This window comes from Rosa chinensis, chromosome 6 (genome assembly GCF_002994745.2).
Source record: "Rosa chinensis cultivar Old Blush chromosome 6, RchiOBHm-V2, whole genome shotgun sequence".
NCBI lineage: Eukaryota > Viridiplantae > Streptophyta > Magnoliopsida > Rosales > Rosaceae > Rosa > Rosa chinensis.
In genome coordinates this window covers 67,739,648-67,800,837 of record NC_037093.1, presented here as the reverse complement: position 1 = coordinate 67,800,837, position 61,190 = coordinate 67,739,648, and the positions used below count along the sequence as shown (strand labels likewise).

At 38.2% G+C, this 61,190-nt stretch overlaps 8 protein-coding genes and 1 pseudogene across 9 annotated transcripts; 4 read left to right on the top strand and 5 right to left on the bottom strand.

The window, feature by feature from the left end:
* Positions 1-9,340: 9,340 nt before the first annotated feature.
* LOC112170044 (glycosyltransferase BC10) lies at positions 9,341-12,702 on the bottom strand. Its single transcript, XM_024307191.2, has 2 exons — positions 11,408-12,702; positions 9,341-10,210 (listed from the first exon to the last, which is right to left on the bottom strand). Exons 1-2 carry the CDS (start codon positions 11,930-11,932, stop codon positions 9,572-9,574), a joined length of 1,164 nt encoding a protein of 387 aa, XP_024162959.1. The 5' UTR covers positions 11,933-12,702; the 3' UTR covers positions 9,341-9,571.
* An 801-nt stretch (positions 12,703-13,503) lies between these two features.
* LOC112168907 (CXXC motif containing zinc binding protein) lies at positions 13,504-15,030 on the bottom strand. Its single transcript, XM_024305841.2, has 4 exons — positions 14,791-15,030; positions 14,487-14,582; positions 14,003-14,158; positions 13,504-13,878 (listed from the first exon to the last, which is right to left on the bottom strand). The coding sequence occupies exons 1-4, from the start codon at positions 14,890-14,892 to the stop codon at positions 13,735-13,737; spliced, it is 498 nt and encodes a 165-aa protein (XP_024161609.1). The 5' UTR covers positions 14,893-15,030; the 3' UTR covers positions 13,504-13,734.
* A 4,742-nt stretch (positions 15,031-19,772) lies between these two features.
* On the top strand, positions 19,773-22,250 carry LOC112172734 (CXXC motif containing zinc binding protein). Its single transcript, XM_024310204.2, has 4 exons — positions 19,773-19,930; positions 20,022-20,129; positions 20,527-20,694; positions 21,810-22,250. Exons 1-4 carry the CDS (start codon positions 19,829-19,831, stop codon positions 21,933-21,935), a joined length of 504 nt encoding a protein of 167 aa, XP_024165972.1. The 5' UTR covers positions 19,773-19,828; the 3' UTR covers positions 21,936-22,250.
* A 937-nt stretch (positions 22,251-23,187) lies between these two features.
* LOC112171823 lies at positions 23,188-25,197 on the top strand. Its single transcript, XM_040507603.1, has 7 exons — positions 23,188-23,352; positions 23,435-23,521; positions 23,648-23,947; positions 24,061-24,222; positions 24,316-24,369; positions 24,467-24,613; positions 24,758-25,197. Exons 1-7 carry the CDS (start codon positions 23,215-23,217, stop codon positions 25,136-25,138), a joined length of 1,269 nt encoding a protein of 422 aa, XP_040363537.1. The 5' UTR covers positions 23,188-23,214; the 3' UTR covers positions 25,139-25,197.
* Positions 25,198-34,542: 9,345 nt separating this feature from the next.
* Positions 34,543-38,928, bottom strand: LOC112169978 (protein EARLY FLOWERING 3). The gene is made up of 4 exons (XM_024307108.2): positions 38,099-38,928; positions 36,910-37,772; positions 35,930-35,981; positions 34,543-35,819 (listed from the first exon to the last, which is right to left on the bottom strand). The coding sequence occupies exons 1-4, from the start codon at positions 38,315-38,317 to the stop codon at positions 34,815-34,817; spliced, it is 2,139 nt and encodes a 712-aa protein (XP_024162876.1). The 5' UTR covers positions 38,318-38,928; the 3' UTR covers positions 34,543-34,814.
* A 1,391-nt stretch (positions 38,929-40,319) lies between these two features.
* LOC112170263 lies at positions 40,320-43,513 on the top strand. The gene is made up of 10 exons (XM_024307486.2): positions 40,320-40,480; positions 40,600-40,775; positions 41,090-41,221; positions 41,304-41,354; positions 41,547-41,643; positions 41,939-41,985; positions 42,323-42,539; positions 42,919-43,048; positions 43,150-43,192; positions 43,336-43,513. Exons 1-10 carry the CDS (start codon positions 40,426-40,428, stop codon positions 43,411-43,413), a joined length of 1,026 nt encoding a protein of 341 aa, XP_024163254.1. The 5' UTR covers positions 40,320-40,425; the 3' UTR covers positions 43,414-43,513.
* Positions 43,514-43,679: 166 nt separating this feature from the next.
* Positions 43,680-48,300, bottom strand: LOC112170262 (clathrin interactor EPSIN 1). 2 transcript variants are annotated; one of them, XM_024307482.2, is made up of 12 exons: positions 48,189-48,300; positions 48,014-48,062; positions 47,855-47,906; positions 47,317-47,396; positions 47,120-47,198; positions 46,916-46,999; positions 46,663-46,808; positions 46,335-46,550; positions 45,844-45,995; positions 45,247-45,557; positions 44,341-44,731; positions 43,680-44,221 (listed from the first exon to the last, which is right to left on the bottom strand). In XM_024307482.2, the coding sequence occupies exons 2-12, from the start codon at positions 48,052-48,054 to the stop codon at positions 44,004-44,006; spliced, it is 1,770 nt and encodes a 589-aa protein (XP_024163250.1). In that variant the 5' UTR covers positions 48,055-48,062; positions 48,189-48,300; the 3' UTR covers positions 43,680-44,003. The 2 variants fall into 2 exon arrangements, with proteins under 2 accessions (XP_024163250.1, XP_024163253.1); XM_024307485.2 differs by having other exon boundaries at positions 45,256-45,557.
* Positions 48,301-49,531: 1,231 nt separating this feature from the next.
* On the top strand, positions 49,532-52,419 carry LOC112169035 (vacuolar protein sorting-associated protein 32 homolog 2). Its single transcript, XM_024305973.2, has 8 exons — positions 49,532-49,680; positions 49,815-49,939; positions 50,178-50,277; positions 50,711-50,796; positions 50,879-50,970; positions 51,207-51,321; positions 51,412-51,627; positions 52,094-52,419. The coding sequence occupies exons 2-7, from the start codon at positions 49,868-49,870 to the stop codon at positions 51,607-51,609; spliced, it is 663 nt and encodes a 220-aa protein (XP_024161741.1). The 5' UTR covers positions 49,532-49,680; positions 49,815-49,867; the 3' UTR covers positions 51,610-51,627; positions 52,094-52,419.
* Positions 52,420-54,239: 1,820 nt separating this feature from the next.
* Positions 54,240-55,600, bottom strand: LOC112173303 (annotated as a pseudogene).
* Positions 55,601-61,190: the final 5,590 nt, after the last annotated feature.

Here is a 61,190-nt window from a genome sequence, read left to right as displayed (position 1 = left end):
AAACCCTAGAAAGCTAGTCAATCATGTCATGTTTAACGCATTACACATAGAGAAAGGCTATCAACTCAAGTGTACAACTTAGTATGGAAAAGTCCACCTAATTGCAATCCTCGTTAATTAAATTCGATCTTTGTACAAAACCTTTACTACTTTGATTCAAGTTTACACAAAACGAAAAGTCGATTTCATGTTCTTAAACCTAGCACCAATTATATCGAAACCCTAAGTGTTTGCAACCACATAAGATTAAAATACAAAAGTTATCTATAACGCAAATTTAATTAAACAAACTCACATAAGCAACTCTCGAATCACAATAATATGAATCTGAAAATTCTCAATTAATCATAAAAATTCCAGAAATTAATATTTTTTCAAACACATATGTCAACTAGTTCATAACCAACGAAATTCAAAGCAAAGGTTACAAAGGAGAATCAGATTACACCGTGAGATGGGGATGGTGATGAACGATTGATGTGGTGGTTTCTTGAATCTCGAAAGCAAGCTTCAAGGTTGGAGATGGATGATGGATGCTCACGGCTATGCTTCTTCTCCCTTGGCCTTGCTTGAACTCGTGGAGATGACTAGAGGATGGAGAAACTCACAGCTATGCTAAGAAGATTTTCTGATTTTTTTCTAAAGTGTAAATTGTATGGGGGAGAGGAACCCTTGACGTTGAGAAAGGGGGAGTTTTATATAGGAGCATGGCTAGGGTTCACAAAGCAATCAGAATTTTCCACATAGCTTCAACCAATGATAATTTGCCAAGTAAGCTTTGTGATGTGTTGCAACCAATCATAATTCTCTAAAATACCTCCCTAATATTTAATTGCCGAATTTCCTTGAAATTATTCTGATTTTCTTCATGAATTTCGGCCAACATTCCTTTAGGGAATTTAGGGATGAATTTGGACGCCTTTTGAGCTTTTCCTTGGTGCACACATATTTTCCTTCCATAAATATCTCCCTTGAATCTCTCTTTGCGTCATCTCCTTGATTATTTTTGATTTTCACGTTGGCAATCACACCAATTTACTCCTCCAACAATATTTCTTTCCATAAAAATCTCCCAAGAAAATCTCCTTTGATTTATTCCGCGTGAAATTCTCAATTAATCACCTTAAATCCCACGTTGTCACCTTGTTTTTCCTTAAGTATTACACGGCAAATTTAATCCCCAAGGAAAATATATTTTCCTTTTTTTAAAAAAACTCTTCCTTGATTCTCTCCTTGCCATGTCATCTTCATGAAGCTTCTCTTTCCATTTATGAACTCAATTCAGCTTATTTATTCCAAAAACCTGAAAATAGAAGCTTTCTAAAATAAGAAATGGAAACTTTCCTAAACTAAAATGGAAACTTTCTAAAAATGGAAAATAGTAACTATAAAACGGAAACTTTCTACAATTAGGAACTTTCCCAATCAAAGAATGGAAACTTCCCTAAACAGAGTTTTAATAAGGAAATAACGCAAGAAATGTAGGGAAATAACAGTTAAAACGTCGCATTAAAATGCTCCTATCAACGTCTGAGTAAATCCTTTAGCCACCATCCTTGCCTTATACCGACTTATTGTGCCATCTGCATTATGTTTCACAGTGAAGACCCACCTACATCCAACTGGCCTTTTCCCACGGGGTAGTAGTACAAGTTCCTAGGTGTGATTCTTCTCTAATGCCTCCATTTCTTCCTCCATTTCCTTGGCCCACTTTGGGTCTCCCATAGCCTCCTGCACTTTGTTAGGTACAGATACAGAGGATATTTGATTTACAAATGATGCATAAGGTTTGGATAACCTATGGTGTGACAAAGTTTGATACTGGATATTTGGCTTTAGCAGTTATGGAAGGTTCATACCTATTTTATGGTTGACCGCGAGTGGTTCTATTAGGTAACACACATGTAGAAGAGACAGACTCTATTGGATTACCATATGAAGATACTGGACATACCTAAGTTGGAGCTTCTTGACTAGAGATTTCAGCATTAGGGGGTGGAGTATCAGGTAAGGGTAAAGCCTGTATAGAATCTTCTTCGGCTTCAGAAGTCAACTGGTCGAGGTCGACGTCGATGTCTTCTCGTCTGAGGTTTGACATGCCAACTCCCCCTTCTTTTGATAGGTCGACTGCTTGACTGGTCGACTGTAAGATTTCTGTGATTGACAGGTCAACTCCCCTTGTCGACTGGTCATCAACAACTTCAAGTCTAGGGATTGACATGTTAACTCACCCTGTCGACTCTGAAATTTCAGCAATGCTTTCTTCTTCTGCATCTTGATTCTTCTTCAATGCTCCACCAACATACATCTCTTAAAAAAATTCATTCTCCCTCTGAAGAGAGGTGTTGGTGGGGGAGAAATAGCATATGTCTTCATAGAAGGACACATCCATGGTGATGTAGAACTTCCGTGTAGGTGGGTGATAACACTTATATCCCTTTTGATGAGAACCATAGCCTACAAAGACACACTTTACAGCCCGGGCATCCAACTTTGACACTTGGTTTTTTAGTATGTGGACAAAGGCAACACATCCAAAGACTCGGGCATGTAGGTTATGGAATGAAGGAATAGAGACATGGGTTGACAAGACTTCGAAGGGAATACCCCCCTGAAGGACACTAGAAGGAAGACGATTAATGAGGTGGGATGCAATTTGGACTGCTTCACCCTATAGATACTTCGGCATATGGGCACCAAATAAAAATGCTCGGGCTATGTCTAAGAGATCACAGTTTTTACGCTCTGACACAACATTTTGTTCTAGTGTGTAGGGACAAGTAGTTTGATGAATTATGCCTTGTTCTTGGAAGTGCGCCTGGAAAGCACTATTGACAAACTCCCCCCCCCCCCCCCCCCCCCCCAAATTATCAGAATGAAAAACTTTGATAAGGCCATTAAATTGTGTTCGAATCATTTTTTGAAATGCAGGAAATACAACATGCTTAGACCTAAGCAATGCAACCCATGACAATCGAGTACAATCGTCAATAAATAGAACAAAATAACGCATTCCAGAAATAGTGGGTTTCTTTAGAAGGTCCTCACACGTCAGAGTAAATAATTTCAAAGGGAATGGAACTTTTATTAGAAATACTCAATGGGTAACTGATTCGATGGCTTTTTGCCAAAACACAAGTTTCACAATGTAAGGAAGACTCATTAATGCCAACAAATAAAAAGGGCATAGTTTTATGCATTACACTAAAAAGAAGGATGCCCTAAGCGTCTATGCCATAACCACACTTCATTCAATTCTCTACAATTCAAAGTCAGAGCAACTGATGCAGTCTTCCTTGGCTTCTCCCCGGCATATGCTTGGTCCAGATGAAACAGTCTTCCCCTCATATACCCCTTGCCGATTATCTCCCTGGTCAGAAGATCCTGAAAAAAAACATACATAGGAAAGAATGTTATAAAGCACATGGATTGAGTATTAAGCTAGGGAACTGAGATTAGATGATAAGACAAGTCAGGCACATATAAGACATCATGTAAAACTAAGGTGGCTGTGACTCTTATAGACCCAACGCCTAGGACAGGGAAGGACTCACCATTGGCATTTATGACATGTGACACATCAAGAGTGCATAAACTAATGAAGTATTTCCTATCATAGGTCGATTAGAAGCACCAGAATCAATAATCCAAGTATCTGAACCTACAAAGTTTGAAACTTTCTAAGCCATACCAATCTTACTAGTACCTCTACCAACCATTGATACTGAAGGATTGTCAACTCTGCCTGTGGTATGATCTTGCCCTGCAATACCAAGGTACTCCAAATTCTGAACTAGAGGGACAACTGCCTTTCCTTTCCCTCGAGGTCTTGTTGCCCTGCAATACCCAACCAGCTTATAACAAGTCTCCTTGGCATGTCCAGGTAGATTGCAATGCTGACATACCAACCCAGAATTGGCTCCTGATGAAGGAGCCTGAGTCATGGGACGAAGTCCTGAATGTGGTGCAGTGAAGCCAGGAGATGAACCTTGAGCCCGTGATGGCTTAGCTTGGACTGTCAGGCTAGAGATTTCGAAAATGACTCCCTTTGCTCTATCCTACTGAGACTCATCCTTACGGATGTAGTTAAATGCCTCAATCAGGGAAGGAGACTCTTGCCGATGTAGCAGCTCTCTCTTGGCACTGTCATGTCTAGCATCTAATCCACTGAGAAACTGGTGCACACGCTCTAACTCCTTCTCCTTGACATACCAGGTGATATCCTCAGCATCCTTCAATTTGTTTGGGCGCTGCTAATCAATCTCAGCCCAAACGTTCTTCAGCTGAGTGTAGAACACTGAAACCGCTTGTCCATCGTGCTTCATCCTTGTTGGCTTGCACAACAACTCATAGATCTCAGAGAAGTCAGATTCATTTAGATAGAGGTCATTGAGCATCTTCCAAACTTCTGCAGCCGTATCACACCCAATGATCAATTGGACCACCTTATCAGTCATGGCCTTGTACAGAATTGACAGTACAAGTCCATCATCATCTTTCCACTTGACATATTCTTCACTCTGATCATTCGTTGGCGCCTTAATGGTACCGGTGACATGACCCATCTTGTGGATACCACGAAGGTGGGCTGAAATCATCTTCTTCCATGTTCTGTAATTCCTAGGTCCATTCAATTTTGCTCCTCCGAATGAACCTGAGGAAGAATCCGGATTTTGAATGGAAACTTCAACTTTCTGAATACTGGAATTGCTGGTATTCCCTCCTTCTAGAAGTGGAGTATCAGGGCCAGCCATTGGAATACCAACAGAAACAATCGTGCAGCGGAATTGAGATAGAAGGTAAGTTGATAAGTCGAGAGGGATTAATCGATTAGTCAAGAAATAGCAGTAAACCTTCTAAAAAACATAAAACAATCCTAACCCCCGAATTCGAGGAAGGAACAATCTTACCCCAGAGTGTGAGGAAAGAAGAATGAAAGAAAAAACAAAGAGACAAGGTCCTTTCAGATCTTTGATCTGATACCAAGTCAAATATTGAGATGGAAAAGGAGAAAATATTTGTGAGTGAGAATACTTCTATATTATTCACAGTTGTGTAAGGGATATATATACAAAACCCTATTGTACTATACTTGTATTACACATTAGTACGATCTAGTATAGGAAACTAATTCCTATAAGGAAACTAATTCCTATAAGGAAACTACTGAATACACATATTCTCTAAATGACTCACGCGTCAACTAATAATGACTGACATGTCAACATAATGACTCACACGTCAACAGATTTTATTTCCTTTTATTAATTTCTTAATTAATTAGGATTTGAGTTTTATGAAGTGTCTAAATCGGTATTCCTCCTAATATTTTTGCTTAATTGGAGAAACACGAAAAAAAATCATTTCGAACGTACCCGTTGACAAAGTATTATGACACCCAACCAATGCCCATACATTCAACTTCTTGAAGCTGGTATAATCTATAAGGGTATCTCGAGACTTTGATTAGGTCCTCCTTGTCATCAATTGACATTTGACAATAATGCAACACCCTAAAATAGACCTCTTTGCGAAATGACTTGCCTCCTCATGTCTTTTGAGGGTTAGGGTTTAATGGTTTATTGTTTGAGAGTCGAATAGAGATGATATCGACGTGCTAGCACGGTTGGGATCTTATCCTGCTTTGGTGGCATGATGCTGGAAATAATGAATCGTTCTACGACTTTCGAGTCGTGGACAATTGGAAAAAGCAAACCTAGTGGGACTTCATGGCTAAGATGCGGAAACTGAAACTACCCATTAGCTATTGACTCCTTAATTGAGACTAGTTTAGGTAATGACTACTACCGTTTCCAAGGAAGAAAACAAACCAGGACTCTCTTTAGCTGACACGCCCTATTAGTCATCTTCACCCACTTGTTCGCGTCGTAATTTTGGTTTTTTTTTTCTCAGCCGTTAAGAAAATGACGAGTAGAAAAATAAAACTTTCATAGCCGTAAGCAAATCGAAGGGCCACGTTAAAGTTAAAAGCCCCATAGCGGCCGGTATTTGATGTGATGCGCGTGATTTATTATGTTAATTTTGTTCCTTAGCGTCATTGCCGTTGCAATGTGAACGTTACATGGCATCCAACTTAGACTACAGTATTTCTTTTTTTGAAATGACTTAGACTAAACTATTGCAAAGGAGAAGAAAACACACGAGTCTAACGGCCAGATGACAAAAAGAAATGACTTGAATAACGCGTCTATTTCGAACCACACTCATCATTGACATTTCAAGCTCTAATTAAGTATGGTATAATCTAATTCCAAGCATGAAGAAGGCGGAATGAAACACATTTTAGCTTCTCTCATGTGAGACTATGACACACCCTCCCTCCCCGACGGTTCAATGTCGTAAGCAAATGGGGTGGGAAATGAAGAAAATAAAAACTTCCATATTTTGAATCATCTCTAACCCCATACCCGCTTTTTGGTTAAAATTTCAACTTCAAGGGGTAGAGCTAGTAAATCGCAATCACGATGGCCGGCATTATAGTTTCAATTTCAATTTCAAAGGGGCATTTCTAGTTTAAATTTCGATTTCAAGGGGTCTGAAAACTGGTATGGTCATGATGAAAATGGATGGTGGTGTCCATTAGTGCTTGTTCCCAAACCCAAAATTCATTGCGCTACAATTTGCCCTAACCGAGTCACCTTTGCTTTCATTAGCCACTATCAACGTGCTGAGGAAAAAGCAAAGGAAGCCACACAAGGGCAACAAATTCTATAATGCACAAAAGGGCATATTCGTCAAATACGTCACTCAATTGCTGAAGTGGGATTCAGAAACCACATGCCGTAGTCGGTGAGATAGACCCACCAACTCCAATTGATGCGTCAAAAACATCACCTTCTCTACCAAATTATTACCAACTTAGATACGCCGTTCTTTTTAATCACCGGAATTGGTAAATATGGTTGTGGAATTCTGGTATGACCAGTTCAGAATACAGATCCATAAGAACTAAGAACGAAATTAACAAATTTGGATAGCAAGATTTGACATTAGAAGCCAAACACCAAGAAGGTAAGAGCACAAGGAGATTTAAAATGAATGAATTATTTACTCATAGTAATAATAAAAAACCACATAAAGCCAGTAGTAAACCAAGCGCATTATAGTAGTGTATATATGCACCACAGAAACTCATATATCGCTCAAATCCCTATAGATCCAAACCACCACAACTACTAAAAATTCAAACCGCTACTACTTAAAAATACGGAACCAATCACAAAATCCAAACTCCTCTACACCACCCCATCAGCTGAGCTCGAGCCAAGAACTCAAACCCTGAGAGCAGATCCGAAGACAAGAGCGACGGCGGCGGCGACGAGGCCAGAAGCAAACGACGGCGAGATGGAGGCGGCCGGTGAGACCGGGCTGGGAGCGGGAGCATCGGCTGCCTGAGCAACGCCGGCGAGAGAGATGACGACGACGAACACAGCCATAAGAGCCATCACTTTTGAGCCTGCCATTGTCTTTGGAGAAGTGAAAAGCTTTAAGGTTGGTGTGAATCTAGGGTTTTCGATTTGCAGAGGCAGAGAGTGAGATTCAGAAATGATAAGAGATGAAGTGTGAAGTGGCCGCAGTGATGGTATTTATAGCCCCAGGTCAGGGTTTCTTCGGGCAGCACGGGCAGCTGCCCGGGCTCACAGGCTGGCTATTGGTTCGTTGACAGCTCATTTTCCGGTGGGGACCACCGGAACCGAAACAAGTCTCGCGTGAAGCGAATGATTTACTACTCGACGACGCCGTTTTAAGGACGTGCCTTAACATAAGCGTTTGCTGTTTCTGTCGTAGTGGAGAATAAAATAAATTATTCCGCGGGAATTTAGCTTGCGACGCGCTTAAATAGTACGCGCGAATTAGATCCTCTACTGTAGCGAGAAACGACGTCGTGCTGTCAGACGTCAAGACCACGCGGCGGGTGTTTCGGGTTTTCCGTGTCCGGGTTTGAAAAGACTAAATAAAAGACCCGCCCATACTCCGGGGCAATCAGAGCGGTTACAGCGCAACAAAACCAGCGAGGGTTGCGTGAAACTTTTCGTAATTACGGGGCTCGGGGCCCAACGGGAGGTCGACACGTGGATGGGGAAGGACAGGCTGTTTAATTTGTGAGGAAAAGATACGACAGGTGTAGGGTGGAGATTTGATTCTGTTTTGCTTCTGATATTTTCGTTTTTTCTCGTTTTGGTTCCAGAACATTCGCTTTGGCATCTTTTCGTCTCTGGTCTTCCTCCCAAGACATGAGTCACATTCATTCCGTGAAGTTACTCTAATACCCTCAGGTGGCGTGCTATTTTACCATTTTATATTCTATTTTATTGTCCATGATTGCCTGCAAATGCATGGAAAGAAAAGGAATGTTGCACACTTGCACGAAAATAATTGAGCCTGTGAGTGTTTTATTTTTTTCACTGTGGGGTAAACATTAGGCTATCTCCGATAAAATGTTCAAAGTCTATATTTTAGACCATGGTTGAGCAAAAACCACCTCTAATTATGAGACCATGGTTGAGCAAAAACCACCTCTAATCATGCATTAGGTCTATTACAAAAATGTTTTATGGAGGTCTTAAGTTCATTTCTTGATCTAAATTTAGACCACCGAAGTTGGCCTACTTCAAGCTTCAAGTTGCATGATTGCATAATTAATCCAAAAATTTTTTTTGAATAAATTTGATTTTATGAAATCTTTAATTTTATGAAATAAGTTTGACATAGTTTATTATAATAATAATAATTTTTATTATTATTTATTAGTGGTATGATACATCAACTAAATATAATTATGAAGTATAATACAAAATGAGCCGTTACAATAATACTTTACTGCATTTATTCATTACAATAATTGAAAAAAAAAAATAATAAAATAATTGTAAAAATGAAGACAATGCAAAGACAGATTCAAACATGACAATAAATTATCAATTATTACAACCACAAATATATAAACTGAAAACAAACCACATCCATATCACCGAGGTCTTCTTTGTCCTGGTCTTGACGAAACATGTTTGATAAGGTCTTGTTGCAAATCATTGTTTGCGTAACTTGAGCGTATCATCCTATAACGAAGCATGTATTCTTCCATTGAGATTTGGCCACTTATAATTTTGAAGTATAAAAATTAAAATTAATAAAATATATTAAAATCTATAATTTAGACCTCAAACGATTGGAGTTGGAAAAATTATAGACCTTACTATTTGGATGAATAGTACCTTTCAAAAGTCTAAAATTTTAGACCATAGTCTATTTTACACCTTCACGATTGGAGATGGCCTTACAAAATGAAAAAGTGTAAACAGCGTAAAAAAAAAAAAAATCACACACAAAAATGATGTATATTATTCTAAATTCAGTGCAAAAATGTAATTGGGTGCTACTTCTGTGTACATATAATACTGTTCTGGACAGTGAAATTTGCCAAAGGTATATATATGCGTATGAAAGTGAAACCCAACTAGTAAATATCACAGGAGAGGGTAAATTTTTCAAAGTGAGCTTCTTTATCCTGGGCTGGAGATCGATGGTGGTTTGGCTGTGGATATATATGTCAGAATCCCAAAAACTTTGGTGCTAACTGTAAGAGAGGTTCCAAGGCACTGGGAGCAAATTTTCTTGCAAATAGAAAGCACATTGTAGAGTTTCGGTTGTTGTAAGTGCAACGATGACTTGAGAGCATCCGCTTCATGAATTCCTCGGTGATATCTCCTCTGCCAAAGGTGGCCGGGTGAGGTCCGCCCCTTGACCAATCCACCCAAGTGATGCTTCTGTTTGCTAGCATATTCCCTGCTTGAATGGTTAGCATGGTGGGGAAGTAGTGCTCATCAACATAACATGCTGGTCTGCAGAACTCTTTGAATTTTGGGTAAAATGTTGTATCTTCAACGATGGCGACGGCAAGCTTCCGGTTAACTTCAAACCACTGGGATCCCTTACGCCACTGGGTAATCTTCACTTCAGGAGCCATGTTATCATTGTAGCGTCCTCTGCCATACGGGCCGTGGTCATCAAACGCACCCATGTAGCTGTGCTTGGACTTCCTCATGTACTGGTAAATGACGCTGAAGTTATAGAGAGGAATGCATGATTCAGAAAGAAGAATGAACCATTCGTTGGATATGTCAAGCAATGCATTAGCAAGAAGTCTCCTCTCAGCATCACACATACTCATCCTTCCCCATTCGGCAACCTGCTCAGGACAGAAAGTAACATTATTCTCATATATATTATGGCTTTGCATACTATATCTACAGATCTGAACAGCAAAGAATTTACAACGCGCGTCACCAAGTCGAGCATGGATAAGTTCAAAAAAACTCAATTTATTCTGGAAATCTTGGTGTTTTGTCACATTGCAAGGCCACAAGAATAGAATGTTCCCTGGATAATCAAAGTTTTAAGCTACTATAAATCATGACTCGCTCTTTTGTTCTAAAACAGCAATCAATTTTTAAGTGAGAACCAAAAACAAGCAGAAACTACACAGATCCTGATGCATCTGAAAGAACTTATATATAGCTTTTATGTTCCGCAAATACCATCTCTATCTACAAGCCTCAGCTCGATCATCCAACGTCATTCACATAAACAGTGACTCAATCTTCTGCATACCTGAAGGTATCATTCTGTCTCAAATGGAATCTTTGACATTTCAGAGACTATTACAGTTGTTTATCATGAACAATCCTAAATCTGCAAGGGCCCTGAGGTAAGGAATAATTTTCTGAGAGCAAGAGTCAGAGATGTAAGGACTTTCGAAAATTTGAAGAGCTAGTGACGAGTGCTTTATATTAGCTGTTAAACACATACTATTGTACCGGATGCATTTAGGTATCTGTAATATTTGTTGTTATAGACATTTCCTGTAAAAAATTTATATTAGGCCAAGACTCTCAAGAACAAAAGTAAGCAGCAAAATAGAGAGGGCCTGGTGAGTGTTTGACTTGCAGGGTTTTCTAATTCATAGATTTCAATGTCAAATCCTTTGATTCTGTTGAATTTACAATTGGTATAAAACTCCATTGATCAAATGGGGCTCCTGCCTTCCCTCAGAATGATAGTATATATCCTACATCGCTATAATCTCAGTGCTCAACCTTAACATTAAGGAGTTGAAATGCTCCTTTATACCCAAAATTCTAGCATTTTCTTTCATAATCACTCAAAATCATCAGCTCTTGAAAAGAATCATTCTGTATTTCATTACGTTTTAAGCTTGACATACGCAACCTAAGTTTTTAGATGCAAGCAACTGGATTCCATGCTCACCACAGAGTAAAAATTAGTGAAACTACAGGTAGATTAAATTGATGCTCATTGAAGATGCTCAGTATAATATGCAATCTCATAAAAGGAATGAATATGACATAGATAGATAGATACATACCTGGCTAGGAATATGTCTCCCATGAAAAACCGAGGAAGGTGGAAAATGAGGCTGAAATGATGGCAGTGAATGAACATAGACTGAATAAAATCCTTCATGCCCCTTCAGAAACCTCTCCCAAATTGGTGCCAGAGGCAAAGGCCCCTTAGTCAAGAACATAAGCGCAATCTTCGGAACTCTCTCAAAAGGATACTTCTTTCTCCTAGACGACAAAGAAGCCCTCCACAACAGTTCGTCGTCATTCATAGTGTGCATCAAATTCGATGGCGGCTTAATCCATCTATCCAAACCAGTTGGTTCCTCAAAACATGGCTGGACAGAGGACGTGACTGAAGTCATCACGTTACTAATCCCAAAATGCCGAATGGTGTATATACTAATCACTGAGAAAGTGATACAGAAAGCCAGAAACAGCACAAATAACTGAAGCATCCGAATCGGCAACAACGCCTTGGTTTGGTTCGTCCTGCTAGTACTAACTCCCGGGTCCTTGCCTTCCTCTAATGGCACAACCCTTGATTGCATCTTGAATTGAAACACAAAATATACACCAGAAACCAACTGATTTCTACAAAGTAACTCCAATTCTCAAAACTATGCACACCTATTATTGACTTTGGTGTAGCTCAAAATTGAATCTTGCATCACTAACGGTAAAGTTGACTCGAACTCAACTAAGTTGGAATCTGGAATCTTTTAGTTTTCGCATCGCAAGTAGAAATGAACTGGGGATAGATCTGAAACTAATACTAGAGTGCCCCAAATCTACTTTTAGCACATGGGTGGGTTTTTTTCCCTAAACAGAGACTGTGTATCAAGAATCTAAACTAAGATCTCGGATTGATATCGTTTTGCTTGGCTCATGAAAAAGTATAACGTACCATGTGAGTCTGAAGGTTGGAAGCTGCCGAATTGGTGAAGATTAGAGAAGACTTTGGATCCCTGAGAGCTTGAATTGCGCCAACAAATACGGAGGAAACACAGAAGGGTGGTGATCAAAACGAGAGAAGGATAGGATGGCGCCACGCAGGGAAGGAAGACTTGGGAGACTGGAAAGGAGAAAGGTGCGTGACCAATAAGCTCAAATGATTGGAGGTTTTGAAAGAGGGAGTATAGCAGCAGAGAGCATGGCCTATTTGTGTGATGAGTTTATATGTGTAATTTGAGGTGGGATTTGATTTTAATTGTTGGTGGAATCTTGGAGGTTTAAGGAAGTTGCACGATGCGAGCGAGGGGGTTGGCTTTGTCGGGGAGTATCTATTGCGTTTGGGCCGTGAAATGTCAGGCAAGGCAAGGCAAGGTCGGTAATTCCCAACTAAGAGCTCTGCGAGTAATAGAAATAGTTGCGTGTAATGTACTTGTTTGGTAAAGTTCAAAATGAAACGATAACCGTATAATGTATGGTAGCCGTTTCTCAGTGTACGCCTAAAAAATTACTGGTGCTGTGCTGCTGTATCGTGTCTGTACGTTTTGGATACTACTCATTGAATATGAGAAATAAAGAAGGTAAATACAGACAAAGGAAAGATGGAAGGTCAATTTTGAAAAATGGTATTTCAGGGAAAAGATAGAAGGTCAATTTGGAAAAAAATTAATGGTCAATTCGGAAAAATTAATGGTCAATTCATTGAATGTAAGCACACAAGGGAAAGAGAGACGGTCAATTCGGAGGAATGATGAGTGAATCAAATGATGAAGAAAATGCATCTCCCGACGTACGCCAACTTCCTCGGTGTAGGTGAAAAAAAACATTCGGTGATGACTAGAGAAAATGAGAAGTGAAAGAAAAGATGAAGAACTAGAGTGAAAGGGTGAGAGCCAAGAAATGCATGCTATTCATGTACTTTTTGAATAAACACGCCTGAAAGTTTTAACAACTGAAGCTGCAGCAAATAGCAATAGGAAAATCCGGAGCATAAGTAGCATCAGTGACAGCAAGGATCAACTTCTTAATCGATCAATGAGTAGAACTTGGCTTTAACCGAATACGTACAAACAGCTAGCTCGCTTCAAATTGTTACTAGCTGACTACAAATTCATGAGTTGCTATACTTTTTATATGAAGAGTTTGGTAGGATCCCATCTCACCAAAATAAACAAGTCATAAGCAATTAGGAATATTTTCAGACTAATTCAAGATTAGACAATGACATCCATAATCAGATATGAGATTTTTCAAAACTGAACAATGTGCGAAAGCATATTTAACATCCATGGCAACGTTAATGTTCAAGATTACCATCTTGCTACTTACAAATTTCTCCCCACATTACAAAAAACAGTCGAGAGGTTTCCAATTTCTTCGCAAAACACTTGTTAGCTGCACTTTACCACCTACATGTATATCCAGGCCTAAGAACAGTAAAAGTAGCATGGAGATTGGAAATCGTAACTGGACGCTCTCCCCTCTCATCGTACTCAGCAAACTTCCCTTTCGACAAGTCAACATTGTCAAAAGTTGTCCCGGCCACCTACAGAAACGAACACTAGATTAAGTCGACGTTCTAAGAGATTCAGTGTTCTAACATTCTATATATGTGAAATGCCACAATAAAATAGGAAGTGCCTGTGTGAAGAAGAGTAGACGACGCTTACAGATTCAACCTTCCACCCACCACTGAAAACGAAATCCACAGGCTCATAACCCTTGCAGTCGAACATCATCAAGGGGCAATAAACCCCTGTCTGGGTCAGGGGTCTATTATGTTCTGGCATCATTCTCACACTCCCTTCCCTCTCACAAAACTTGCACTACAAGGAAAAAAGGTGCAAACACCTATCTTATTATCCACGGCAAAACCTCACCCAAAAAAATATGCGTTCAACAATTAAAGTATAAAACATAAAAAGGAAGGAACCGATGTCCATTCACTGAAACTATGCAACAGTGATGTTATAGCCACCAAAGTACTGATGGACGATGCACATGTCACAACAGAAGGGAAACCAGAGATCGACCTCTAGTCCCAGCTGGGGACAAAACCAAAACTAAGAATGGGAAATTCCAAACCAAAATACATACTGTAAATACTCTAATAACATCTTTACTTCTTGAAACCTAGAGAACAAGAGGGTTTACCTTCCGAACTAGATCAGGGGCACCCTTGCGTTTGCCCAGGTTCAATCTCACACCAGCTTCTTTCTCGCTTAGCTCTCCGCAGCCCTCACATTTCAGCTACAAAAGTAGAATGACTGGATAATGTTATAGGGAGGACAAAAAGAAAAGACTATTGAGCTCAGGAGATCAGTGACGAGCTGCTTTAGAAATTTAAAAAACAAACGTCGACCGGAGTTGTTACAAAAAAGAAAAAGAAAGAAAAGAATCGAATCAGAGTAGGACTTGAGGAGGTTAATAGGAGTAGATGCAAGCTCTTGAAATTCACCTTGAAAAGGTAGGTAAAGTCGGGGTCCTTGCAGCCTCCTTGGGGCTGAAGGTTAGTGAGGCTCTGGAGTTTGGCCCTGATCTGAAGCAAGAAGCGCACCATTTTCTGGTTAGCGTCAAGATCAAGCTCTGGAAAGGTTTGATGCCTCTCAATTTTTTCTGTTCAATGATTGTAAAACTACCGAACATGACTAGAACATAGCTAGTATTTATACAAACAACCAAGTCCTAAGTAAAACCTAATTAGGCATCCAGAAAACCTTGCAAAGCAAGAAGAGCAGTCCAAGTAAAAATAGAAAAAGAAAATCTAAACAAAAAAGATAAACCAATGCTGATTTGGCCTAAACAATATTTTTTTTCTACTAAAAATTGCAATAAAGTCATAAACCCATAGCAAAAAATGATCAAGCGCTTTTGGACTATAGGTCCAATTTTGTTTTCATCAAAATGTACGTGCTTTTTATAATTTTTTATTAAATTTATAAAAAAGATAGTTAAAGATCTAGTTTAGAATCTTAAAAGTGTTGCTCCAATCATGCTAAAAAATTTAATGAATAAAAAATTATTAATTTTTTTATTTGCAAATTGAGATATGCTAATGGTTGGACTATACCGATATAGATTATCTTCTCTTAAATATAGTATATAGATTATATAAAAGGAATTGAAATTATCTTCTACTCTACCCGTCGGTCCCGTCCTCATGAGAGATAAAAATAAAAAATCAAAGTGCTTTGCATTTGTCAACTTTGATAATCCAGATGATGATGCCAGAGCTGTTGAGGCTCTAGATGGAAAGAAATTTGATGAAAAGGACCGGTATATTGGGAAGGCCCAGAAGAAATCTGAATGGGAAAATGAATTTTTTCTACTGAGAATTGGAATAGAATACTTTCTTTCTCAAAAAAACCAAAGCAAAAAAAAAAAAAAAAAGGGAACTGAGAGCTCATACGAGAGAAGAAAATTGGGACTGTTTGGGCATTTGGGGTTCAGAATTCCATTGACGCAAAGTCAATTGAATTGCAATTGAGGGAGGATGCATCTTAATTTATAATTAATGGAATCCCAACGCAAGCTTCAAATTGGTGTCCGGAGATAAAGAACACTGATGCAAGGAGAGGAAGAAACACACATGTAATGGAAGGACATGAGGGGACAAAAATACCCTTCAATATATGTCAACTATATTAGTTAATAGCTCTAAGTACTAATGTTCGATCGGAGTCAGAACCTCAGATCTTGTTCTGATATTTTTTAAACTTGAAGTGCCAAATTTTATAAGGAGCAAAACGTCAAACACCATACGGATGATTTTTCCTTATATAAATGCAATGATAATTTGTGTGACCCATGAGAAATTTTCAACTTTAGCCTTTCGGGCTAGTATGACCCAAAATGGTTCCATATTGACACAAATTTTGAAGGTTATGAGCTAAGATGAATTATGATGGCTTAATATCTAATTTGCTACTCTAGGTTTTCACAATTAGCCAATTTGTTGGGAGAGTTTTCAGTACACGACTTGAAGATACACGCACGGCTGAGATTTGACAGTTTTTTATAATAAATAACAGACCCTGCATATGAATGGCTGAGATCGCGTAGTTGGTGTATGTGACGTCCCGAACCCGGATTCACCGGTTTACTAGTCATTTGGACAGTAAACAACTTTTACTTTCACTTTTACTGTCGTTTCAATGCTTTTAGGGGCCCTAAAAGTTGACTTTTTGTTTGGGTCAAAATTTGAGAAATTTTCCTTCATGAAGGTTGTAGAGGACGTTAAACCGAGCGCGTGCATATGTGGTACGTAAAAATCGGACTTCGTATGTGAGAGTTATGGCCAAAAATGTGAAGTTACTGTTCATGGTAATTTTTGATTAAAATAGAAATTTACCCCGGGTAGGTTTCCATTTCCGGAAACCCACCCCAGCTCTTTCTCTCTCCTCTCCCCCGACCTCTCTCTTCTCCGGTTCGACCATTTTCCCTCTCCCTCCGATTTCCGGCGATTCCGGCCACCAACCGGCGTGCCACCGGTCACCAGAGGAGCGCCTCCTCCCTCCGAGCACCCTAGCAACCTTGGTTTTCCACGATTTGGCCGGAAAACCACGGATCGAAGGAAAAACTCCTCCGGCTGCAGTTTGAAGCTTTTGCCGATTTCCGGCGATTCCGACCACCTCCGGTCCCCATCTCACCGTCGAAGGTTCGGTTTTCATCACTGATCATTTCCCCTATGGCCTTGTATCACGATTTGTTGTGTAGAAGCCGAATCGACGAATTGAAATTCTAGGGTTCTTGAGGATTTCTGGGTTTTTGTTCATTGAATCGATTTCGGCCATTTTTAATTGTTATTTGGGAATGTTGTAGTTGAGAAGTTGAATCAGTGTGTTGAGAAGGTGCTACTGCCAAATTTTGGTGGCCATCGGAGATGGTGGCGGCGGCGCCGCCACTGTGGGCGGCGGTAGCGGCGGCTAGGGTAGTTTATAAATTTCAATCTTTAGCTAGTTAAATTCTATAATTATCATTGAGCTTATATATGAAGTTTGGTGAATTTTGGAGGAGTTTGGAATTGTTTGTGAATTTTCGAAGTTTGGAGTTTTGTGGTGGAATTATGGGAAATCCGGCCGTCGGATTTCTCTCGTTTTCATTATGGAATATGTAAATTGAGGAATTAGAATTGTGGAAGAGATTTGGGTTGAATTTGAGAAGTATTGGAGATAGGGATTTTCGGATTTCGTTTAAGTTCGTAATTATTTTATCGGATTGCCGTTTACGGAAATATAATTGTGTACAGGGCAATGTCGCGAGCTACGGTTAGATGAAGGAACTCGTTTGCGTGGTTGCCAATAGTACTGTGAGTGGACATTTGTTTTTAAATTAATTCCGCATGCAGTATTATTATTATTTTCTTCCAATTGAGATTTAATTATGTTTTGAATATTTGAGATTTAGTTTATCGAGATTTATTTATGGATTACGAGATTAGTATTGAAATTCCTTCCCGAGGGCTTTTAGTAGATTTTTGAGATAGTCAATCATGAGTTATTGAATTGAGGAATGATTTTCGGGAAGTGACTGATTCAGAAAATATTATGAGAATTTTGGATTTCGAATATCGGTTTTTATGAGGATTCACGAGTACGAATGTTTCATCGAATATTTGAGCATGATTGATTTATCGAGATTTATTGAGCTTTGAGCTCCGTACTTATCAGCTTTGAAGTTAGATTGAGTTTTCTTCCGAAAGCATTTATTGATTTACAGAGTATTTGATTTTATGCTTTCGAGGATTTATTGAGATATTGAGGTTTGATTTAGTGAGTTAATCCTGAGTTATGCTTTCGGTGAATTATTATTGATTTATTGAAGTAATACCGAGTTTCTTTCCGAAAGCAAGTAATTGAAAGAGGTTATTTTCAGTTTCTTGAGGAGGCTATTCAGTTTATTAAGGAGGCCAGTTTTGGCGCATGCGTATCTTACCTAGTTGGCAGTCCCTTCTAGGTAATGGTCTAGTTGGCAGTCCCTTCCAGACTACAGCTCGGTTGGCAGTCCCATCCGATGCGTCACCTGGTTGGCAGTTCCTTCCAGATGACATGAGGTAGTTGGTCGGCAGTCCCGTCTACTACCTGTGGTTAGTCGGCAGTCCCGTCTACTACATGTGGCTAGTTGGCAGTCCCATCTATCCACCGCCTCCTATTCCGGTTGGCAGTCCCTTCTGATGCGTCATCTGGGTGGCAGTCCCTCCTAGATGGCATGAGATGACTAGACAGCAGTCCTTTCTAGTCATCGAACGAGCCTCATGAAAAGGATGTTTTTATAAGGATTGAGGATGAGATTTTAAGAGATTTCAAGATGTTCTTGTTACGTGATTGAGATTTCAGTAAAGAGGATGATTAAGAGTGTTTTCAAGATTGTTACTGCATGCGAGATTTTAGAGAATAACTTGGGAAAGCATTAAGTTTTACTTATTCATTTGAATTACTTATTTTTCGTCCACTCACTCTAACGGATTTTAAATGTTTTCCCCTGGGCCCTTCGGTTTTAAATGCCTAGTTTGCAGGCCAGTTTAGCTTGAGGTCGAGCGTACTTGGGGTTGAGGCATAGCTGTCATAGCTTCCGCATTATAAAAGCATCGGTCATTTATCTTGCTTTCTATTCTCTTGTTCGCCTGTATATTAGATTGCTCTGATAACCTATGAGATTAATATTCTCAAGTTTTAGGAATTTTGGTGATATGAGAGATGTTGTGATATAGGGAGCAGGGTGGCTCCAGGAGAATAAGGATGGATGATTTAGAAGTGTAATTGTTTTTCTACAGGTTTTGGGTTGTCCATTTTTTGGGGAAGTTCTGTCAAATTTTTGGTAGAATTTCTTCTAAGGTGGGCCCCGCAGGGCCTCTTCGGATTTCAGGGTGAAACCCGGGGCGGGTCCTGTCAGTGTATGTGGACTTGCACTGCGGTGTATAGAAGAATTTTCACAATTTGCTACCCTAAGTATTATTTTTGCCAATTTGCTACCTTATGTATTTAAAATTAGCCAATTTGCTACTTTTTTGGTCATATTAATTTGTTTATTTCTTTGTCCAAACATGGATTAATTTTGAAGCTCTAAAGTAGCAAATGGTTAATTTAAAAAATTTAGGAAAATAAATGGGTTAATCTTGAAAGCTTAAAGTAGCAAATTTGATAGAAATGTAGCAGATTGACAAAAATAAAACCTAGGGTAGCAAATTGGCTAATTTTGAAAACATAGAGTAACAAATTGGCTGAAATAGTCCTAGAGTAGCAAATTGACAGTTGGGGTGAAATCTAGGATAACAATTTGACAATTATGATATTTTTTTTCTTCATCAAATGGCAGATTTTCGATTGAAATTCGAAACTTGAAAGCAAGCCGGCCTGGAATTTGTAGTTTTGCAATCGTTAAACTTAAACAGTGTCGTTTAGATCGTCGGGCCCAGCCCATGAGAACAATATAAGCCCAGGAGTAGCTCTTCATTCTCCTCGACTGGTAGTAGTGTCTCTGGACCTAAATCGGAAAAAATGGTGCTCTTCGCGCTGCAGATAACGGCCGAGCTCGAAAACCTCACTAATCTTCAGCCCCAGGGAGGCTGCGATGATCCAGAATTTACCTATCTCTTCAAGGTAAAGTCAAATTTGTTGGTTTTGTAGCTGAAAATGGAAAATAGACATGGCTGCTCTTCATCAAAAAAAAAATTTTACTGTAATTTTGTAGTTGAAATGTCAGAGCTGTGGTGAGCCGACTCAGAAGGAAACTGCTTTGAGCTTGAGCGAGTCTGTTCCTCTTCCGGTGGGCAAGGGAACCACTAATCTCATTCAGAAGGTAAATTCTATCTTTCTGTGCTAATTGTACCTTGCGTTATTCTTTTCGGTAAAAATGTTTGTTGATGACTTCTTCTGAATTGTTCTTAAATGCTTGCTTGGTTGAGTACAATGCCATGTTAATTAGCTGTGGAAACTTGTTTGTGTTCAGTGCGGTTTCGAGATTTTTGTAGTTTTTCTGTGCAGAGCTTCTTTCTTGTGTTATTATTCCTCGTTCTTACGGTCGCCTGACCCTCGTGGGTCTGGTGTCAATTGTTTCGTGACATATGTGCGTTCATCAGTTCCACTAGCTGTGATATCACTAGTGCATAATGTTAAGAGTATGGATACCAGTTTTCTTAATTTCTGGTTACATTTTTCTGTAGTTGTGTGGTGATTTGCGTCTTTTCTTCTTGCAGTGCAAGTTTTGTGGCAGGGAAGGAACTGTAACAATGATGCCTGGTCGTGGTCAACCATTGACTGAGGAGTTAAGTGAAGCAGGGAAGTTTGCCCCCTTGATGGTGTTCGAATGCAGGGGTTATGAGCCTGCGGATTATGTCTTTGGTGGCGGGTGGAAAGTTCAATCTGTAAGTTTCTCCTTCTTAACAAGGCACTTTGTATTATGCTGGAGTGTTGCTCGTGGAATGTTTGAACAGTCCATCTTACTTATGGCTGGTGAATGATTGTTGAGCTGAATGACCTTTTACTACTACGAACTTCAGCATATGCGTTAGATTATTTTATTACTTTCTTCTCCTCTTTTTGTTCGTCCTCCTAGTCTGTATTGCATTATATGCCCTATAATGCTCTGGAACCTTCAAAGCTTATTTTGATTTTGTTTTCTTTTTTGAGTTCTGCTATGTAATGTTACAAGAGCCATCATATATTTTAATTTCACTGCTGTCTCTGGGTTCAACAAATTACACTCTCAGCCATTTGGGATTTGTACCTTTTCTTCCACACTCAGGGTTAGTGTATTTTTTTTTTTCTTCAAAGAAAATAATCTGACAAAACACTTCAGTTCTCTCTTTATATATGTTTTTCCAATCAGATAAATATTGGTTGAATATTTCATTATCTTATCTTTGGACATTATCAAGGAGTGCGTAGAAACATTAAAGGTAGCATACTACTAAGGAACTTGAACTGGAATTTAGTGAATTTTCAAAAAATTGTTTTATGTGCTCATAGTCATGTGCAGTACATTGAAAGGACAAAGGTGTTTTATGAGCTTCATGTGTGTGAGAAACTGAAAATAGGTTTGTCTGGTTAATTCATCTCATGTGATTAGTGTAGCAAATTCAAGATCTGGGAATTCCAGAAAGTAGTGATGTTCTTTTTGTAATCATCCCTCTTGTAGAGCAGATTTAATAACAGATACATACCGTGTTGACTGGACTGGAAAAGGTGCCACTAAATGTCATAAATGTTCACTTCACTCGGAAGCTTGTGATGAAATTATTATTTTGGGTTAAGAATGGAAGTTAGAATAAAGAAAAGGAAAGCAAATGACTAGACTCCAGTCTAATGAATCTGTATTTAAAGTCATCTTTTTGTGGAGTTGTGAAAAAAATGGGAGATAGTTTCATTCGAAAGTTCAGCTTAGTTTCACCTTCATATGTTCTACTAATTATTCTCTAGTGTTATCAACTGTGTCAATATTTATCTTTATGTTGACTTAAACAGCTATTTGTTTCTGTAGTTGGCTGGGACAACATTTGACGATGTTGACTTGTCAGAGGAGGAGTTTACTGAATATGACGAGAAGGGAGAGTGCCCAGTTATGATCTCCAAGCCCTCTTCTACTTTTGTTGTGCTGAAGAATTAGAGCGGATAAGTAACTTTTAGTACATGTGGAGCTAGCTGGTCTCTTGTGGATAAAGACAGAATCAAAGGAACCTTCAATGGGTGGAAAATTTGTTGTAGCAGCTTGGTAACCTTGGCACTTAAATCGCGTTCATGGATGTTTTGATGTCTCGTGTTCAAAATGGTTCTGCGGATATATCTCATTGCAGAACAATTTGTTGAAGTAGTCTGAGAATATGTTGTGTAATAACTGGTGACTACATAATCCTGAATTGGAATTTGGGTTCTTTGGTTTTGCACTGGTCTTATATTTTGCTAATAATTTAAGTTCAACTTATGTTTCTTGTTTCTTTCCTTTCCTAGTTGCTTATGACTTATTGGTTACTGAATCCTGCCAAATTCTTCAAACTGTTAAAATATGCATTTTAACTGAATCCTACCACTCTTTTTTTGTTCAATCAGGATGCATCTACCAAGGATAATCTTGCAGGAGTGATTACTTGGTTTTGGAATAGCATGCAACATTGATAAGTGGTGGTTCGGGTATTTGTTTTATAGGACAAAAAACAGAAGAACAGAGAAATTACATCAAGTCTCTGAAGTCAATTTATGTCAATTGATACATGAAACAATTACATAAGCATAGACCACGAACACATTGTATTATAGTAGTCTGATACTCTGATAGTAGAAAATAACACACGAAATGTCAACTGATACACTTTTGTTAGTCAATATTGTATATAAATAATCCGTAACATCCTCAATAGAGGATCATAGACAATCTATTCAATACAAACAAAAGTGTTTTATTTTCTATTTAATAACAGGGTATTGTAAAAATTGACATCATGGGCTCCAACCTTTTTTTCTGAACCTATGACTGATGAAACAATCCCAGTATAATAACCTGGTCACACTAGTTTGTTACAAACTTACAACAATTCCTTTAACTCCTTGTTAAAGAAAACACCTATGTGGCAGCTACCGTTTTGTAAAAACAAACTGCAATTCAAATTTTGGATAAGGAAAAAGAATGAAATTGGCATGATTGGAAGGTTAATCATGCAAATTTGCAGACATGTAGTTGGCTGAAATAATTTGAATGTCTTCCAAGTAATTTAAACAGAAACATATATAGATGTGTGTGTGTGTGTGTGTGTGTGTGTGTGGTGCATGTTGTGAAGGTATATCAGAGTTAGTTTATATCAGATTAAATTTTCATTTCTTCATTCTTGCTTTTAACAACAAATTAGATGGGGAAACAATTGAGTTGGGGTGGCCTGATCAGATTGAGGGGAATGGTAATTATTCTGGGAGTTGCTCTAATTGGATATTTTGGGGTACTTGGGGAGGTCAACATGTTCTCTAAACAGAAGGTTTTGGAAGTTGAAAGAAAATTAAGCCAACTTAGAAAACCTGCAGTTAAAAGCATTCAGGTATTTGCATATCAAGTTATCCCCAGCTCTACATATTTTCCTCAGTGCCACTGTCCCTAACTACTTTGTGGTTTGCTTGTAGAGTGAAGATGGTGATACCATTGATTGCATTGACATTTACAAGCAGCCAGCTTTTGATCATCCTGCTCTTAAAAACCACACCATCCAGGTAACTCTTCTCTTAATTGATATACGGCATGTTATGTTGACAGATTTTCAGTTTCATACGTCAACATAAGCGTGACACGGATAAAATTTCCCATAGTGTACTATGAGCATGTGTGTAAGTTTGCAGATGGCACCTAGTTATGATCCAACAAAGGAGACACAGTCGACAATGACCAAATTCGAAAGATTAGAGAGGAAGAGGAACCAACAGTCTTCCATGATGGTGACTCAACCATGGAAGAAAAATGGAAGCTGTCCACAAGGAACAATCCCTGTGCGAAGAATCAGAAAAGAGTACCTGCTCCGAGCTAGCTCGGTTGAGGCCTATGGAAGGAAGAAACATAGCTCTTCTCGTCCTCATGTTTCGCATGAGTCTAGTACTAGTGACAGCAACAGAACTGTGAACGTCCAACAAGCAAATCACTCGGTACATCAATTATTCTCATTTCCAAATTCAAGTGTTTCTAATTTGGTGTTGAAAGCAAGTCTCATTTTGGTGGTATATATATAAGGGGATAAATGACAATGATGATATTACAGAAGGCAATATTGCTCACCGAAGGATACAGATACAATGGAGCCAAAGGAGATATCAAAGTTTGGACTCCTAATGTTGATTTTGACGATGACTACACTACTTCTAAAGTTTGCCTCATCAATGGTCCTTATTGGGCATTTGAGAGTGTTGAATCTGGATGGGCGGTACTTACATGCTAATGATCACAACCTTTCACATTCATAATTTTAGTTAAGCTAGCTCGCATTTTCTCTTATGCAAAATTCAATTTTCTTCAGGTGAATCCGAGTGTGTACGGAGACAGGCAAACTCGATTTATGGTGTATTGGACGGTAGGAGTTGATCAAACTGAATCATTCATGACTCCAGACTTTTAATGGTTAATTTTCCAGTGCTAGAAGTAGTAATTTGACATGTTCATGCAAGCAGGTCGACGGTTCAAAGAAAACAGGTTGCTTTGATCTCACTTGTCCTGGATTTGTTCAAACTAGCCATGAGATTGCTCTTGGTGCTGCAATTTACCCAATCTCTGTTCCTTACGGCCTTCCATACGAAATCATCGTCTATGTCTTCAAGGTCTGTAAAACATGTACCTAATGTCAGCTCACCGAGTGGCAACATAACATGTGATATGTAACAAAACAACATTGCAACTTGCAAGTGTTAACGATGTATATTAAGGTAACATAATTTTGTAGTTTTTTGTTTGGATTTCTTTAGGACCCCGTAACAAGCAATTGGTGGGTGCAATACGGGGAGAAAATCAACATCGGATACTGGCCGCCGGAGCTGTTTATGGCGTTGCGTGTCCACGCAGAAGCGGTTGAGTGGGGAGGTGAAGTGTATAGTGCAAGAGTGGGTACTAATCCGCACACAAAAACAGGAATGGGTAATGGAAACTTTCCTGATGGCATTTTTGGGGATTCAGGGGTCATTAAAAGAATCAGAATTCATGACAATTCAGCTGAACTCAAATTCCCGGAATGGGTTGAGACTTATGCGGACGAGTTCAACTGTTATGATGTTGATTATGTGTCCGATTACCTTGAAGATCCTGAGTTCTATTATGGAGGGCCTGGCCATAATCCCAAGTGCCCTTAATCACTACTTAAGCTAGCTGGTTAGCTAGGTAGGACTTGTTAATTGATTTAGACCACTAGGGTGGCACCACTAGCACTATGTGTAACAATGTTTCCCATTTTCAGTTATAATTTTTGTTTCTCCCTTCAAGTTTGAGTCCGCTATTCTCCAACATTGTTCACTATTAAAGTATCACAATTTGACAATATTGTGGAAATTAACTGTCCAGATGGAGCCATTCCCATTCGAAGAATCTGAAGGCGAGACTTGTTAAGAGCCACTTCACTTGAACGCTTTGAGAAGAAAAACCCAGCACCAATTTCCTACTCAACCAATGATGACACAGGGACATTGTACATTAACCAAACTAGAGTCGAACTTGGTCCTCAAATCAATCGTTCTGTGAGTGATCATTTATGTCAATGTTAAAATTGATGCTACTTCTTGAAGCACTTGTGCAATTATGTTTGCTATTGCTACATGTGTTAAAAACCATATACATGCTCACAATATATGCACACAATCATAAAAGGGATTAAGGCTTACCTTCAGCAATCACTGGCATGGATTTCATCTTATGCTACAAACACGAACACTGAATATGGCCTTCTGTTACTTACCAACTTGCTTCTCAATGGACAGAACAATATGCAAAACGTTGGTAGTAATCAGGGACCAATTCATCTGTATATATAGGAGACTTAACCCTCAAGAAGCTTCCCATTAAAGCTATCCATATCGGTTTAGGTTTCCTAGTTAGATTCTTAATGTAACACTTCATTGTAATCTTTCTTGCAGACTAAGAATAGGATTACTTACCTTAATGAATAGATACACTGCTTCATTAAGTTACAAGTATTGATTTACTGTTTGTATCCATGTTAAACTAGGATTGATATTAAGCTAATCATCAATTACTTTATGATGATATGTGTTATGTCCATATTTGATCTTACAATCTCCCCCTTGGACTCACACATATCATGCTCGATGATTTGCACCAGAGAACATCAAAACCTACTTAACTTACTGAAGTGCGCGTCAGATAACAAACTCAAATCGAAAATCCATTCCAACATGGTCAGATCACAGTTACTTATGCAGAGCAAGAAACAGTATACATTTTAACAAAAATGCAGAGTTTCAAAACCACAAACATAAGCTCCTGCAATCCACATATGTCAAACCAGAAGTGATACAATATATGTTAATGTATATCAACAAGTAAACATATATTAGGTCCTACTTTATGTTTCTAAAACCAGAAACTCAAGCAAATTTACTGAACACTGATGGCTTAAAGATATTGCTTGAACCTTAACATCATGCTTCACATGATTTAAGCCATCTGATAGCAAGTATAACTTTAAACACAAAATCGATAATTTTCAGAACATTCAACAAAAACTGCAATAATAACCAAAATCTGAAAATACCTCAAAATTTATTAATAATAAAATCTGTCATTACAAACAAGTTGTGATAAACAAAATAAAAGATCACAACTAAAACACAAGAACTCAAAAAACCTTAGAATTTTAAATGCTCCAACTGGACTAACTCTCTACTGAACCTAAGCATCTAAATTAGCTAAAATTCCAATGCTTGCTGTATGTTTCTGGAATGCTGCTACTGACAATGCCTTGGTGAAAGGATCTGCTAGCTGTGAATTTGTGTCAATACTCAAAACAGCTATTTCACCATGCTTTACTCTTTCTCTAACACTGTAATACTTTAGATCAATATGCTTGGAATTATTTGACCTTTTACTGTTCTTGCTAAAGAAAACTGCAGCCTCATTGTCACAATAAATTACAAGTGTTCCAGCCACAATGTGACTCAATACTTTGGTCTGCATGAGAAAATTCCTAATCCAAAGTCCTTCACACACAGTTTCATATACTGCAATAAATTCAGCTTGCATAGTAGAAGTTGAAACAAGTGTTTGTTTCATGGTTTTCCAAGCAATAGCACCTCCTGCAAGCAAGAACACATATCCACAAGTGGACTTCTTGGAGTCTGGATAATTCCCTGCAAAATCCGAGTCTGAGAATCCAATGAGTTTCAGATCCTCCACTTGCCTATAAACTAGCATGTGGTTTTTAGTTCTCTGCAGGTATCTCAACACTTTCTTCCCAGCTACCCAATGTTCATGGCCTGGATTAGATTGGAATCTTGACAAAATCCCTACTGCAAAAGACAAATCCGGCCTAGTGCAGACTTGTGCATACATGAGACTTCCTACAAGTCTGGCATAAGGCTTTGACTCCATATTTTCTTTCTCAACATCACTATTGGGACTTTGCTTCTTGGTTAACTTATCTCCTTTGGACATGGGAACTTCTTCAGCTGCACACTTCTCTATACCAAATCTCTTTAAAATTTTGGTAACATAATTCTGTTGAGACAAACCAAGTAGTCTCTGTGCCCTATCTCTTTTAATCTCAATACCTAGTACATAGGATGCTTCTCCTAAGTCTTTCATGTCAAAATTCCTTGACAGAAAACTCTTGGTATCTTTAAGCAATTTAATGTTACTGCTAGCCAAAAGTATATCATCCACATAGAGTACCAGAAAAATAAAATTGTTCCCAACAGTCTTCAAATAAACACACTCATCAACAAGATTTTCTGTAAATCCAAAAGTAGAAATCACAGAATCAAATTTCTTGTACCACTGTCTAGAAGCTTGTTTTAGGCCATAAATTGATTTTCTTAACTTACACACTAAGTTTTCACTTCCAGCTTGTACAAACCCTTCTGGCTGCCTCATATAAATCACTTCATCTAGTTCACCATTCAAGAAAGCTGTTTTAACATCCATCTGGTGCAGCGCCATATCAAAATGAGCCACCAAAGCCATGATTATCCTAAACGAGTCTTTTGTAGAAACTGGAGAAAAAGTCTCAGTAAAATCAATGCCCTCCTTCTGTGTAAAACCTTTGGCAACTAATCTTGCTTTATGTCTCTCTACATTGCCATTTGCATCTCTTTTGGTTTTGAAAACCCATTTACAACCTATAGGCTTCTGGTTGGGGTCAGGTTCAACTAATTCCCAAACTGCATTTTGACTCATGGAATTAATTTCTGCTTCCATTGCTAGTTGCCATTGATGAGATTCACCACTTTCAATGGCCTGATTAAATGTAGTTGGATCATTGTCCTCTGCACAGTCCATTTCAATTTCTGCTTCTTGCAGATAAACAATGTAGTCACTCTCTTCCCCCCCATAAGTTGGTTTTCTTGCTCTCTGTGATCTTCTAGGCTGGGCCACTGGAGGATGGTGAGGTTCAGTTACTTGACCAGTTACGTGGTCAGTTACTTGACCAGGGACAGTTACTTGGTCAGTTACATGGTCAGTGACATGGGCAGTGACTTGACCAGGCATAGTTACTTGGTCAGTGACATGGGCAGTGACTTGATCAGTGACATGGTCAGTTACTCGACCAGTTACTCGACCAGGTACAGTTACTTGGTCAGTGACATGGTCAGTTACGTGACCAGTGACATGATCAGTTACATCTTGTTCTAAAGGCAATGCTACACTTATATTCTCATCTGACACAATTTCCTCAAAATCTGAGGTTAAATCCTCAAGGTTTGTATTGTGAACTTTTTCACTTAGAAACTTTACTTGATGTGTTTCAAAAATTCTAGGTGAATGATGAGCAGAATATAATTTATAGCCTTTAGATTTATCTGGATAACCTATAAAATAGCAACTAACAGTTTTGGGGTCAAGTTTATTAAAGCTTGGATTATAAATCCTAGCTTCTGCATGACATCCCCAAACATGACAGTGATGAAGACTAGGTTTCCTGCCACACTAAAGCTCAAAAGCAGTATTTTCTATGGCTTTGCTAGGTGTCCTATTGCAAATATAATTTGCAGTTTTTAAAGCCTCACCCCACAGAAATTTAGGCAAACCAGTTGTACACATCATACATCTAACCATGTTCAAAAGAGTCCTATTCTTTCTCTCTGCAACACCATTCTGTTGTGGATTATAGGGTGTTGTGTATTGAGCTTTAATTCCATTGTCTTGCAAAAACAAGGCAAATGGACCCTTTTGTTGGCCGGATTCAGTGTACTTTCCATAGAACTCTCCCCCTCTATCTGACCTCACTGTTTTGATTTTCTTTTCCAGTTGATTTTCTACCTCAGACTTAAAGATTTGAAAGGCTTTCAATGCTTGTGCCTTTTCTGAAAGTAGATAAATATAACTGTATCTAGAAAAATCATCAATGAATGTGATAAAATACACATTCCCACAGATAGTTTGATGCCTAAATGGTCCACATATATCAGTGTGTATGAGTTCTAATAAATTTTGGCTTCTATATGCAGTCTTCTTTCTAGTATTAGTTATTTTTCCCTTAAAGCATTCAACACAGTCTGTTAGATCAGAAAAATCAAGTTCATTTAGGATGTTGTTTTTCACCAAAATTTTCAGTCTCTCTTTTGAAACATGGCCGAGTCTTCTATGCCATAAAAATGCAGACTTTTCATTTAGTTTGGTTCTTTTAACACCTGTTAAAGTGTTAGTACTGTTTGTGTTATTTTCAACAAGTAAAATTTCTTGTTGAGCCATTGAACAATTTAACTGTAAATAATCATTCATAATAACACCAGAACCAATTTGAACAGAATTTTTAGAAATAAGAATTCCATTACTATCCATAACAAGTCTACAACCATATTTTACTAAAAGAGAAACCGAAACCAAATTCCTTCTCATGGAAGGTACATAAAAAACATTGTCCAAAACTAACAATTTTCCTAATCCTAAATCGAGCTTTAAGGTTCCAATAGCCTTGACTGCCACTCTCATGCCATTGCCTACACACAGGTTCACTTCATCACTTTTTGGGATTCTCCTCCTTATGAATCCCTGCAAAGAATTAGTAATATGAATAGGTGAGCCTGAATCTATCTACCAAGACTGTGGTTCAACATTTATAAGATTAATTTCTAAAGAAAAAACTGTATTAGAAAAAATCTTACCCTTTTTGGCTAACCAATTTTTATAGCCAGTGCAGTCCTTTTTCATGTGTCCTACTCTTTTGCAAAAGTAGCACTTGAACCTAAATGGCCTATTTTCCTTGGCCACTGCAGCTGTTGAACTCTTAGTTATGGCTTTGATAGGCTTGAGCTTATTTTGGGGCTTTTTCCTTTTAGGCTTCTCAATGAGGTTAATGGTTGTAGCAGGTTCCTTTTCTTCCTTGATCCTAGATTCTTCATCCACACAAATGGATATAAGTTCATCTAGAGTCCAGTTTCCCTTTTGAGAGTTGTAACTGGTCCTAAGATGACTAAAACTGTTAGGCAAGGAATGTAGTGCATAATGCACTACCTGCTCATCCCTAACCCCCATCAAGAGCTCCCTGAGTCTGCCATTTATATTGATCATCTTCATAATATGCTCTCTAACTCCCCCTGAACCCATGTATTTCAAATCATGAAACTCCTTGGTTAGCTTAGCAGCTTCTGCCTTTTCACTTTCTTTAAACTTAGCACCTATGAGTTCCAAAAAATCTGATGCTAGCTCAGGTTCTTCTATACTTCTTCTGACAGTCTTGGACATAGAGGTACGAATGAGGTTCTTAGCCATTCTATTGGATCTATACCACTTCTTGTAAAGATCAGTTTCCTTCTTAGTGCTCTTTTCAGTTAACTCTTCAGGTTTGTCCTCAGTGAAGCAATAGTCTATGTTCTCATGCATTCCCATATAGTTCTCTACAGAATCTAGCCAAGCTCTATAGTTGGTTCCAGTTAGCATCAAGACACTGTTCAAGTTCATGTAAGAGTTACCTAAGGAGCAAAACAAAAATTCGTGTGAGTTCTCAATTTGTAAAGAAAATAACTTTAAGTTTTCTGTGTTTTATTTAGCTTTAAGCAACCAAAACAAGAACATACAGAAAACCTAAACAATCCATACTTGCATTCATATCAGTCCATAACCAAAAATAATGTTAAGCAACACTTTTGAGCAGAAGCATAACATCCTGGAGTTCTTTATCAATACACCATGTTCAATGAAAACAAGTTATCCAAAGAAATTTATCCACATCTTTAGATAGAAGAAAAATTTCTAAGTATCCGTATTTATTTTCATCAAGCACGCATATTGCTGTTTTGTATTCTAAAACCATACTTGACCACTTCTTTGGAAGATAAAACTGAAGCATAGTTTTAAAACACAAAACACAATTTCAGTTTTGTTACTCGATCAGTTACATGGTCAGTGACCTGACCAGTTACGTGGTCAGTGACCTGACCAGTTACGTGGTCAGTGACCTGACCAGTTACGTGGTCAGTGACCTGACCAGTTACATGGTCAGTGACCTGATCATTGTTTTCTGCCAACATCAATGAAGAATGCTTTGTGCATCATAATCACTTATGCCAACAGAAAACCACAAAACTCATGAGCTTTTAACTTTATATTCTACCCAGATTCATCCTTGTAAGAAAATTAAGCTTTCGTATCTGTCAATTTTAATTGTGTAAACAAATTCTGGGAGATTTTTGTTCTTCATGCAATTTTACACAATCACAGATACAATACCATATCATCAATCAATTCATCATGCATATTCAAGCACAATCAAAATTGTTTCGATTCCAAGAAACCACAAAACAATCAAGAAATTGTAAATTTCATCCGGTCACCATCTACTCTAACCTAACGCACGCCGGGAATGCAACTAGTGTTCTTGAGCACAATCAAAATTCAATTATCATGCTATGAATCGAAATCAATTTCCATAGAAAAACCTGTTTTTGCTTTTTCCCCAATTTGCTGCTAAAAATCACAGCGGAACCGTGAATTTGATAATTAACCAGATGCAGCAATCGACTTAAGTAACTTACTTTGATCAGTTACATGACCAGTTACATGGTCAGTGACTTGGTCAGTTACTTGACCCGTAAAGCAAAAACCTTTTTTTTTTTTTTTTTTTTTTTTTGTATTTGTTTTGCAAAACCCTAAAACGATTTTGATATATGTGAGCCTATGCTTTGATACCAATTGTTTAAAACCATATACATGCTCACAATATATGCACACAATCATAAAAGGGATTAAGGCTTACCTTCAGCAATCACTGGCATGGATTCCATCTTATGCTACAAACACGAACACTGAATATGGCCTTCTGTTACTTACCAACTTGCTTCTCAATGGACAGAACAATATGCAAAACGTCGGTAGTAATCAGGGACTAATTCATCTGTATATATAGGAGACTTAACCCTCAAGAAGCTTCCCATTAAAGCTATCCATATCGGTTTAGGTTTCCTAGTTAGATTCTTAATGTAACACTTCATTGTAATCTTTCTTGCAGACTAAGAATAGGATTACTTACCTTAATGAATAGATACACTGCTTCATTAAGTTACAAGTATTGATTTACTGTTTGTATCCATGTTAAACTAGGATTGATATTAAGCTAATCATCAATTACTTTATGATGATATGTGTTATGTCCATATTTGATCTTACAACATGAACACCTGCACGCTGCGACTCTTGTGACTACTGGATACAGTTACATAGGAGCTCAGGGAGATATAAATATTTGGAATCCAAAAGTCGAATCACCGGATGAGTACACTACTGCTCAAATCTGGCTTAAGAATGGACCTGGAAATGCCTTTAAACCCAAAGTTGTATGGTGATTCAGCTGCTCGACTTTTCGTGTATTGGACAGTAAGTACTAGAAGAGCATATCCCACATTGAATGTTTACTATTTGGTGTTTCTAAATGTACCAAACAAATTTCTTAATACACCCAACAAATCACTTTTATAAATTATTTTTCAAAAAAATCTAATTAATTCCCCAAAACTTCACCGAAAATGTACCCAGCAAAAGAATGAAAACATGCCAAGAATTCCAGAAACAAGCAGAAGTTGTAAGGCGCATTAGGGATGATGGGCCCCATGCCTTGATGTTTACATCACTACTTTCTCATTTCTTAATCTTTCCCTTGACATCCATCTCTCCTTCCAATATCCTTGCAACTACTATAGTGCTCTTTGTTTTTCTTCTTTGGTACGTTAGACATTTAGAGTTTGAGTTTTTGACATCTACAGGACACCATCATCATATAAGCCTTACTGTTAGCAGAACCTAATTTCTCAACTGGATAGAAGAATATAGGATTTGATAAAAACATATGTTCATCAATATTAAGATTAACCGAAGGCAAAAGATTACCCTCAACAATGAGAACTAACCAATCGATCATGCCCAAGTAAGTATTATCAAACTTACTCTAAAGAAGAAGTCGGGTTTAACTGTTTTATAGGAGAGATGTATAACTGCAATTTTGATAAGAAGAAGATAACCGGTGAACTCTGGGTATGTATTTCATTATTTCTTAGTGGCTGCATTTTTTTTTTTTTTTTTCTAATTAGAAAGATGTGAGTGCCATAGGAATCACATTAAGACATTTCAATTGAACTCATACAAAATCATACAGCAATCACAAGCAGTTTTCACAAGAATAGTTTGTTATTCTTCATCTCAAAATAACGAGGGAGTTCACTGTGTATGGATTTTGCTGGGTATATAAGTTTTGCACTCTTGCTGGGTTTAATTAAAGAAAAGGGTATTATAGGAATACTTGTTGGGTGTAGTTAGAGATTTTATAAATTTAATTTGCTGGGTATACTTAAATATTTGCTAGGTACATAAGTTACAATATATGTCCTGGTCTCACCAAGCCGGTCCTTAATCTATTTCTATGGTCAGGTGGACTCGCACAAATCAACAGGTTGCTTTGATCTAACTTGCTCAGGATTTCTGCAAGCTCATAAAGACATAGCCCTTGGTATGCCCCTAGGACCTGTATCAAGTGGAGGAGGACCCCAATATCAAACCACTTTCAGCATCAACAAGGTTTGGACGCTTTTCTTTGGTCTATGCATTCTCTTCACATTGAATGTCTCATGTGACCATCCAATTTCAATGTTTTGAGAAACGTCCCGGTAGGATATTGGCCACCAACTCTCTTCTCCTATCTGAAACAAGGTCCTGCAACATTGGTTGAAAGGGGTGGGGAGGTGTATAGCTCCAAGGTGAAGGAGACTCGTCCACACACTGGGAATATGAAGTGGGGATTTCGCTTCAGGCAAAGATGGAAGTGCTTGTTACGTGAGACAAGTGAGAATCGTGGATTGTTCACTGCAACTAAAGTACCCAGAATGGGTAGGCACTTTTGTCGATGAAGCGTACTGCTACTCTGCACTGAACTACGCCCAGTCGCTTGCCCAAGAACCTACATTTTACTTTGGAGGACTTGGTCGATATCCTCCTAGTTGTCCCTGAAAGATGGATGCTCTGATTTCTTACCATGTTTTGAAAATAATGTTCAATGCAACTCTCATTAACTGTGTTCCATTGATATGATATCTTCTAGTTGAAGAAGAAGAAGATTCAAAAGCAAGTCTATAACCAATAACTCAACATCTGGAAGTTATATCATACATTTAGATTACACTGGTCTGGTTGTGCCTATCCAGAGATTTATCTATACATATGAATATAATATCACAAGATCAAAAAATATGAAAGAACAAAACAGATACAGACTATCATACCCCACAAAAGGGTATAGAGCAAATGATGACGCCCACACCTACTTCGATAAATGAAGCCAATGTCGTTTACCAGAGACAAGACGAACTAGACTTAGTCATACTGTTTTCTCTCTTCTTGTATAGATTGGAAAATTCGAGCAGCTGATGCAGTAGCCGATCTAGGATTGTGCGGGACAACTCTTATCACTCGTGTTGCCTGGTTTGTATCATGAGGTTGGGGAACTCGCTCTGGAACTGCTGGAACAGTAGCTGGAACAGTAGGGAAAAGTTGAAGTGCATCACTTTCATCAGCATTTTGATCCGTCGCAACTGGTGCTCTGTCACCGGGACTATTACCAGTACTTCCTTGTAACTCACTGGGGTTTGATGCTCGAGACTTCATGGCAGGAATAGCTCCATTTTTGGGTGTTGGCATATTACATGAGCTTTGATGCTGCAAATTAGAGTTTCCTGACAACTGATCAGTTGATCCATGCATACCAGGTCCAGCAAACCAATTCATTTGTTCAACAGCTGAGCTTGACATGGTGGGATTCATGATGGACATGCCATAGGGAGGAAAGTAAGTAGGATGAGGGACAGGGAGAACCCCCATTCCTTGATGATGAGATCCCGGAACCCCATATGCTGGCTTAATGAAGTTACCCGGCATGGGACTTGAGCCAAAAGGTCCACATCCTCCACAAGCTGCTCCCACAAATCCAGGTCCATTATATGGCTTGTATATGAGTCCTTCAGAAGGAGACATAACAGGAATTAAATACTGATGCCCAGGTGGTTGATGGAAGCACCAAGGAGCCGCTTTATTGTCAGCAGGCAGAGGTGCTGGAGGAGGTGGACTCCCTACATATGGTCCATAATGTGAAGGCTGGCTACCATTTTTCACAGAAGAAAGAGAAGCTTTCCCAACCGCATTTTCAGCAGAACATTCCATTTTGTTATTTGACTTCTCAGATTCATGCTTGCGCTTTAGTAGTAGTGGCTTTACAACATACTCTGCCGGGAGTTTCTTTGCAGGAGAACCCCTTAAGGATGTGCCTAGGAAAGCAGTATCTTCAAGCAAAAGATGTGGAGATCCAGCAATCAGTCGTTGGACCTGTTTCAAAGAAAAAGAAAACTAAGCTTACTTATTATATAACTGATTTCATAATGAACCCAATAGCAGCAAGGCAGGAGAAAGATTCAGAGACCATGACAGATATTTACCTTAATGAGTCTATGCAACTCAAATACTTGCACTGCAAACAATCTTTGCTGACTGTAAAAAGTAACAAGAGTCGAGTCAAAACAAAATTGAACAATACATACCAAATGACGCTTTTAGAAACACAAATCCGAGACAAGTACAAGCAAAGTGAAGCATAAAAGAAAACAGTGCAAAATCCAAACATTGAAAGTATACATAGCGGAAATCATTACAAAGCTAGTCTTCATTTCCCCATATGTATAGATTGCAATCACTGAACAGCTCTTTGTTTATGGCATAGGAAAAACATCAAAACATTCAATAACAAACAAAAAAAAAACACAAAAAAAAAATGAAAATGGATAATGATTACAAGCTGAACATAGGGGGAAATTGTCATATTCTATAAAGCACATGAAAAGACAACACAACCCCAACCCAGCAAAATCTTCCAGCATATGAGAGCAAAATACTATATATGAGATGCAATCCTCCTCACCACCATGTCCACCACCAAATCCACATTGTGAACTATTCTCCAAGATCCACCCAATGTAGTCCCAAGGATAATCCTTTATCACCTGTTCTCAGAGCCCTCAAGTGCCATGAAAGGAAAACTTCCCCAGTGGCTAGGGGAAACCCCAAGCATTACCAAACCGAGACAGGAACACCAGAAATGTAGATACAAAAGGGCAATGAATAATGAGATGATACGCTGTCTCGGAGGTCGCCTTGCACAAGGTATACTAATAAGGCGTAAATTTCCCTGCTATAAGATGATCCAGATCCACCGTTAAAATGTTATCGAGGGCTTGTGAGCAAATAAAAATTCCAGTATAGAAGGGATCCCGGGACTACACGCTTTTTTTTTTCAATGAAAGTCAAAAACATTTCACCATAGAAACTAATACACAAGAAAATGAAGAGATGCCTTACATGCTTCACAAAATCGCAAAGGAGCAATCAAATGGAGCAGATAATTAAGAAAATAAAGACTTACTTGACAATTGCCTTTCTTGCCTTCCAGAAATGTTTCTGACCTATTATTCCTACTACATCATCAGGAGAGATGTCCATGCCTGATATACAATCCACCATGGAGGTCTCTGAGACATCATCACCTTTGTCTGCATTTCCCATTTGTGCTGAAATACACATTCTGTCTACATGGTATTCACTGTCATTATCAGGCTCGTTGGGACTGCTATGATTCCCCCCGTAACGAGAAACACTTCTTGCCTGTGAAACAGTTCCCTTCTCTACATCCCTTGTGGACTCAAGGAGACTATCATCTTGTTCAGTGTTGTTTAGTTGGGACCCAGATCTAGAGTCTTGTTGTAAGCAAGCATCACTATCACAAGACCTGTTGAAAGTAGGAACAGGATGGTCTTCATACTCTTCATTTGGAGAAGCATTCACATTTACAGGAACATCAACCATTTCTCTAGTTGAGATATTTGTGGCAGCTTTTACTGAATGGTCCCTAGCTGAGCTACATGCGTTGAGATCCTCTTCTGTCTCACTTCTAAATTCTCGTCTTAAATTGAGACTGGGGGAGCTACTTTGTTTATTATCCTTCTTGGATGCACTTTTGAATTTTATTGCACAGTCAGAATGAGACTGGCTGAAGGGAGTAAGTTTTGCCTTACCACCACCATTTTGAGTTCTACTCTGACATTGACCCATCCTTGATTGAACAAATACAGGAACCGTAAAATCATCTTCATCTCCTGCCCTCTTTCTTTGCCGAGGTTGTACTGAGGGCATGTTCACATTTACTCCATCAGACTGGCCAGAGTGATGAGTAGGTGTAGATGGACGACCATGAATTGGTAAAGGCAAAATTCTTTCAGGACCATTCCCCTGGAAACATGAATTGCTACCGAATCAGATATGCCATGATCATTCTCTATAAAAGACACAAACTTGACATGCTATTTAAGAATAAACCATTCTTTTTTCCCCTCTTAATTGCAGACAGGTTGCCAATTTTCACTATATTGGTATTAAAAGACAATAAACAAGCATAGTTATAAACGAGCCACACTCAATACAGGATAAATCAAAGGATATAGTTAAGTCTTCTTATATATACACAAGAAAAAATCCTACTCACAATGACTTTAACAACCTACTAGAAGTTCAAGGGGATAAAATTTCAAAACTAGTCCACAACAACTTAAAATTACCTGATTGGAGAAAGCTGGGGATCCCATACTGCTATTGCTGTTTTGATTGAGTGGCATAACCCCATGGTTGAACCTCTGGGAGGGTATACTAAGCTGTTCATATAGGGCCATCTTGTTCCTTGGAGGTGCTCTTGGCCCTCCTTTATCTGCATCATTCACATGGAGTCTTGGGAACATAGGCCCCATAACCTTTTCATCATCTCTGCCTCCTCTCTTCATCTTTCAACACACCCACACCAAACTCCTCTTCTATTCCACCGACATCACATCCCAATACCCACTTGCAAAAACTTGAAATTTACTGAAACCCAACAAACTTACACAAGAAACAGAAATCGAAAAAAAATCAATAACTAAAGAGTTGTCCTTGAAGATGATAGATCAAATTCCAAAGACAAGAAACTGAGACTCAGCCAAATGAAAGCCAAGAAATGAAAGTTGAACCCAGAAGTCAAAAACTGTTGTCTTTTTGGGAAGACAGAGACATTTGGGGAAGTGGGTGTGAAAAGAGAGGTGCTTTCGGGGCTGAAACTGACGGAGGAACGAACGAAGTAAAAGCGTGAATTGAGGGCAAGAGAGGAAAGAAAGCAGAGAATCAGAGATTGGGGGAAGAAGAATATGAGTGAGAGAGAGGGTGAGACTTATTTTAGGGATTCTTTAGCTCCGCAAAGAGATCGTCGTCTTTAGGTTTTAGATAGAAAAATGGGGAAAAGGGGAAAAAGTGCCGAGATGTTGGGCCCTCTTTGGAATTGGATAGATAGACCTGGGACGTATGATAAGAGAGGAGAACCTCTTCTGCTTCCCCCATTAATCAAATGACCTGGCTTCGCTGCCATTGCCAACTTGGTATTATCTCTTTTTGGTCGGATATTATATTCTCTGTCTCTCATCAACTTGGTATTATTATTATTTTTCTTTCATTTTTACTTTGTCTCAACGTAATTGGACTCAAGTCACTCTCACCACCATCGATCAACTTCAATTATTTTCACCCTTGTCTCTGGTTTCCTGGTCAAACAAACAAATCCTATCAACATTGCGTTACTGGAGTTCAACAGATACAAGCAAGAACTTCATTTTCGGAACACCAAGCAAGTTACTGTTTTACCTAACATACCAAATAGAGTGCCATCTGTCAAATAGTAGTGGCACGACATAAATGCAAAATGTTATTTAAAACAATACTGTTTACTGATCAACCACCACAGGTGGCCGAGTTGATATGAGTCTCTAGGTGTGGAACCACTACACCCGGTTTCGAATCCCGCTGACGCTTATTGGAGTTAAATTTCAATATATTCTTGGTGGACAGGGGGAGGAAGCGTTCTAACAAGATCCCCCGAGCACAGATTAGTCTTTGGGCCTAGGAAGCCTTTGAGGACACGCTGCTGTCTCACAAACCGGATTCTTCCACCCATTACATTAGAAAGAGGATTGTGATTTTAAGAGATTCACATAACTGTTCGCTGTGCAGCATCATCAAACCCAACGACCGCCGCTGCTGTCTCACAAACCAGATTCTTCCACCCATTACATTAGAAAGAGGATTGTGATTTTAAGAGATTCACATAACTGTGGAAAATTTAACTTTCAAGAAGCCGGATCCTTATATTCATAATCAATAAATCAACATGATCGTGCTCATGCTATTACCTTCTCAATGTGAATAATACAATCCCCATCTCTCTCTAAACTTTCTATTTATATTCATTTTCCCCCATAAGCTCCGCTTAGATTTCCATTATCTTAGAATATATTGCAAAAAGGCTGAAAAAGGCAAATCGATCAAAGTCGCAAGTCGCCTGCCTGCAAACAACTCACGTGTATTAATCTCGGCCATTGTTGACCAAAAAAAAAATAAATATCTCGGCCATTTACGTTCAGCCTTGCACTTTTTCATCCTACGTGCACCTTCAAAAAAGCCGCCACGTGTAAATTAAAAGTTAAGAGTTCAAATGGTGAACAGCTCAACAAAGCAACACAGCAGAGAAAAGTGAAAGTATGGATTCGGTAAAATTCGCAGTCGTCACAGCTCACCATTTCCATAAATCCCACGATTGGTTTCTCCAGATTTCTAACGATCCGGTACAATATAGTAATAATATATATACCCTTTGGAAGGTGGGGTCCCGCGACAAATACTTTATCGCTCAAATTCAGCGGAGCTGTCGACCCGGAAACCAAACCGGGTTTCCGGGTCGGTAATAATCCGGATTGAGAACGGGTTTGTTTTTTATTGTTTTGCATAAAAACGAAAAAAGAAAGGGAGAAAAAAAAAAGAAAAAAGAAGAAGAAGTGAGAGGGGGGGGCGTGGATGGTCCGATCACATGGCTTCTTCACCTTCTCCCTACCAGACACACGTTCCTCTTTCGCCGGACCCAGGTCGGTCTTCTCTCTCCGATCCGATCTCTAAAAGTTTTGAGTGTTTGATTTCTGTTTGGTTGCAATTTTCAAATGTTATGATAATTTTTATTGGGTTTACGAATACGACACGACTGTAGGTGAAATACCGGTAATTCATGAAACCCAGTTCCCATGGGTGCCTGTTCACATAGTGACTCATCCATCTCAGCTTCCTGCCGAGTTTCTGGAGCCTTCTGCTCACAGGCCATTGGTGATTGGGTTTGACTGCGAGGGAGTTGACCTCTGTCGAAATGGAACACTCTGTATCATGCAGGTATATATAATGCTACTTTTCCAGTAGGATCATACTTTTCTGCCTAACCAACCCCTATTTATTAGATTTGTGTCTAGTCTGATTTTTTTATCAATGTTGCTACTACAAACAAAAGAATTACTGAAAGAAGCAGTAAATTTTCCTTCTTTCTCATATTGGGTGTTGTTTGCTTTTTCATTGGATTTCTTGCATTTTTATTTTTTATTTTTATTTTTTGTATTTATGTAACTTGTAGTTTATATTTCAAGTGTTTAGGTTTATGTTTAGTATGATTTTCCTGCTAAAATGGTGTAAGTGTTCTTTTATTCTGCCAGCTTGCATTTCCAGAGGCTATATATCTGGTAGATGCCATTCAGGGAGGGGAGATGCTTATACAAGCCTGCAAGCCTGCACTTGAGTCTAGCCACGTCACAAAAGTTATTCATGACTGCAAGCGAGACAGTGAGGTTTTTATCTGCATCCCAGCATGTAGCCTATTGTAGTAAAAAACTCCATTGCCTTTATTTAGTTGTTGGTCCTATTTTGTAGGCCTTGTATTTTCAGTTCGGCATCAAGTTGAACAATGTTGTGGATACCCAGGTGAGTGTATCCTTTATTACTTGCGAGAGCTTTTGAATGATTGTTGACAATGTATAACATTCATTGGTAAGCGGCTTTTTTCTCTATCCTTATTCACTTGTTAGCAATCATGGTAGTTTGAAAAGTAGAATACCATGAGTGTAGAGAAGCTCTTATACCAAGTGTTTTGAAATTGCCTTTTCTGGTGTTCAGATTGCTTATTCGTTGATAGAAGAGCAAGAAGGTCGGAAAAGATTACCAGATGATTATATATCATTCGTTGGCCTCCTTGCTGATCCACGTTATTGTGGTATATTTATTTTGTGGTATCTATTTTAGTTTTCTGTTTGATCGTAATTCTTATGATTTCAGATTAAATTGATTAAATGAAATGAATGATGGATTTCAAAGAGTTTCAACTTAAATTTTCGGAAGAATTTGTTTAGAACTCCATTTTTGAATTGGTTCCTAGTGTTATGTTCTGCCATACCATATATTTTCTGCCTTTCTGAACAACTTAAGATGCATGGGAGCATGTGCATTGTACTCTTAAGTTTGAGTTATTCACTGTGGCTTCAGTTTTCACTCTGATAGTTTGAATGTAGGAGTATCTTATCTCGAGAAGGAAGAAGTCCGTTTTCTTCTTAGGCAGGTTAGTATTTGTCTTGATTTTACATATAAAGAAGTTGGTAATTACCTTGTTATCAGTGGTAGCTGATACTATACTAGTAGCTTAGGAAATAGGTATGAGATTATAGCCTGAAGAAAAAGATATTTAGAATAATTCTATGGTGGCTTTGCACTTTGAGGATTATCAACAGAGCATCAACCAAATAATTTAAGTTTGTATATTCTGTTGACACATTATGCCTTAGACCCATCTTAATGATTTTAGATAGACCTGTAATTTTCCCATTGCAGGCTGCAATTATATTGTTTTGGACTAGGTATATCTGTCAAATGACATTTATTTTATATGTACCATACAGGACCCCAACTTTTGGACGTATAGACCTTTATCTGAACAGATGGTTCGTGCAGCTGCAGATGATGTTCGCTTTCTTCCATATATCTATTGCAGGATGATGGGGAAATTGAATCAACAGTCATTATGGTATCTTGCTGTTCGTGGTGCACTTTATTGTCGATGTTTTTGCATCACCAATAATGACTTTTCTGACTGGCCACCTCTCCCTACCATTCCAGGTCTTGGATCCTTCTTTTGACCATGTATAGTATGCTAAGACTTAAAAGTGATATTGAATTGTTTACATGCATAGGACTCAGAAATGGTAGAAGATATATGTAGATGGTTAAAGCTATAATTTTTGGGGTCCTCTACATAATTTTAGTCCAATTAACTTCCACTGAGCTTTGTGTTCTTGCCAACCATCACTCATCTTGAGCTAATAGTTGACAGAATAGAATCTGAACTAGATCTCTTGCCTGCCATTCTTATTGCCTCTTTCGGTTGTATATGACGTTCGACCACTAGTTACCCAACTAGCTATGTAGCCTGTCTTTTCGAGCACTTTGGAATCTGCATTAAATTGATACTGGTTTGTTGTTTTTTTTTTTCCTGCAGATAACCTACTAGTGGAGGGAAGTGCGCCCGAGGAAGAAATCCTTTCGGTTCTTGATGTTCCCCCAGGAAAAATGGGACGTGTAATTGGGAAAAGAGGAACTTCCATTCTGTCAATAAAAGAATCCTGCGAGTATATATCTATCTATATTGTGTGTTTGTTACATTTCTGGTTTGTATTGGATATAAAAGTACCCTCCCTGCTTATTTACTTTGTTGAATCAATTTTTACAGTGCGGAAATCCTCATGGGAGGTGATAAGGGCCCACCAGACAAGGTCAGTCCATTATTAACAGTTTCACAGTAGATGCATATAATTCATCAAAGTTGGTTGGGTTTTTAACCCAATCATCCCCAAAGAAAAACAAAACAACTGGACCAGCTTAGATTCCTTCTAAATTTATTTGGTTCTTGCTGTAGGTGTTCATCATAGGACCAGTGAAGCAGGTGAGGAAAGCAGAAGCCATGTTAAGGGGAAGGATGCTGGACATGTACTAAGAAAAACAAAACAATCAGTCATTATTGTCCCGATCAACCTTTTCGTAAAAAATAAATAATAAAAAGGATTGAGAATTTGAGACGGCAATTTTTCTTTGCATTTGGTTGTCTGATTTCTTTTCCTTTTGGGCACTAGTTGGTCATTTGGTGGGGAATAATCAGTTCATCAACTAAATCAGTATAAGTGACCGGAACTAGTCGAAAATAGATGAATATAATAAGATAATCAATCAAGCACAAAAGATTGTGTGGTCAGACATGAGATGTGTTTCTTGAATCACATTATTCATTGACGAATGTATAAATGATCAAACTGAGGAGAGCACAAGGAGTTGCGCAACTCCCCTATGGGCGAACTTCGTTGATATCTCAAATTACATATTGTTGATATCTCAAACTACATACTGTATGCAATCACTGAAATTTATATAAAAAAGCTATCAACGTCTTCATCTGTGATTAATACATTCCTCAAATCACAACATCCGTTGATCGAGGGTAATTAACACACTAAGCGCACACCAAAAGATATGATGGGAATATTTTGGCCGGGTAAAAGAATATGTAGACTCCAAAAATGTTTTGCACCACTACTTTTGAAAACCACCATATGAATACTGTTGACCGCTACCGAGACTCGAGAAGAAGTCATCATCTCCAGCTCCCTGTAATCCAGATCTTCCGAGGCCCGTCCCTGATCCCATTGCTCTACCCATGTAAAAAGAAGTTGGTGGTCCTTTCTCCTTTTCATCTGCTCCGTCACTCAATCCACCCACAATCCCCACATCCGCCAGATTCACCTTCTTGGCTGCAAGAGCATGAAGTGAAGAGGGAATTACAGGAGCAGCCTAGTGAAGCATAAAGGTGAAACAAACAAATACATTATGCTGTGGACAGTAATAAGGCAGGTGATATGGAGATACTTACGACCAGTTATATTAAGATCAATCAGTCCACGGCTAAGTGAATCAGCCCAAATGCCAGATTTCACCTGGAAACTATCCTTCTTGGGTGGTGTCTTTGAGTCAGCTGAAGATTTTCTATCCAAATTACTGTGGCTGGTATCATTGGCAGAACTTTGGGAAGGTTCTGAAAATGTTGAACCAGAGTGAGAGGTGAATCCCCCCAAGAAATCAGATCCATCAAAACTGTTAAGTGGAACGGCAGCAAAGGGATCAACAATGTTGGTGTTTGTCGGTGCAGGACTTGTGGACTTGGTTTCTGGCTGCATAACTGGAACAGGGGCCGCAAAGAGGTCAACCGGTGAAGAAGCCGACTGAGAAATGGTTGGTTGGGAAGCAAATAGATCAACGGCATTCTGTAAAGATGGTGATAGTAGAAGTATGTTAGCACAAAAGTCTAGACCCAGTTTGAGAAGTACGAATTTTTAAATAGAAACCTCTGAAATCAGGTGCTTGTTAAATTTCAAAATCATGCAAAATCTTTTCAAACTGCTTAAGCAAAACAGCCAAGTTAGGATATATCAAATCTTCCCCAGTAAGCAGCGGATGACTGTTTACCCATTACCATACCCATCTTTGTTATTGTTCTGTATTGAAAGCTAGCCTATATTTTCAAAAAGTGTGGCACCATGCCCACTTTTAGTCAGCCTGATGGTACAGTGATCAAAACAAAATCATGACATTACATGAACATAAGGTTGTTCATAATTAACATATACAACTACCCCAAATATTGAACAGCTATACAACAACAATGGACTACAGAACTACTATCAAAATTCAAGCATATGATTGACTGAGGACACTTTATAACAACCTTAACTGACATTTAGAGAACACAAGCTATGTTTAGAAAATTGAGATGTAAAACCTTCTGAACCTGAGTATGAGAACTTGCTCCAGTTGCTTTCTGGGGTGGTGCTGATACAAAAGTTGCATCTGCAAATGCTTCAGTGTCTGCCTGGGGAGGTGCTGATACAAAAGTTGCATCTGCAAATGCTTCCGTTTCTGCCTGTGGTGGTGCTGATACAAAAGCTGCATCTGCAAACAGATCAACCTCTGATGAACCACTATTCATGAGATCACCAACCTCTTCGGGAACAGATGCTGGAGCATCCATGAGATCACCAATCAAACTTTGTCCAAACAGATCCACTTGGTTTAAGCTTCCAGCAGCAGCCTCTGTTGAAAGTATAATGGAAAATGAAACGTTTATATCAACCACCAAGAAAAGAAGAAAAAAAGCCTCTAATTCAATAATCATATATTTCGAAAGAACAATAAAAGCATCCTCAGTGCAATCATGAGATTACTCATTAATCTAAAATTAAACAGCCAAATGGCACCAAATCGTTTCTAGCTACGAGACACATAACAAATACCCAATTTTGTCAATATCTGCCCAAGAAGGCTTCAATCTAACTCACACTAAGCTAACAACTGCACCAAATATTTCAAATATACGTACTAGTAGTAGAAGTCCCTCGTGGATCAAAATCATCCTCATAATCATCCGAAAGTACACTTGCGGTCTGACTGGGATTTGAACTGTACTTATCAGAGTCATTTGTCTTATATGATGACTTTTTACCACTGGATGAAACATTATCCTGATCCTTTCTGCAAGACAAGCATTCTGAATCAATAAACTTGCAAAAGCAACCAAGTTATTGGGACAACCAATATCGAATTTGGTCTCTCTATAAGCATCTGTGCAAGGAATATGGGTAGGTGTGTGTGTGTGTGTGTGTGAGAGAGAGAGAGAGAGAGAGAGAGAGAGAGAGAGCTTAGCCAAAATTCCCACCCTGAACAAAATGCCATCACTATTCCAGCATGCCACTAGTTTTGAGTCATAAAAATGTGCAACTAACCTTTTTCCAGTCTCAGTTAAAGTCTTAGTATATAAAATATTGTTATTTAACAACTTACAACCTATCATGAACAGAAATAATTAAATACCTGCTGCCACGGCGTGACCTACTAGATGTTTTCTTCTCAAACTTGTCTTCATCATATTGGTCTCTGTCCTTATAGTTATCCTTGAACCTATCGCCAGATCCTACACCACTTGAACCTCCATAGCGATCGCTACTTTGATAGCTGCCACTACTATAAGAGGACGAAGTCGCTGAACCTGACTTGTATGTTATCCCAGTAGATGAAAGTCCAAAGTACCTAAGTTGGCAAAGTGCTAATAGTTGATAAGATGACAAACAAATCAAAAGAATTCCTGAAGTTATAGTAAACTACTAAACTTGAAAATTTAGTCCTCATAACATAAACTTACTTGTCCTGGTTTGCAGCAGCTTTGTTTCTAACTTCTTGTATTTTATCTTTATTATTCAAAAGGGCCACAATGGTTTCAGCCTTCTTCCTCACATTTATACCCATATCCTTCCCACTTGGCTCAACATATTCAAAACTTGAGAGTGACTATGGTTGCAAAAAACACAGAAGAAAATAAACCGTTTCAGAAAAGTCAACCATTTTCTTGACTTAATATTTACCTACTTCTGCAAAATACATAAAAAGGTACTTACTGAGATTTGGAAAGTATGTTCTATAATATCATCAACAGCACGTTCCGATCCATGTGACACCAGATACTCTATGACAGCCAATGACTGATACAGAAATGATTTCAGTTGAATGATTAAAAAAGCCCATGAACCAAGTGAAGCAGAAAATAAAATTTATGAACAACAATAAGCATTGCATTTGAACAGAGCCGATCAGATTCTTACCTTATAGACAAGACGCCAGTCCTTGCCTGTCTCACTCAATCTTGTCCATAAAACATTCATAACCATCTGACATTCCGAACTGAAAGATCACAACATTCATCTAGTAAGTCCAGTACAGTGAACCATGTTGCTTCTAGATTCTAGAAAAAGATATTAAAGGAAATCTTTAAACAAGGCTATGCCGAAACAAAACTAACAATTTCTTAGTGGCCTGTGCGATCTCTGCTAATGCAGAGCCATGAGGACCCCAAGGTTCATTATCCGTTGCATCCAATACCTGTATTATATCAGTAAATAACACAAATTCACATAAGCATGATAAAATTCAGAGACCAAAAAAGGAAAAATTCATATATCCACAGTTACACTTGGAAAAAGCGGGGAAGAGACGAATATAATTCAAATCAACAAGTTTAGCTCGTATATGCAAACTAAAGGCAATCTCAACAAAGCAAATCAACACGAGGAGTTTGAAATTGGACAACTTTTTCCAGTGAACTCCCATAACTATACGGCTAGACTTTCTGCCTAAATGTATCTAAAATTGAGAAATCAGATTATGCAAAATGCGCACAGTTACAATAGCTAAACAGAACACAAAGTAAAGAACACTACTAGGTGCTTGTACACGACAATTCTGATTTCGGATCTATACTATTCTTTTCTAAATGAAATTCGAATTGAAAAAAAACCTAAATGTTCTAGGTGATTGTATGCAGGAAATGAAGCTTTTACCTTCTGTTCCATCTCCGGAACCTTCAACACCTTCAGATTCACCTCCCTCTTTCTACACATTGAAAAACAAAGAGCAATGTCAAATTCAACCTCAACTAAAATCCGATAGAAATCAAAGGATTTCGTAAAACCGCAACGGCAAGGATTAGAGGAGCTAACATTTCCCGGACAGTTTGATCGAACACCTTCATGAAATCCATGACGGAATCTGCAGAGAATTTTTGCAGAGGGAATCGGATCAAAAGAATTGCGACGGATCTGATCAGATTGCGAAAATTGAAGTCGAAGGAAACGCAGAGAAGAAAGAGAGAGAGAGAGAGAGAAGAAGAAGCACCTTGGAGTAAGAATGATTCAGATCTTGGTTTGGCGTGCGTTACAGAGGAGATAGAGACGCAGGTCAGGTGTTGGTTCTTGGTTTTAAATATGTGCACACATACAGAAGGAGGATTTTAAAGCCAACGAAGCTTGGGTATTAATAAAATATTTCAAGTGTTGGCTCTCCAAGATAAAATTTATTTCTTACCAAAGAGGAGTTAAAAATGAATTTTTGGAAATTTAATTTGCAAGTTATTGGTTGGAATTGTTAGTATTTGGGGGCACAAGTCCATTATTACCATTGATAACAATAGAATACTTGTGCACATTAATTTGAGAAGAAGCAAAGGTAGACCATAATTAAAAATCGAAGACATTCATTAGATAACAAAAAATATTGTGATTATAGCACATGTATAAGGTCGGAATGGGTATAAGTTAAGGGAAAACTATTATAATATATGATTTATCTTACAAACACAAATGAAATCAGGTCACTCGTTTAATAGTAAGTATACTTTTGCATGAATCTTGTTCTTGCTACTCGATTACATGACTAGATAAATAAACACACCGTTAAGTTCTTCCAGTGAACATTTAAAACTTAACATATTAGAGAAAATTACTTTCACAGTAATTAGAAGTAATCTCTAAGCCCCGCGTTGGCTGGGCCTTTGTGCTTGTTGCTTGTTGGTGGGCCCCGCGTTGGAGGGAACAGTCCAGCTTTGCTGGAATACCCTCCATGGGTGTGTGTTGCTAACAACGCTAACCTCCCCTTGAAAAAAAAAAAAAAAACAAACAAACAAGCTCTAAGCAAGGACACTTTATAATTTGATCCGGGAGGAAACAAGAATTAGTGTGTAAATACTAAATCTCTACTACTATAATTAGAGGCCCTCTTTTGGTGTCAAAGGCTTCATCAAATTTTGAAAGTGCTTATAATACCCTTCAATAACATAATTATCAAATTAAGTTAATAAAATATAAATAAATAAAAGCGTAAATTGAAAAAATACCCAAACCACCACTATTCTATATCTAAAAAATAAATAACCACTATTCTTTTTAGTCGATCTATTTTCTATTAACATCACATTATCACCTGCCAGAAACACGGGCACGTTGCTAGTATTAAAAGAAATTCAACAGGTTGATTAACCTAAAGTTAAAAAAAAAAAGGAGTAAAAAAAAAAAACTAGAGTAAATATATTGGGCGCAGGCGCGCTGGTCAATAAACCGCTATTGAGTAATTGAACCGCCAGTCCCTTTTCTCTACACGACGAACAAATAGAATCACGGAAAAGTCGTTGCTCATTCGTCTGTCACAGTAGCTTTTCTCACAGCCTAGTCAGCGTCTTCCCTTCTCGTTAATTATAAAAAGGAACTACCAAGTACCAACCTTTCCGGTAACTTTAAGAAACTACCGATCTATCTAGTCTTTACCAGTCCATCTTTCCTCATTTCTGAGACGAAACTCTGATCTTCGCTCCGACCCGATATTCAAATCTCAGGCAAGCTTTTCTGCTTCATCAATCTGTTATTCTATTAACTTGTATTTTATAAAGCTTGGAAATTTGACCAAATTTCAACGCTTCCATGGGTACGGGTCAAAGTCGCTGATCAACTGCTTGGTTTGTTTGTGCAGGGTTTTTAAGTATTATTGTGCTTTTCTTTTTTTGAAATCAAGTTGAAGCAAAAATGTTTCGCAAAGTGTTCGGGAAAACCAAGCAGGAAGCTAATCCTCTGCCAACCTTACACAAATTAAATGAGGTATAATTTCTGGTGCTTTTTCTTTTTTAATTTTTTTTTTCAGAAATAAAATTTGTAGTTACTTTGTTCAGGATTATGTATTTTAATTTTTAAATTAAGAAGCATATTTTAATCTTGTGTTGTCAGTTGTCACTAATCTAATTGTTTTTATTTTGTTTTGGTGATAACTAATCTGTGATGATTTTTGCTGCGAAACCCTAATTATCTGCTGTGTTTTTTTGTTTCTGTAATGGTGTAGACACTTGAGATGCTGGAGAAGAAGGAGAAGCTCCTTGGGAAGAAGGCAGCTGCAGAGGTTGAGAAGGCGAAGCAATTTACGCAAGCAAAAAACCGAAATTGTAAGGCCCCTATCTGTTCATTGTTTCGTTTATATGAGTTTCAGATCGTAAGCATATGTATTAGATAGGATAAAGAGTTTTTGAACAGATATTACAAATTGGGGATATTAGCTTATTTGGATTTTTAGAATGATTTGATAATTTTCTCATAATGCATAGTAGGCTGTCTGGTATTCATATATAGTTATTCTTTTAAGACTTAAGTGTCTTGCTATTTTTGGTGGAGGGTCATGTTTTTGCTATGGAAAGAAGTAATGGAACTAGTCATTGACTGTTTAAGCCTGAAATTTGCCATATGAATAAGGTTGGGGATCCTAATCATGATATGCGGTTTCTCTCAAGTACGTTCTGTAGGTTAAAGAAGCAAATGAGTGTACCTTTGAGTTTGTTTTACGGCCGCATTTTAATTGTACGCCTTGTTGCCATTATACAGCTGCAATAAAGTGTTTAAAGAGGAAGAAGCTTTATGAACAGCAAATTGAACAACTTGGAAATTTCCAACTGCGCATTCATGATCAGGTACCATTGCACTGCTTTGATTTCTGATGAAGTTCATGTTTGAGACTTTAGCATGAACGCTTATATTGTACTTGGTTTGTAGATGATAATGCTGGAAAGTGCCAATGCTACAACAGAAACAGTTGATGCATTGAGAAGTGGAACAGCTGTAATGAAGGCCATGAACAAGACTACGTAAGTTACATTCGACCTGCATTGTTGAATTTATAGTATATGCGGTTCATCATTGCCATAATAATCTGCAAATTTTGAAGTCAAAGATATCATAGCATTCTGCTAAAAATGGCTTTTACAATAATGAGTCATGTAAATCACCTTCTTTTGTAGTGTGTTTTTGGACATACTTTCAGATGAATCATTGCATTTTGAATTATTTTGTTCTGCTTCTCAGCTTTATCCTTTATCTACAGAAATATTGATGATTTGGAGAAAACAATGGATGAGATCAATGACCAGACTGAAAGTATGAAACAGATTCAGGAGGCACTGTCGGCGCCTGTTGGTGCTGCAGCTGATTTTGATGAAGTAATGCATTTGAAAATTTTTAGTATTTGCATTTGGCTCTATGCTTTTCTTTAATCCAATGTCCAACACTATGCAAATTTACTTTTGCAGGATGAATTGGAAGCAGAACTTGAAGAACTGGAAGAAACTGAGTTGGAGGAAGAGCTTATCCAACCAGCCACAACTGCTCCTGCAACTTCAGTTAGTGTAAATGTCCCGGTCGGCAGGCAGCCAACCAAACCAGCTTCTCAGAGAGTTAACCGCGAGGAAGATGAGCTTGCTGCATTACAGGCAGAGATGGCCCTTTGAGAGGTTTTCCATATCCAGGTGATCATCTGTCTTGACAATGAAACCCTTGTTGTTTATCATTCAACTAACTGATGCACTCGATAAAACTGAATAATCATAGAACTTATAATGAAATTCCGATCTTTATCAACTCTTGTTGAATTGGGGTAATTTCTTGTTGATCATTTTAGAGATATGGGACTATCTATGACCCAAACCTTGTTAAGCAAACTCATTCCAAATTTTAACACTTACATGTACGATTGGATGCTGTCTGCGTGTTGACTACCAGTTTTTGTTCAAGTTAATTAAAATGCGTGGAATGAATTGATCATTTGATTTTGAATGTCACTCTCCATACCCTTGATTTTTTATTGTTACTCCGCAAATCTTACTATTTGTGCATGCACTTGGAGCTAGTTACTTGTAGTGTTGGGGTTTAATGAGATTGCTATTGCTGTTATGTTATCATTTGATCTGATGTGTTCTGTTGCTTTACTTGCAGTTATTAGCATACAGTTGGAGAACAGAACATTAATAAGCCGAGTTATTGAGGATGATGCTGTACAACTCGGACTCCCTAGCCTAACTAGTGAAATTTTATTACTACATCGTGAGGACTCAGGACACATTGTATAGATAACATTTAACTTGTTAAACGGATAAATTTGTGTGCTCTAGTAATTTTCTTGGTCAATGAGTTCTCAATGACCAATTACTGAATACCTTTATGAGTTGATCTCGGCTTCTGTGAATAGCTAGTTTTCGGATTTGAAAACCTCTAGGTCCTTTCTATTAGTTCAAATACTATTCATGGTGTAGTTTTGATTATATTCCTTGGCATGCCGAGTTTTGTTTTATTATTTATGTCAAGGAATCAATATCGATAATCAAATCAAAATTTATGGATGCATCATGCATACAAGCGTAAATATCTTATGGAGTAGTCAAATAGATCATTGAGCCATGTATTGACTGGGTAACATTCATTCATGAAGGTATATAGATCCACACGGTAGTGATATCACACTTATTATGTATTGAAGGATTCATTGTCAAAGCTATATAAGCATGAACTTGGTGTTTGTATATGTCATCATCAAAATCATGAGATGTGTGTGGTGTGAACCATTCTTGCAAATTGTCAATATGCTCTACTTTAATCATAAAAGTAGAGGGGACCTCGGCCGCAACACCTCAACTTATGAGTATGCAAGAAAGGAAGACATCCAAATGAGAACTTGAAGCAGTAAATATTTCAAACAAGTTACTGGTTTTAGTTTTTACTTTTTGACTAGCAAAAGAGCTGTTACTCAAAAGGTTTATCTGTTTCTCCATTTCTTCGACTGGGAGTAACTCCCGTCTGTCGTAACTCGTAAGAAGAATCTGAAAGTGATCCCTGGTTAGTAAAATGGGAATGTTTTCTCAATTTTATCCTAAGAATTGCAAATTCTTCTAGTTTAATTTACAGCCGAAAGAAGAAACGCAGAAGACAGATTGTTTTCTTTCGTTTTGCTTTTCTGATAGGAACTTCACAGCTTCCAGCCAGCAATTTCCATGATCTTGCTCTCATTGAAATAGATGTGAAAAGGAAGAACTTCTGTGAAAATCCAAAGAGCTAGCTCAGCCTCTTTCTATTAAAGCAACATTCATCCCTACAAATACGTAATGCCACATCAGTGTCATGTAATGTATTCACCTTTCTTAGGTTGCAATACAAGACCTGATTAAGAATGCCCCTAATTAGGTCAATGCTTATTTTCTGATACTTAATTAAGGTTTGTCAGTATCTAAGTACGTTCATGGCAGTAGGTTTCCAAATTTACTTGCAGTTTTTAAAGCTTATGAACTCAATAATGCAAGTAAGAAGTAACCAAGTGATGCTTCATGAAAGAACATTGTGGTCTTGATGAGTATCTTGACTTTAAGCCTGGGCTTAACTTGAGTAATTAGTCTTCATTATATAAGCCAAGTAAATTAATTAAAAACAAACACTTGCCTCTCGATTATTGAAGGGACATAGTTCTGGAAAGAAAAAAAAAAGTGGCACGACGTACTTGACCGTACAACATCCGAGTTCATATTTTATTTTAGTTGCAGCTTTCAAACAATGACATTTAACCATAAGCACAGTCCATGACTTGTTAGAAGCACATAGAGATTCCAGAATTCACGACGCGTTCTGTTGCTTAATCAACATAAAATGATGAAACTTAGTAAATTACCATGATGTTTCCAAATATTGCTTAATTTCTTTCTGTTCATGCAGGTTGTCATAGAACTATATAACTATAAAAAGGGGTTTTAGATGTTACTGAATGTGAACTGTGGATTATAATACAGTGATGATGAACTCAGACTTTGAAATGGTGTAAAATGGGGCAGAGAGAATCTTTTATGGTCATTATTTGGGAGGGACATGTTCAATCTCAGAGCTTTGAATTCTTCCATGAAAATTTCATGACCCCTGTGAAGCTGTGACCCATAAAGAAAAAGGCAAACATGCTGAGGCCATCTGCACCCCACAAATCCCACAATTTTGATCATGTTCATTTTTCTGCTACAAGATCATATTGGTCAATTTGTATGAGAACCCAAAATGGCAATCTGTTGAAAAACCTTCACAGAAGCACAGAGTAAAGGAGGAATACTTGTTCATAATCACAATAGCACTACTCATTCATTGAAATTTTGATGTACATCATGTTCAACAGAACCAAGAAAAAACTAACTTAAACAAAAGGTTAAATAAGACCTTCCTATAGCTAGCTATTGGATTAGTTTTTACTCCCCATTCTTTCTCACTATCAAATGGTTCAAGATGAGCATTTCATTTTGATTCAGTGTTTTTCTTGAACAGTAGCATCAGCAGAAAAAGAAATCACCATCCAAACCTGTGGAGCAAGTGGGGTGAACAACTTCATTGGCTTTTTCTCCAAACCACATCTGATTGACAACATCATAAGGCAATCCTCCAAATCCAAAATCCATTGGTATCCCAGCAGCATCCTCATTTATGAAGCTATTTCCATGTAGTAAACCATTTTCAACTGCAGCAATTGAAGACGAATCTGAAACACTAGAACCATCTTGAGACATTGAAACAGAACTTGCACCAAATTGTGATAAGCCCGTGAGCTTGGAGTTGTGTAATGGATTTGGCTTTAAGCTCAAACTTTGATCATAGGCATTCAATCCAGAATTATAATCAGATAACATCAATGTGGGAGGTATTTGGGTCTGAAACTCATCATTGGTTTCAAGTTTTGGAACACAAGGCAGTGTGAGTGAGGAGGCATTTGGGTTTTTGCTAAAAAACCTCTTCTTCAATTTGGTGTTCCAATAGTTCTTCACATCATTGTCTGTTCTTCCAGGCATTTGAGCAGCTATGTATGACCATCTAAATTGCACAAAATGCAAATTCAGTAACAAATGTTTCAGAATTCAAGCAATCAAGCTATAAAACTAGCATCCGATTTCGGAAAACTTACCGGCTTCCCATTTGAGTGTAGAGGTTACAGATAATGTTGTCCTCCTCTTCAGTGAAGCCTCCATGTTTGATGTCTGGCCTCAGATAGTTCAACCACCGCAGACGGCAGCTCTTCCCACATCTCCTAAGCCCTACATGAATTTTTTTTTTTGGTGGGGGTGTTCCAAATTTTAGAAACAAACTCATATTGTGGAAATTAGTTAACATAATGAACAAAACTAGAAAGACCCTTTGATAAACTTTACCAGCTTTTTGAGGCAGATGAATCCAATTGCCACCAGTTCCATGAGTCTCAAGGTAAGTCTTGAGAGCTTCATCTTCCTCAGGAGACCATTGCCCCCTTTTGACACTAGCTTTGTCACAACATGGAGCTCTTCCCATGGTGAAAATCACTTGCTAATTACTCTCCTAGTTTACTGTCTTCACTCTCACAAAGCAAACAGACACAGAGACGAAGAAGACGGGAAGAAACCTGCAGACACGCAAATGGTGCTTCCAAAATTAAAGCAGTGCAGGGGCTTCTGGTGGAGGAGGGTTTATAAAGAGCGTGACAAATTTTATAATAAAATAAATTAAAAAGAATTGACCTTTATACGGTCTCCTTCATTATTCAATGTCTTTTTATTTTGTACTTGTTTCTTGTCTTTTAAGATAGAGGCTTGGTCAACTTTTGGCTATAGTTTTTATTTTAACTCCCTTGGGTAAATATCAATTTTAATTACTGTGTGAATCTAGGTCTTGGTCTAATTGCGCTTATAGTTTGCTTCGGTCCTTTGGTTGATCGCTCATTTTAGGACTATATGTTTAGTTAAAATTTTTAATCACACCCTTTTCAAAAGTTCGAATTGATGGTCCAAAATTCAAATTGTCCTTGTAAGTCGAAAATGTGGGAGCATAGTTCTACACAATAGATAGGTGCATGTGCTAGCTCTGGTCAGAAAGTGTGGAATTGGTCCACTGCCTAGTGATCACTAGTAGTAATTAGCTTTTACTATGCTATTCATTAGTTGGAGTGAATGGTTCAACTTAACTTTTACTATACCGTTCAAATTTACCGTCGACGGTGACTTTTGATGGTTTGGACTCCCTTACAATCTTATAAATTTCACAAAAGGCCTGGGTCACCGAAAATGGTTAAAAAGCTTCTCTCCCTTGTTATTATTGTTATTTTTTCACTATTTTCCGTTACAGCGGTTGTTTTACTTTAAATCAATATTTGGACATGCGTAGCCCCAACCCTTCTCCTGGCCCAGTACATAACCTAAGCTGGGCTCATGTACAGAGCTATAGTCCAGCCCAAATAAATGGAGATCAGAGAAAGAAAATAGATGATAGAAAAACAAATAAACAAAAAAACAAACAAAAACTAAAAACTAAAACTATAGAATCCAATATGAAATATGCTTGTTTCCCAAATTCCAAGAGGAAGGATATCTGGATATGCATCCAAATGCTGGTTAAAGTATGTCTCCATCCATATTTGCTTCAGGTTTTAAACACTAATCAAAGTATGATACATATGATAGCACGCTCATGATTAATTAATGATCTAATATAATATATAAAAAATATTAAAAATATTAAACTTAATTAAACAAACAGCTCTGCAGAAAGGTTCTACCTCCTCCACAAACCACAAAAGTATATGAATAATGACCAAAATGTAACCTTCAACTAAACGGACTGTGCATTCATTGCCCTACCGAGTAGCCATGCTTGATAAAAAATAAAAATAAAACATGAATTTATGAAAAATAAGTGAAATGTAAAAGTAAAATGAGAAAATTCGTTTACTCATTTCATTAGATAGTCCATTTATATAGGGTGAGGATTACAATGGTAATAGCAATTACAATAATGACAATAATGGATGATTGAGCTATAACCGCTAATTCCCTCTTCGTCAGTTCCTTTGACGAAATCACATAACGTGTTTTTCCTTTAACACTCCTTCTTGTGCTAAGTCAATGACGAAATGGTGCATGAATTGTTGCCTCACTAAAAACCTTGTCAAGTAACAAAAAAAACCCTGTGGGAAAAATACACCTTAGTCGAAGGAAAAGAGCACAATGCACCTATTACATTTGATGATGACATGTGTGTATTAGACCCCCCCCCCCCCTCTGAAATCTACACCTCCCCCTGATCCTTACATCAGTTAAGGGAGCTTGGAAAGTTTTCGCATTCCTATGTTTTTCACATGTTTCTCAAATATGGCCTTAGGCAATGATTTGGTAAACAAATCTGCCACATTCTCCTCAGACTTACTTGATTCACTTGAATCTTGAGGAGAGCCTGTTGTTGCTGATTGTAGAAAAACTTTGGCAATATTACATTATCACCCTTGATATTACCTAATTTCATTTGTTCGATGCAAGTTGGATTATCTTCATAAATGCAAGTAGGCTCTTCAGTGGTAGAACTCAAGCCACTAGTTCTTTGAATATGTGTAATGATAGCCCTTAACCATATACATTCACGAACCGCCTCATGCAGAGCAATGATCTCATAGTAGTTCGAGGAGGTACCCACAAGGGTTTGCTTGGTTGATCTCCAAGATATCGCCTTGTTGCCAATGGTAAATACATAACCAATTTGGGAACTACATTTATGTGGGTCAGAGAGGTACCCAGCATCTGCAAAACTAACCAAAACATTATTTAGGGTTTCGGTGTAGTGGGTGGCTCTTTCCCATCAACATTTCCTTTAGGGATTGCAGTTCCATCTGCGGTCCCTCTTGTCTCTTTGTAGGGAAAAAACAATCCCAAGTCAATGGTTCTTTTTAGGTATTGAAAAATGTTCTTGATACCATTCCAGTGATGCTGCGTTGGCGCTGAGCTAAATCTAGTTAACAAGTTCACTGAGAATGCAATGTCTAGTTGAGTGCACTGGGCTAAGTACAATAATGCTCCTATTGTACTTACATAGGAAATTTCATCTCCCAACACCACTTCGTCATCTTCCTTTGGACGAAATGGGTCTTTCCTTGCATCCAAATTTCGACCTATCATGGAAGTGCTAGTAGGATGTGCTTTGTCCATGTTAAATAGCTTGAGCATCTTTTGGACATACGCGGATTGGCGGATTAGTATTCCACAAACTCGGTTTTCTAGTTTAAGGCCTAGACATAATCGAGTTTTTCCAAGAATCTTCATCTCAAATTTGGATTTCAAGTAGCTTGCGGTTTCTCTTATTTCATCAAGAGTACCTATTATGTTCATATCATCGACATACACAGCTACAATTGCAAATCCGAAACTTGTTTTCTTTATGAATACGCAGGGGCATAATTCATCGTTCTTATATCCCTTCCCAATCAAGTAGTCACTTAGACTGGTATACCACATCCGTCCGAATTGTTTCAATTCGTAAAGTGAGCGCTTCAACCTAATTGAAAAAGCACTCCGCGGTTTAGAGTCATTTGACTTCGGTAATGTAAGGTCATCAGACACTTTCATATATATATATATATATATATATATATATATATATATATATATATATATATATGAATCAAGATCCCCATAGAGATATGCAGTTACCACATCTATGAGCTGCATTTCCAGTCCTTCGAAAACTACTAAACTAACTAAGTAGCGGAACGTTATAACGTCCATTACGGGAGAGTATGTCTCCTCGTAGTCAATTCCAGGGCGTTGTGAGAAACCTTGCGCCACAAGGCGAGTCTTGTACCTCAGGATTTCATTCTTCTCATTACGCTTTCTCACAAAGACCCATTATGTCTTACAGGCTTTACACTTGGTGGGATTAGCGCTACCAGACCAAATACCTGTCTCTTTGTCAGAGAATCTAGTTCTGCCTGGATTGTTTCTTTCCATTTAGGCCAATCTGCTCTTTGTTGACATTCTGCAACAGAGCGTGATTCGATATCATCATGTTTTATGATTTCTTGAGCAACAGTATATGCAAATACATCATCAATGTGTATGGAAGATCTTTCCATCAACTCATACACACTCTTATAATCTATTGAGATTTCTTTGTTCTCTGGAATCATTTCAAACATCGAAGCGTCCTCCAGTTTTGATTCATGGACATAACTATAATCAGAGACAATCTCATGAGAATGATTCTCTACATTGATGATTAATGGATCAGTTTGTGCCTTACTCGCCCTCTTCTTCCTTGGGTGAGTGTCAGTCAAACCAAGTGGCCTCCCCTCTTCCTTTGGGGAGCCACGGCCTCAACCACACCTCCACAAAGTATGGTTGCAGCGCCTCTATCTGCAGCGCCGTGCCCTTGCAGGGGATTTCTGACCTTGCAGGCACATTTGCAGCTGGTATATGTGATCTAGTCACTTTTGCGATATCAGTAAACGCATCAGGCATCGAATCTGCTATGTTCTGAAGATCGATTATTCTTTTCACTTCATTTTCACATTGTGAAGTGCGGGGATCAAAATGAGATAGAGTGGGGACAAATCATGACAATTCATGTTGTTTCCTTGGAAAATCTTTTTCTTATCTCCCCTTAAGGATGGGAAGACTGTCTCATCAAAGTAACAATCCACAAATCTAGCGATAAAGAGATCACCTGTCAAGGATTCCAAATAGCGGATAATAGTTGGAGATTCGTATCCAACATAAATACCTAATCGTCTCTGAGGACTCATTTTGATGCTCTGTGGAGGCCCAATAGGCACATATACTACGCAACCAAATATGAGTAAGTGTGAAATATCAGGCTTATATCCAGTTACCAACTGGTATGCAGAAAATTGTTTGCTAGTAGTGGGTCTGAAACGAATAAGTAAAACTACGTGCAATATTGCATAACCTCAGGCAGATATAGGCAGGTTGGTGCACATAAAAAGTGCCCTAGCCACCATTTATAGCCTTTTGATGGTGGCTTCTGCGAGACCATTTTGTGTATGCACATGGGGTACAGGATGCTCTACATCAATCCCAACAGGCATGCAATAATCATCAAATGCTTTTGATGTAAACTCTCCAGTGTTATCAAGCCTTATAAACTTGATAGGGTGAATAGGGTGGTGAGCCATTAAATGTATAACCTGTGCTAGGATTTTTGCAAATGCAGCATTTCTTGTGGACAATTATGCAACATGTGACTAGCGTGTCGAAGCATCCACTAGAACCATAAAGTACTTGAATTGTCCGCATTCTGGATGGATAGTTCCACATATATCTCCTTGTATCCTTTGTAAGCATGGAATGTTTTGTTTCGTATCTTTAGCATAGGAAGGTCTCGATCTTGTTTTGGTTAAAGAGCAGGCTTTGCAAAATGCGTGATGTGCCTTGAAATAGTCAATGAGGCATAACGGGAGGGAGGTAGTGCTTTTGATACTTCAAAAGGCAATGATTGCATTTGAGCAGTACTAGGACCGACATCTTGCAGTGTGGCAGATTTTTGACCCATTTTATTTTTCACTCGAAAGAAGGGATGTCCGTATGAGTTCTTTAAAATACGGATCATCATGTCACGACCAGGATGCCCTAGGCGGTCATGTCAAAGTCTATATGAGTCAGCATCTCATATTTCATTGTAGGTGACAGCATAGGATTCAATGATCCGAATAGTAGTGAGGTACAGTCCACTAGATTGACTCATTAGTTTCTCTAAAATGCGTTTCCTTCCACATTCAGTTCCATTCTCACAGTGAGTTTCTATATGATAACTGTTGGCACAAATATCTTTGAAACTTAACAAGGTTCGATTAGCTTTTGGTGCATACAGAGCATCTGTGACTTTAAACATTGTGCCATTAGACAGCAAAAATTTGGCAGTTCCTCGCCCTTTTATTACTTGTGATGATCCAATCATCGTAGTCACAGAGAAATTATAGGCTTTTAATTCAATGAATAATTGCATATTCCTTAATATGGTGTGGGTAGTCCCACTATCAACTAAGCACTCCACGATTCATTCCTACAAGTAAATGGGAGGTATTATTAAATAATTCGAAAAAAATATATCTCATATTCTTTAGAGTATTTCGATTTAGGTAGAATAATAATCTTTTCATTCTAATAATTTTTCTTGATTTTTCTAGATGTATTGTTTTACATCTTTATAGTGCTACTTCGAACCATGTATATATGTGTAGTAAATAAAATCGAATAAATTCAAT

Excerpts from the sequence above, each read along its gene's own strand:
- LOC112170044 (XM_024307191.2), bottom strand. The coding sequence starts at position 11,932 with ATGCAATCAAGGGTTGTGCCATTAGAGGAAGGCAAGGACCCGGGAGTT. Across the intron at positions 10,211-11,407 it reads GGAGACATATTCCTAGCCAG|GTTGCCGAATGGGGAAGGAT; the intron begins GTATGTATCTAT and ends TGTCCTGAGCAG.
- LOC112168907 (XM_024305841.2), bottom strand. The coding sequence starts at position 14,892 with ATGGTGCGCTTCTTGCTTCAGATCAGGGCCAAACTCCAGAGCCTCACT. Across the intron at positions 14,159-14,486 it reads CCCCTGATCTAGTTCGGAAG|TGCAAGTTTTGTGAGAGGGA; the intron begins GTAAACCCTCTT and ends TTTTCCTTGTAG. Across the intron at positions 13,879-14,002 it reads GTGGGTGGAAGGTTGAATCT|GTGGCCGGGACAACTTTTGA; the intron begins GTAAGCGTCGTC and ends TCGTTTCTGTAG.
- LOC112172734 (XM_024310204.2), top strand. The coding sequence starts at position 19,829 with ATGGTGCTCTTCGCGCTGCAGATAACGGCCGAGCTCGAAAACCTCACT. Across the intron at positions 19,931-20,021 it reads AATTTACCTATCTCTTCAAG|TTGAAATGTCAGAGCTGTGG; the intron begins GTAAAGTCAAAT and ends GTAATTTTGTAG. Across the intron at positions 20,130-20,526 it reads CCACTAATCTCATTCAGAAG|TGCAAGTTTTGTGGCAGGGA; the intron begins GTAAATTCTATC and ends TTCTTCTTGCAG.
- LOC112171823 (XM_040507603.1), top strand. The coding sequence starts at position 23,215 with ATGGTAATTATTCTGGGAGTTGCTCTAATTGGATATTTTGGGGTACTT. Across the intron at positions 23,948-24,060 it reads TCCAACAAGCAAATCACTCG|AAGGCAATATTGCTCACCGA; the intron begins GTACATCAATTA and ends ATGATATTACAG. Across the intron at positions 24,370-24,466 it reads GATTTATGGTGTATTGGACG|GTCGACGGTTCAAAGAAAAC; the intron begins GTAGGAGTTGAT and ends TCATGCAAGCAG.
- LOC112169978 (XM_024307108.2), bottom strand. The coding sequence starts at position 38,317 with ATGAAGAGAGGAGGCAGAGATGATGAAAAGGTTATGGGGCCTATGTTC. Across the intron at positions 37,773-38,098 it reads CCCCAGCTTTCTCCAATCAG|GGGAATGGTCCTGAAAGAAT; the intron begins GTAATTTTAAGT and ends TCATGTTTCCAG. Across the intron at positions 35,982-36,909 it reads GCAAGAAAGGCAATTGTCAA|TCAGCAAAGATTGTTTGCAG; the intron begins GTAAGTCTTTAT and ends TACTTTTTACAG.
- LOC112170263 (XM_024307486.2), top strand. The coding sequence starts at position 40,426 with ATGGCTTCTTCACCTTCTCCCTACCAGACACACGTTCCTCTTTCGCCG. Across the intron at positions 41,644-41,938 it reads TGCTGATCCACGTTATTGTG|GAGTATCTTATCTCGAGAAG; the intron begins GTATATTTATTT and ends GTTTGAATGTAG. Across the intron at positions 43,049-43,149 it reads TCAATAAAAGAATCCTGCGA|TGCGGAAATCCTCATGGGAG; the intron begins GTATATATCTAT and ends CAATTTTTACAG.
- LOC112170262 (XM_024307482.2), bottom strand. The coding sequence starts at position 48,054 with ATGGATTTCATGAAGGTGTTCGATCAAACTGTCCGGGAAAT. Across the intron at positions 45,996-46,334 it reads AGGTCACGCCGTGGCAGCAG|AAAGGATCAGGATAATGTTT; the intron begins GTATTTAATTAT and ends CTTGTCTTGCAG. Across the intron at positions 44,222-44,340 it reads TGATCTTAATATAACTGGTC|CCAAGAAGGTGAATCTGGCG; the intron begins GTAAGTATCTCC and ends ATGCTCTTGCAG.
- LOC112169035 (XM_024305973.2), top strand. The coding sequence starts at position 49,868 with ATGTTTCGCAAAGTGTTCGGGAAAACCAAGCAGGAAGCTAATCCTCTG. Across the intron at positions 50,971-51,206 it reads AAGGCCATGAACAAGACTAC|AAATATTGATGATTTGGAGA; the intron begins GTAAGTTACATT and ends CTTTATCTACAG. Across the intron at positions 51,322-51,411 it reads CTGCAGCTGATTTTGATGAA|GATGAATTGGAAGCAGAACT; the intron begins GTAATGCATTTG and ends TTACTTTTGCAG.